The sequence below is a fragment of the Vicugna pacos genome, unplaced genomic scaffold (genome assembly GCF_048564905.1).
Source record: "Vicugna pacos unplaced genomic scaffold, VicPac4 scaffold_19, whole genome shotgun sequence".
Lineage (NCBI taxonomy): Eukaryota > Metazoa > Chordata > Mammalia > Artiodactyla > Camelidae > Vicugna > Vicugna pacos.
The window spans coordinates 54,863,563-54,915,261 of NW_027328740.1; the positions used below are offsets into that span (position 1 = coordinate 54,863,563).

At 35.6% G+C, this 51,699-nt stretch overlaps 2 protein-coding genes and 4 pseudogenes across 2 annotated transcripts; 1 reads left to right on the forward strand and 5 right to left on the reverse strand.

The window, feature by feature from the left end:
• Window positions 1–3,285: 3,285 nt before the first annotated feature.
• Window positions 3,286–4,224, reverse strand: LOC140685325 (olfactory receptor 5M8-like; annotated as a pseudogene).
• Window positions 4,225–13,111: 8,887 nt separating this feature from the next.
• On the reverse strand, window positions 13,112–14,060 carry LOC140685449 (olfactory receptor 5M5-like; annotated as a pseudogene).
• An 11,565-nt stretch (window positions 14,061–25,625) lies between these two features.
• On the reverse strand, window positions 25,626–26,540 carry LOC140693505 (olfactory receptor 5M11-like; annotated as a pseudogene).
• Window positions 26,541–32,839: 6,299 nt separating this feature from the next.
• On the reverse strand, window positions 32,840–34,325 carry LOC140693610 (olfactory receptor 5M5-like; annotated as a pseudogene).
• Window positions 34,326–42,887: 8,562 nt separating this feature from the next.
• On the forward strand, window positions 42,888–43,460 carry LOC102527737 (olfactory receptor 5M1-like). Its single transcript, XM_015252460.2, has one exon. It carries the CDS (start codon window positions 42,888–42,890, stop codon window positions 43,458–43,460), a length of 573 nt encoding a protein of 190 aa, XP_015107946.2.
• Window positions 43,461–50,408: 6,948 nt separating this feature from the next.
• Window positions 50,409–51,356, reverse strand: LOC140693327 (olfactory receptor 5M10-like). Its single transcript, XM_072957260.1, has one exon. The coding sequence runs from the start codon at window positions 51,354–51,356 to the stop codon at window positions 50,409–50,411; it is 948 nt and encodes a 315-aa protein (XP_072813361.1).
• Window positions 51,357–51,699: the final 343 nt, after the last annotated feature.

Consider the following 51,699-nt stretch of genomic DNA (forward strand, 5'->3'; position numbering starts at 1 on the left):
TATTTTTGAGAACTATTTAGAACGCACCCAGCTGCAGCTATTACAAAATATATTTTTGCACATATCTCTGTATGTCCACATTCATGCATTTATGCCTGGTAGAACTCTGGGTAGAGTTGCTGGTTTGCAGGATATGCATATATTGTGCTTAAGCTGATACTGAGTTTTACAAACTGAGAAAAGTTTTACTAACTGGTTCTATCAATTATTTTCCGACCAGCACTATGTAAGTAGTCCTGTTGCTCCACAGTCACTCCAGTACTTAATATTGGAGGGGTTTTTTTTAATCTTTTTTTTTTCCCTATGCTGGGTGGTATGTGTAGGTACAGATATCTTGTAGTTTTAATTTGCATTTTCCTGATCATGAGTGAAGTTGAGCACATTGTGACATGTGACTTGGTTCTTTAAATGTGTTTTGTTGACAACTGTTCATAATTTGCTGTGCTTTTTGTCCTGCACTCTTATAGACTGATTCAGTAGAATTATAACATATTACCATAAATTAGAGCTAGATCACATCATAATTTCCAGCTCTACCTGTTACTTCCTGTATTATCTGTGGCAAGTCATTTAATGACTCTGTTTCAGGTTTTCTGAGTTTAATATTGAGACAATAACATCACATGTCTCAGTTGTTCTGATGACTATTGACAAAACATCTGTAAATATCTGGGAAAAAGTCTGTAAAGAGCTTTGAATATCATTCTGCACATAGTCAACACTATAAATGTGTTATCTATTGACCATCTTTCTCCCAAATTATGGCTAGATAGATTCCATGTTTAATCTTTCATTAATAAAATTTGGTAGGTTAACACCCACACTAACCTTAATAAACCTAAAAATACCCAATGTTTTTACTATCTTAAAAATACAAAGATCAAAGGAAAAAAAAACTTAGCTACCATCACTTCCTCCTTCTTGATAATCTACTGTTTTCCAGGAAGTCAGTTATATCTTTTTGAACCCACAAATTATATGTTATTATTGCTCTATGTAGTATGTATTTTTATGTGTGTGTGTGTGTGTGTGCATGCACGTGCTCGTGTGTGTATGTATAGTCACCTATTTTTTCTCCTTGGAAGCTGGTTTTCCTGACAAACTCAGTTTTTCCTCAATTCTAAGCTGTCAGTTTTCTCTGAAGTTCTGGTTGTACATTGCAATCTATAGTCTCATAGTTTTAAAGTTAACCTTTATTGCTTTCAACTAGTAAGTGTATTTTTGCCATAATTTGCATCAAGTAATGCAAATATTTGAAGTTGAGTGTATCCACCTATGTTTTTTCTTATTTTCCCAAAACTTTGCAAGAACAGGAGCTTTCTCTGTGGAAATTCTTGGAGATCTGAGTGGCTGAGAGTTCACTCCTTTGACGTGTATTTGTGTATGTCTGTGCCAGTCCCATGCAGTGTTTCCTAAACTAGAAGCCCTTCAATTTTTTTTTCGAGCTTAGGATCTGACAGATCATGAAAGCAGTGTAAATCTAAACCTCAACTTGACAAAATAATTCAATTATTGTTTTAAATTTTCAGATGGGATTATTTTTAATGTCTCTATCAGTCAAAGCCTAAACAGACTAATTTGGTTTTGTTGTTCTCACGGACTCTGCTGGTGCAGAGATGGGAGCCCTTCAACAGCCCCAGGACCATGAGGGGTCTCTGTTCTCACTGCTCGCCTTGTGTGCACCTCATCACTGGCTTCTCATCTTCCCTGCAGGTGATTATCCTTAAAGCTCCAAGTCACCTTCAAGGGACCTGTTTGTGTCAGCACCCAGAAAACCCACACCTACAAGACTGGAAGAGCTGGTACTGGATTTGACTCTCTGTGGTCAGCTTGACATTTGAGCTGCAAGGTTTTTGTCTTTATAGGAAAAATAATTTCTGTTCACGTGGTTCCCATTGAAAATAAATATCATCTACTCTTCATATTCTGTGCAATCAAGTGGGGGTAAGGAAAAGGACCATAGAACTTACAAAGTGCTCTGCAAATGTGAGGTGACATTTTATTATAACTATGTTGCACACCTCATGGGTTGATTTACTAGTATTAGACGCATGTTCAATGCATTATCAAGTAACTATATCTCTTCATTCAGACTTTTAAGAAATACAATTTGACCAATTAATATTTTTTCTTTGTTTTTCTTCATGAGTTCAAAGAGAATAGGCAGGAATATATCATGGCAAGATAAGCGTGCTTCCTGGGGGACCAAGGCTATGGTGTATTTCAGGCCAGAGTTGGGTTTAATGGAAGGAGAGCCAAGAATTGAGCTGCAGATGAGTTAAATGAGATGAGATTTGTGTTGTAGACTGGATGAGTTTTCTGGGGCTCAGAGAAGGGCACCCCAAGATGAACCACAGTTGCATACTGGTTACTTTGAAATAAAGTTACTTGAGAAATAGTTAGTGAAAAAAAATTTTATTTAAAAAAACTCTGACCCTCCTCTTTTCCTCAAATGTTGGAAATAAATCTCCCACATAAAGGTATCCTCCATAGCAGGAGGATAGAGAGCATCTTTGTCACCACAGTAAGGAATCCAGGTCTCAGAAAGCTGTCTAACAAACCTCGTGACTTCTTCATTACTTCAGTACCCTAGCACAAGTGCCTTGGTCTAGTTAAATCTTCACAAATAATGGTGTCTTATCTAAAAATGGTATGTAAACAGCTTGCTTTGGTCACTTTGAGTGTCTCTTTTTTTATGACAACTCTTTGCATATGAATTAAATTGTTTCATTATGTTTATCTTTCTTGTGTCCATTTAATTATTAGACCAGTCAAAAGAACTCAAATGAGGTAGGGGTAAATTTTCCCCACTCTGAAATTTCAAGTGCAATGCTGGTTTTAAGCTGTAAGGAAGGCACGTTTATTTAGTAAAGTTGTACAGAAGTGTTTTTTTTTTTTTAAAGTTATTGGCTACATGTTAAAGTGAATAATCCCCATTAAGAGACAGATAAAACTGTATGATTAAACCTTCTAAAGATAAAATACAATTCTAGCTTTAATTTTTTTTCCCAAAGGGTGAATTGAATTTCTTACTGGCAATGATCCATCAATGTACAGGGCTTTACTTTTGGGTCTCAACAAGCAAAGTTTTCCCAGAGAATTCAAAATTCTTAACAGTTGATATTTATACTCAGATTCCTTTTAGTTAAATTTTCTCTATGGAAATTTCCCCCAGCCCTTCAAGAAAAGGATATGGATTTGGACAAATTACTTTTGTATTAAGACTTAAGAGAAGGTCATAAGACATATAAAATAAAAGTGTTTAACTAAAATTAGCACCCAAATTTATTTAGAAAGCAGTTTCCTGCTGAACAGTTCTCTGATCAGAGCTTCTTTCACATCCTTGTTTCTCAGACTGTAGATCATGGGATTCAACATGGGGATCACAGTGGTATAAAACACGGCCAACATTTTCCCCTGTGCCACGGATTATTTTGAGGGAGATCTGAGGTACATGAAGAAAAGAGTTGCATAGAATATGGTGACAGCTGTCAGATGAGAGCCACAGGTAGAGAAAGCTGTGCGCCTTCCTTCTGAGGAACAAATCCTCAGGATAGCAGGAAAAATATAAAGGTAGGAAATCAGGATTATGAGGAGAGAAAAGGAAAGGTTACATCCAGCCACAGCAAACATTGATGTTTCTTTGTTGTAGGTGTCAGAACAAGCCAGCTTAATCAGTGGAGGGTCAGCACAGTAGAAGTGATTAATTTCACTGTGGCCACAGAAGATGAGGCTGTAGATCCACACGGTCTCCATCAGGCCAGTGAGTGCCCCATACACATAAGGCACTGTGATGAGGGAGGCGCACATGCTCCTGGACATTTTGCTACCATAAAGCAGAGGGTTGCAGATGGCCATGTACCGATCCAAGGCCATCACAGCCAGGATATAGATCTCCACATGGACCAGGGCAATAAAGAAGTAACACTGCAACAGACAAGCAGAATAGGAGATGGTTTTCCTCTCTGGTAAGAAAATCTCCAGCATCTTTGGAGTCATGTTGGAAGAGAAGCACAGATCCACGAAGGACAAGTGGCTCAGGAAAAAGTACATGGGCATGTGGAGCCGTGCATGGACCCAGATGAGGACGATCATGCCAAGATTCCCTGCCACCGTGGTCATGTAAATGGCCAGAAACAGCACAAAGAAGAGAATCTGCAATTCCTGGCAACTGGTCAGTCCCAGGAGCAGGAACTCAGTAACTGAAGTGAAGTTTCTTCTCATAATTTTCTTCAATGGGAAATGAGAACTTTGGATCAACACAGGATTTTCTTAAGTGGCAAAAAAATCACAGAATCTTAGAACATTATTTTTTTCTCCGAAATTTTTGCTTTCATTTTCTATGACTTGTCTGTCCTAAGAGACCCCAGACATAGTGTTTTGATTAAAACTAGATCTAATTAACCACTAGCAAATAAGCTCAAACTGACGCTGGGTGTCTGTCATTCGACTACTTCAATTGTTTTTCTTTGTTAATTTTTCTGTTATTTCTCTCTGTCTATTTATCTTTTTGGCTTTCACACTACATTTCTTACTCATTTCCACTTCTACTCTGTCTGTTCTTCACATTTTACTTAAGCTTACGTCAAATTTCTCATCCCAGATTTAGCACTCAGTGCCAATAAACAAATGGACACTCACCACTTATCTAATTGAATTTACCAGATAACTTAATTAGAAGTCAAGAATATTATACCAAAATTTCTTTCTCTGATAACAATTATTTCTTCCAGGTCATGGCAGTTGTAATCATTTATTTTGTTTGTAATAAGGCACTAAGTGATAAATTAAAATATATACCTTAATTCACCTCTGTAAGATGTAAAATCTCAGTATTCCTATTTTACAATGACTAGGTGCTACTTGGGGGAGAAAATAAAAGAAAAGATAAATCTTTGAAAAGCTGAACAGTTGCAAACCTTTTGTCATGAATGGGAACCAATATAATGTACAGAAAAACTTTCAAAAGTCTTCTAACATTTTTCTAGTTAATTCAATAAACCAAAAAAGTTACTTTTTCAGTTGCAGGACCTGAATTAGACCATAGAAATTCCTTAGTTCAGCATGTTGCTTCCATTATGAGAACAGATTGAAGGGTCATGTGACAGGACAGACCCACAGGCTGGGATCTGAGCAGAGTCTAAACTAGAAGCAGTACCTCCCCCGTACCTGTATGAGTTTCAATCCTTGGATCCAGAGTTGGTTTTTATGGGGCAGCAGTTAAGAAACAAAGCAAAATCCAAGTAAACAAAGCAGACAAACGCAACAACTTCCCTTTTCTTTGGTTATTCTCAAGCTAGATTTGCTACCACCCGAGTAGGTCCCAGACAAGGGAAGGTAACTAAAGAGAAATGTGCAATTTGTATCTGTCCCTTTATAATGCAGGCTTGCCCTCCTCTTCCACTTGTCTGCCTACCACTGGTTGAGATAGGGATGGAAGGCTAAGCCATCCTGGATCATCCGAATGGGATGGTGGAAAAAGCAGACTGAAGCTCCTAAAATCATGGCAGGGCTGAACTTCAGAATTTCATGTAAATGAGAATTGAACTTCTAACTTGTTTAAGTTATTTTCTTTCACTCTAGTGGGAATTGAAACTATTACACAACTAATGCAATCAGTGCTCAAGACTCCCACAAGGCTGACTGCTATACAAGCTAAATCTATATCAAGTGATAATTGCTAGTTAAAATTTAATTAATCCCTCAGAGTTTACACTCAAGGACCATGTTACAACTCACTTAAAATCTGTGATGACAATGCTTAGGTAGCCCAGAATTTAGCCTCTTGAGATCTTTCAAAATTGCCTTCAACCTCTTTTCTATCAATTCCATGCCATTTAGACATCCAAAATGTACACACACACACACACAATGCAATTCTATGGAATGCAGGTGAAAGATAATACTTGTTACAAAAAGAATAAAAAAAAATTTAAACATTAGACATTTATTCTCTAAATTCCCCTCTGCACCCTAACATGGGATTTTTCCCCTGGATGCTTTATAGTATTTGATTCCATATCTAATCCCAGCTTCATAACACATTTCCAGTTTCTCTTATTTTTCCTCCCTCCTATTTCTTATCTCTCTCTCTTATTCCCTGGAACCACCTGAAGAACTGCCTATTTCCTCTTCATATTATTCTAAGCAGTTCACATTTTGCCCCAGTGTATGTGTGTTGTTTTCCCTGCAGAATATCTCACTGTTTCTCATCTCCCAGCAGAGGACACTGAGACATCACATCGTACCCTCTTGTGTGTTTATACCCTATTCTTCAATCTTGCCTTCTTTACAAATGGTCTCCCAAAGTATCTTGGTGCTTTCCAAAATTTAAAAAATATATATTTTGTAGTGAAATATTTCTGATCACCTTAACACTGATATTCACCTCATAAAATCAACACATAAGTCTTGGAACTGGAAAGATTTCATCTGAAAAATCACAACTGTGCTGCACATAAGCTCTATAATTGTGCAGACAACTTACCTCTGTAAGTCTCAGTGCTCTCACCTTGGAAATGTTGTCCCAGGGGTTTTCTTTGAGGATTTGAAAAGTTAGAATGTGTGTAAATATCTGACCATGTGTGAGGCAGAAAAAGCCACATGGAATTTTTAGTTTCTACCTTTCCTTTGTTTAGTATTTAGAAGAAATAAAAATTCTCAAATTATGAGCATTAGCACTTCCCATATAATTAACTCTAACCTTTTGATGTAGTTTTTAAACTATCTCTAACCATGGATTTATTCCTAGCAAATAAGAGATTGTATAAATACACTAGTTAAGCTAGTTCCTAACACACACAAAATGGACAGCCCTCCTTATAAAGATGTAAGGAAACCAATGGGCTTTCAAAAATTACAAATGAAGGAAATGGCTGCTTGTATTTATAAGGTTGATTCCTTTTCCCTATGGCATTTTGAAAAAAAAAGTCAGGATGAAGCAATCAATTCTGCCAATTAACATTTCCTTGAAGATAGCCTTTTTTTTTTTAACCCTGAGAAGTTAGTGGAACTCAGCTCCTGTTCAGCAGTTTGGGAGACAAGGGTGATTCATGACCATACACTTTAGGACCTTGATAATCAGAAACTGCACAACACTAAATCTGTAAAGAAATGGGGTGCTAAAATGGCAATAAAGAAGTAAGAACAAATAGATAAGTGAATAATTTATTTTTTTCTAATACCAATCCCTCAATGGAAGGAAAAAGCTAGACATCTTGGAGAGAATTAAAAATGGTCTGCGAAGGAGACTGTTATTTGCTAGATTAACAATGGTGGCCATTTATGCAGTCACTGTCTACCTCGGTTAAAAGAAAGCATTGCTCTTCACAGAATTCTTGTCTCTCACGTTGAACATGTTAAAACATTTTGAATAATGAAAAGTTATATGACCCTCATGGCACTACTCAGGTTAGAGATTATTGATGGTTCCTATCTACACCAAATTAAGTCTAACTATGTTGACAAAGCTTCCCTTCACTCCTCGTGTGATCCAGCTTACTATTTAGCCTCACCTCTTCTGGATTTTTTTCATTAATTGGTGTCCCAGGCACAACCAAGCTATTCTCCTTCCATCAGTTGCCTCTTTCTTTAGAAAATACTTTTGCACCCAACCTCTAACTTTTACAATTCTACACAACTTCCAAAGCCCAGCTCCATCGTCATCTCCTTCTGGAAGAACTACCTTACAAGCCTTAACCAGAATTAATTTTTCTTCCTCTGTGTTCACAAAACAAGTTTTTAAAATACATTAACTCTTTCTCTTACCTTAGCAAGTCTCATGGTAAAATAGTTGTGAGTTTTTTCAATGAATAAACATCACTCTTCATAGGCAGTATGCATATATTTAATCATTCTTAAAAACTACAGTGTCTTGCTTTTGATAAACATTAATGACTTTGTTTTAAGCTGAGTTAAATTAATATGTGACCACAAGCACATTAAGATATTTCTATTGATTGAGGTGTGAAATAAGAGGAAACTTGTCCCCAATATATTCTTGCCCAGGTGAAACCGGCTGCCATTAAGTTCATTAAACAGAGTAAGTCTTCCAGGAAAAAATCCATTTTATTCTAATAGATCTCTCAATCCAAGGCCATCAAAATAAATACAAATTTTAAATATATTGCAATTCCGAAATCAATGGCTACCTTCACATGCATTCTGATTTGCTAAAATCAGGAAAATTCATTCAACAATTGAATTACCATTGGACATCTATTTGTAGAATGCAAGACAGATAAGATTTATAAACTGAGGAATTAAGGCTTCAGAACCAAAGATTTGCAGTTAGTCAATAATGTAGCTATTATTCTTGACTCTCATTTGAACATTCTTTGAAAATTCATATGATTTTATTCTGTTATTTAAATAAGGAATCACGTCCCATCATGAAAGACAAATAAAAACATCATGTTTATAATATTTCATACATAAAAACATGATCAAATATGAACCTTTCAAATTTTTCATATAGTGATTCTGTATGCTTCTGGAAAAAAAAGATCTATGTAGTAATTCAACTTTGGATTCTTCATATTTTCAAATGTTGCAGTTCTCTTTGTACTTATTTGTCAGTTTTAAATAAGAGTCACAAACATATAAGAAAGATAGTGTTTTAATTTTGCTGTTGATTCTTTCCAGGAGGCATCATTACCTAGCCATGTTTATAAGATTCAAAAGCAGACAGTTTTCTCTGGCCTACAGAGATTTAAAGTATTGAAAATGTGTTTGTAAAAATGCTAATTTGAGGCTCCTGTATACTTCTAGGCATACACTGTAGTTCCAATATGGTCTCTGGTAAATAACAGTTTTATTTGGTCTGAGTAGCTACAAAGTGGCAAGCCACCATAACGATGCCCCACATTGCCAGCTCTGGAGAGAACAACTCTGATGGTAAACAAGTCTATACAGAACCACTTACACAGGCAACAGTGGCCACATCAGTGTGCCACGTTTGGGATTCAAAGCTATAACTACATGAAAAGCAGATGATTATGTGGATTTCATTATCACAGAGAGCAACGGGAACAAAATATTGAGTTAACAGGAATGTGATCATGTCATACAATTCAGGTAAGTTGGAGAAGGAAATGACCTTCTTAAATAAAAAGTTAACCAAAAAGTGTGAGGCTGGCAGCTTGGCAAAGAGACAACATGAGGGTGTGATCTCCAGATTTAGGCTTAACATTTCCATGATAAAGATATTACAAATAAATAGAAACAAGACAAAGATGACAAGCTGCAAAACTGGACAACTAGTCAACCACAGGAAACTAAACTCCTTCACTCTTGTCTGATTTATTCTGAACATTTCCAGATGAATTCTTCTGTTTAAAGAAATAAAAATAGATTTATTATGCATGAATAAAATATACACTTTTAAGATTCCATCAATGTGTTTCAAGTTTTCTAGTTCCCATCACTCTGCAAGACATATCACAATCTCCACTTTGTAAACATTGTCTATACTTCTATCTAGCTATCTATCATCTCTCTATTTTTTAGGGAGCACAGACTATTGTACCAGACTAAGCAATAGAGAAATAATTGCTTTCAAACATTACATCTGACCTTACGGCATTTACTACTGCACGGGGAACACAGATTTTGAGTTAAATAACCAAACTTTTAAGAGTATTATATCTTGAAAATGTTAAATGTAACAGTGGAGAAATACAGAAATCTGTGAGAGGAAAATGAGCCTCAAATAGGTGAAATGATTTTTTAGTTAATAGTAACAATGAGTTAGCTTTTACTGAAGGACAACTAAGTAAGAGTCACTGTCCTAAGTATTTTAGGTATTAAACCATTTCTTCCACACAGCTTCCCTATACAAATGTATTACAGAGGAGAAAACTGAGGCAGAGAGAGGTTGACTAACCTCCTCAGGAAATCTGATTCCAGAGTTCACGCTTTTAACTATTAACTTAGCTGATAAATGATGGAGTCAGGATCTGATTACAAAGCTCACTTTATTCAACAAGCAGAATTTGCTTATAGATTATAAAATAGGAGGTTTTCTTACAGTGGATTATATCATTCAGGGTGCATGCAGCTAGCAAATACCAGATCAACAGCATTTTTGGAAGACAAAAAAGGATAGTTTTATTCATGACATGGTTTTTCCCTTCAAAAAATACAGTGAAAAAGATGGTATTGTAAGAAAAATAATCAGTAACCTTTGAAACCAGATACATTTGGCCTTCCTTTGTAAGCTAAATGATTTTGGGTTAATAATTAACCCGTAGTCTCTGTAGCCTCATTTTTAAAAGAGAAACTATAATATTGAGGTAATACTATTGGTGGCCATGTTAAGTGAGACAACATATATTAAAACAGTGCTTGATCTTTGGGAAGTATTAATTCTTTCTCTCTCCTTCATGTATGCATGTGTGAGTGTGAAATGTAAACATTCTTCAGATGTCCACTATTCAATATAAAATATATGATATATGAATAAAAATGTTAGACTTATAACATTACTATTCCCTGAAATATTCAATTATTTTTTAAATACACATAGATCAGTTTTCATTAGAAAAACTACCAATTAGAGTCATGATCTTTTAGATAGGTGGAAAGAAAAATATAAACTATAATATAACTATTGTTCCTTAGAAAAGTTTAGTAAATATTCTGTTTTTAAATTGTTCCATCATGACATTGCTTAGTTTGTTCAATAAATGCAGAATCCAACAGATTTACCTTTAAAAAGAGAAGAGCAAGGATGTAAGAGATAGTTTTAACATTCTTCATGAAAGACTTTATCATTAATAAGGGAATTTTCTAATTTTGGGGTATAAACCCAGGGTCTACTGAAATAATTCATTAATAGAAAAGGTACTTCATGAGCATATGTGTATTCTATGGCCAGCACAGCATAGTAGGAACTGAAAACCAGACTGTCTAATGCCAGCCACTCAATTCATGAAAGCACTTAGTGAAAAACCTCTTTTACCTGAAACTTGTGTGCATGTGTGCAAAACCATGGGCTTCATGTTGTTAGTGTCGGTCATAAATACCAGTGACATGGGGCACTTGTATTTCTGAGCAGTACTGCTGGCTTGTAACTAACATGCTTCGAGTCACTTATAGGTCCATTCAAAAAAAGTTTTCTTATATATGTAAAAATGGAGGCACTTTGTTTACTTTCAAAATGGACATTCATTTATGTTTTTTAACACTACAATAATTAGGGAACCTTTATTTGGTGTCAAGCCAAGCTAGGTGGTAAAGATAGAAACATGGACATTGAGTTAACATTTCAAATAATTTTACACAACTTTATATGAATGTGTGCTTAAAAGCAACATATCTCCAGATATTTCTTTAAGTAGAATCTGACAAACTATTAATTGAATGTTAAAAGTTACAAGAATAGCTACCTATTTGTGTTTTAACAGAATTTGAAGACAACCTGACTTTCAAAATAAATTTATTTAAATAATAAGCTCTAGCAGTAGAAAGGTGGAAATAATCATATGAGATAATATAGAATCAATAAATATGAGAATGTTATTCTGCAGTAAATGCTGAGCAAAAATAAGCTCTAAGAGAGAAAAGATGCTTTGAAATACACCTGAGAAAAATATGTCAGTTGGGAGACATTACAGTTCTGTGTCCTTTCCTTTTCCTTTGAAAGTAACATCTGACACTTGTTTTGGTCAGACCCTGCCTGGTCTGGTATAACATTGTACTGGGAGATATGCGTATGTTGGAGCAGGTGCACAAAAGATGAGCAAATTCTTGCCTTGTACATTCATAAGATGATCTTTAATTTACTCAAAATGAATTGATTCCTCTACGGCATCAGCCCTTTCATTTTCTTATATTCTAACACTTAGCAAATTGTATTGATTTTTATCTTTGCAGTTTCACAAAACTATACAATCCTAGTGCTCCTTGAAATGTCCTTGGTTCTTGGAGCAGAACTTGACTCATTGTAGGTAATTGACAAACATTCATCAACTTTGCCTATAAAATGTAGCTTCAAAGTCACCTGAAATGTTAATATCTTAAAAAAATCAACTTGTATGTGCATCCTTTAGCATTAAAATACTTCCAGGTAAGAATCATAATTAATTCTAAATTTGGATTCATGATAACTAGTTGTGACAAAAAAAAATTGTGGGTAAAATCTGAACTATGGGATAAATAGCAAATATCCATCACATCCTGGAAAATAGTTTAAAAGTCAGGGATGAAAGAAGGCACGAAAAGCTTAGTCTTTAGGAGACTGGAATGTTATTGATAAACTCTAAAGAAGCCAAAATTCCTTCTGAGGCAAGACCTAAACCTTTGTACCAGCCATTCTCTGCCTGCTTCAAGAGTTAATATCTGAAAAATAAATTATTTGAAGATTCTTGTTTCCTGTTAGGACTTAAGAGGAACACGTCTTATTGAAAATTACTGTCATAGGTAGAGGGAAATAAATGAATGTCAGTCATGGACACAAGGGTGTTATCCTAAGTTCTGTCTCCCAGAGGTGATGGCAGGTCAACAGCAGCTGTGGTCACATCCTCTAAACCATTAAATCAAAGCCCCTGCATAGTAAATGATACAGAATTAAAACCACTAAAAGTTAGCTCATGATAGTCAACATGTGTATTAACAATTTTGTGTATATAAGTATATGTATATGGTCATACCATACATTGATTTGTGGATATACAGAAACTTCCTGGAAATATAAGGAATTCTTAATAGTAATTTTGAGACGTGACAATGGAAGATCAGTGTAAGGCAGAGAAAAGGAAATATTTAACTCTTTCACCGTATATTCTTCTAGAGATTGAATGTTTTACTATGAGAATGTATAAATTTTATAATGTAAAATTAACCTATAAAGTTATAAATACCAAAGTATGTAAAGAAAGAGAAATGATCCCCCATATTGACACGTATAATGCCCAGTCTTTTACACACAATGCACTCACATGTTGCATGTAAAACTATAAGTCTTCTATACCTATGTCTTTACTGTTTTGTTGCTAGAATATAGATTTTCGTCATGGATTTAAAATTGACTTTTCTGTAAATGCAGTTAAAGTTGTATCCAGTTCTCATAAATATCTTTTATTTAATATTTAAAGAAAGATGCCCTGTAATTTTACTTCAAAAGTACATTTCTTTTGATCAATTTCCAGAAAGATTGTTTCACATCCTTGTTCCTCAGACTATAAATGATGGGGTTCAACATAGGGCTTACAAAAGTGCAGAAAACAGCAATGATCTTGGACTGCTCCACTGACTTGTCCGTGGGAGGTCTAACATACATGCAGACATAAAACATAGTCACTGCCACCAGATGGGACCCACAGGTGGAAAAAGCTTTGTGCCTACCTTCAGCAGAATGCATATTCAGGATGGCAATAAGAATGAAGATGTAGGAGATGAGGATTATGAGAAGGGAGTTGGAGAGCTTAAATCCTGCCACCACAAACATGGAGGTCTCGTTAATGAACGTGTCAGAACAGGAGAGCCAGATAAGGGGTGGGTCAGTACAATAAAAATGACTAATGATACTGCAGCCACAGAAGGTCAAGCAGTGTGTCCACATGGTCTCCATCAGGCCACTAAGGAACCCATAGACATATGGACCAGCAATCAGGTGAATACAGACCCCTTTGGACAGCTTGCTGCTATAAAGCGAAGGTTACAGATGGCCATGTACCTATCATAATCCATTACAGCTAACATGTAATACTCAGTAATCACCATGGCAATGAAAAAATAGCACTGGGCTTGACGATGAGTATAGGAAATGTTTTTTTTTTCTCTAATAAGAAGTTCATCAACATCTTGAGAGTCACATTAGTGAAATAGCACAAATTCAAGCAGGACAGACTAGCAAGAAAGAAGTACATAGGGGTGTGGAGGTGATAATCTATCCTGATCAGGACCAGCATCCCAAGGACCCCCCCAACAGTGATCAAGTAGATCACCAGCAACAGCACAAAAAGGATGGGCTAAAGATCTGGACGATCCATTAATCCCAAGAAAACAAATTCAGTCACTAAGCTGGAATTTCTTCTGACCATTTTCTTAGGTGCCAGCATTGTTCACTTAGATGAATTAAAATCAATTAAGAAGTGAATGAGAAGTCCATCATATGCTTCTTCTCTCTCTCATCCTCTCTCTTTTTCTTCTACTCTCAACTACTGTCACACATAGCAATTATTAGACAGAGTCAGGAGCTGTAGGAAGTAGGACTTTTAAGAAGATCTTTGCCTGTAATATCTAGGTGTATAATGTGCAGATGTTTCCCAAAGAGGATGGCTCCTGTGACTACAACTTGTTGGAGAAGGAGGGAATTATGATCTAAAGTTTATTTAAAGTCAATTGAACCACTAACTGCCACCTATGATTTAGTACAAAATTATGGGCTTTATCATTGATCCGAGGAACATTTTGAGACAAAACAGTAACATGTGATAGAAAACCCTTTTGCAGATCTTAACAGTGTGTGCATATTTAGAAGTCTGACCTTTGAGAATTGCACTCGTTACTTGCTGTATTAGAGAGCTCCAAATTATAGAGATTTGAAGAAAATTCTGCAGGAGCTATTTTACTACTATATCCAAAAATACAGGAGATTGTGGTATTCTTATGTGAAAGGACCAAGCATAAAGACTCCAGATTTGGAAATAACAAAGTCCTGTATGAATTACTCATGAAGGAATTTTCACTCAGAAGAGTTTGTGTGAATAAAGCAAGAGAAACTTGGATAGAGGAAAAGGGAAGTGGCCAAACTTAGACCACAGTTTTCTTCAGTTATTAATTAATTTATTTGTTTTTCATTTATCCCAGAAAAAGTTTAAGGAGTTTACAGCATACAAAAACAGTTGGCAAATTTGAGCTGTTGGTGGAACACAAATTTGACTCTAAATTTTCTGAGAGCACATACAAATAGTTTAACCATCTTCATTACAGAATTATAATGCCCAGAAGTTATAAAAAGAAACTAATCTGGGGGAGGGTATAGCTCAGGTAGTAGAGCACATGCTTAGTATGCATGAGGTTCTGGGTTCAAGCCCCAGTACCTTCTCTAAGAATAAACACATAAACCTAATTATCTCAACCCACCCCACCCCCAAAAAAAGGAAAAGAAAAGAAACTAATCAAGAGAGAGAATTATCCTTAGAATAAAGTTTAGGTGCCACTAATTATAATGAAAAGATTACACTTTCAGATAAAATTATCATTCCAGATAATATTGATTATAATGAAAGAATAGACTGAGAAATTCTTGTGCCAGGAGTCTGGAGAATAAATTTTCATTATGGATCCTCAGTGGGTTCATGTGTTATTTTATAAGTGATACAATAAATAAGATAAGTAATCACAACTGGAATGCCTAAGGGACCAATTAGAGAATAAGTGTGTGAAGTAGGTTGGGTATAAGAGTGACTGAAGGAAACTAGAGGGCTGTTCCAGACTAAAGAGTCAGCAGACACAAAAGCCAGTTGACTTTTACCTGTATGGTAATGTTGGCCCTGTGTTCCAAGATCTTACACATCCAATTTTAAATAGATATCAGAATTCATTATTATTATTTTTATGTGAAACTTATCAAATATAGTGCTGGCAAATAATTCAAGTTTTAAACCTATCTTTAACCAGAGCATAACAAAAGAAATCTCTAGGCTTGATCCACTGAGATTCAAATAACAATTCATCAATTATATTTGCAGTGTCTAAACTGTTCCTAGTGATTGAACCAAGTACCCTCAGAAGTTACCTACTTTGATCTTGTAATATTTTTATGATCTTGTATGAGTTCATCATTACAATAAGATAATCTTTGTACATAAAGAACAGTCAACACTATATGTGTGCAAATCACTTTGCCAGGGAATTAAAAATAACTAGTAACAGTGCTTAACTTGAAACATCAGGTTGGTGCCTTCATGGTGAAGGAGATATATGAAAAGAAAACTAAAGTTAGAAGTAATTAGTTCAATAACAAGATTTGAACACAGTAATTAATTGTGCTCTGGAATCAGGATATGGATCACAGAATGATAACCTTTAACTAGGGCTTGAAGGATAACTAAGACTTTTCTAGAAGGACAAGTGTAAGGAGGACTTTTAGATAGGATAAAGAGTTCATGAGAGGCAGAAAGCTTTCAAGAGAAATTGACAATAACCTGTACCAATGTAGGGTTGGTCTGTTGTGTCAACTAAAACATTTTAAAATGGCAAGTAGCCAAACAAATTGACAGTACCCATAACAGGACAAGAAGTATGAATACTCCTGATAGCTACAAGGAAGCATATTTTTGAATTATTTTGGAATGTATGTGTTTATGTGTGTTACATCCATGTTATGGTGATGCATTTGAACAAAAATTCCCTGTTAATTTGTAAAAGAAGTAATTTGCAGCTTAAATCTACAGCTTTGGCCTTTGGGAGGAAAGTACAATTATTAGAGAGCTGGGATTTATAAATGACAGAAATGCTCTTTCCAGAGCCCTTTCACCAGAATGATGAGTCCATTTGGAAAACATACACTTCGTATATGCAAATCTTCCATTTTAATGACATAAAGATACTTACCTAATCTTTAAATTTATACAACTATGCCATAAATATTAGCACTTGTTTGGTCATCATATTATATTTAACAACTAATACAGACAAAAATAAAGATGATAAAATATAAAATAATTTAATCATCCTGTTTCCTATCCTTTCTTATATATAAATTCAGCAACCACACTCTACAATTTAAGAAGAAAAGACTGTTTTGTTATTAGTACTTCCTCTCGTTTACATAGGCACTTCAGTTTTACAGCACAATTACGCTACTCTGCTTTATTTTACCTTTAGAAGAATCCTGTAGTTGATATAAAGTAAGTACAATTAGGAATGGGGGAAATGGGTACAAATAAATGTGAAGCTTGCTGTCACCTAAGTTTTTAGATGAGTATTTTCAAAACCATTTAGCAAAACAAATGGACATTAGGCAACAAAATAGGTCTATGTTAAAAAACAAGTTTGGAAAATACTTAGTTTTGGGGAAATAAAGAACAAGAGAGAGAGAAAATTTTTTTTATTGTTGTTGTTGTTGCAGGAAATCTCAGAGCCTTTTATATGTCCATGTAAGTGGGAAATTACAGAGCAGGGTAAGAATATGCAGCCTTTCCCAAGTTTCCTCATTCAACGAGTCTGGAGAATCTTAAGTGTTCTCTTTAGGTTAATAATCCCTAATTCTACACTGAGCACCAGACATCATTAGAATTCTTGCACCTCACCAGCTGAGCAAAATACGAGGAAGGTATATTATGTACTATTTGGAAAACCATCTTCATTAGTAATACCACTAGTAGGGAACTAAAGCACTATTGAATATATCGTGGAATTGCACTCTCAAAAAAAATCCTTGGGAAAAAATACAGAACATGGAAGAACCCCACAAATATAGAGGGAATAGAAAGAAACAGGAAAGATCTAAGAACTCTGAGGGAATTAGCACACAGTGTGACATCAGAGCTCTGCACATAAGTCACAGGTAGACACAAAATATTTCTACCCTCAAAAACATAACCTATACAGCTGAATCCCAAGTGCTAGTTCTTCTTTGCTCATCATATTGCATCAAACAAAAATGGTTGTTTCTTAAGTTTCTATTTGGGACAAGGCACATGGTAAATTAACCTAAATGTAGATATGCCCTAAGACAAGCTCTAAATATTTTAAACATTCTCATAAAATTTGCACACATTTTAATCTTTCTGCTTTTAAATTAGTACATATTAAGCTCTTAAAAAAAAATATCATGCCTCTCTAAGATTCTCCTCCTCCCCATTTTTTTTAGCTCTATCTTGCCATCCATGACCCAGTTCCCAAGACCACTCTAATTGAGTTTCTTGCCTGGTTCACATTTAAAGGCCCAAAGTACCTGGAAAATGTGATTCTCAATATCTCAATAAAAATCTTTGAGATCTGAAATGTGAGTATGAAAAATATAGTTGGCAAATTTTAAATATTTTTGAGAAATTTAAATGATAAATTCAAGCTAGTTACATTAGAACTAAAGTCTTTTTTTCCCCCACTGAAAGTAAGTATCTGAATGGTTTTAGAATACTTAAAAGAAACTCAACTGAAGATTATGCTGTTGAAGAGTGGGTGCTGCTGGGATGTGTCAGAGTCTCATGTTTAATGGCTGTGGGGATGTCTTTGATAGCTCCCTACTTAATTTTAACTGCACCCAATGTGCCCTTGTAGTTAGAAATATTGTTTATTTGATACTTATGCAGTAAGTATCAAAATTTTATTTCCGTAACTCTTTCATCTTCTAAATCCTTTTCCAGCATACAATACTGAATAATTCATATTAAATTACTGGAGAGATTGCTGAATCCACTTTAAAATAGCCATGAATATTTTGATCTCTGTAAGAGAAATATCACACACAAAAAATTAATTAAACTTTAGGGAGGCAGGGAACCAGACACTCTTCTAAACAGTTTTTTCTTATGACATTAGTGTCCAATTTGAAAGCTCTGGGCCATTAGTAGTCAGTGTAGGTAGCAATGAGTTTTTTAAAGTCTGTGTTCTTTATTTCAAGAAATATAACTGAAATAAAATCCACATTAGTTTAAATTCACTCACCAATATCAAGTTGCTTTCTTTTGGTTTGGAATTAAAATAAATAACTAGGCAAAAAAGAAAACATAAACTTGTTTATGCTAATGAATTTGATTCCCAAAGATATTGATACTCACAGATGTTAATTTTTTTATTATGCAAAGATGCAAGGAAAAAAGCATTAATCATAATTTATTTGGAATCCCTGAGCTAAAAACCGGAGGTGCCATTTATGGTAAATTTGTCAACATGGTCAATATTTGGTGAAAATTTAGAGTTCCTGGAATTTCCTCTTCTCCTCCTCAAAAAAATCAATCAATGAAATTGCAAAGCTCATCTTTACAAGTGTCACTGGTAACAGAAATGCTACTCATTTAAATATTTATTGAGAAATAGTTTTCCCTCTTCAGGGTTCAATTGACATGTATATGTCTGATGTAGCGGAATAACAATGAAATGCTGTCACATTCACTAGCTATCGAACATGCATAGGGCCACCATTTTGTAGCCCCATAAGATGGATTGAGTGGGAGAATAGGAGATACTGAACCCAAGAAAGGGATCACGGAAAATATATGTAAGGGTTATTGAAGTTTGGTTGCAGTCTAGAAACTGCATCAATTTGTCATTAAGACATAGATCAGTCTGCAAGAATAGCTGTGCAAATAGTGATATTTTAAGGTAGGCAATGAAGAAAATGGTAGCTAAGTCATGTGGTTGGTGGAGCCATGCATCTCAAGGGAATATTAACTTCCCGGGAAGGAGCACCTTCCTTGTCTACTCTACCATAATGAGCTCCAGCACCTTCCTCCTACCTCTCCATTCCAACATCTCATAAATTTAAGGGCAAGATACATTTACTGATTCCAAACCATGAACGTAATTTAGATCATGCTACACATCGTGGCTTCGTACTAGTCAATGGAAGTAAAAACTAGTAAAAACTCTTGTGCTTTTCCAAGTCTTTTTATCTTGTTGTTAGGGATTTTCCTCTGTGGACTTCAGAGTCCTCATCTATTCAATATCAGACTTTGATTAAATAATTTTTAAATTCCCATTATTTATTGCATTCATTTATGTAGTTACAAATCCTAACCTCATTACTAGTCATGTATTTCTAAGTTAATATGTAAATTTGCCCCCAAAGTCTCTCTCCTCAATAGTTTAAAGAGAGATTTATAAAGTTCTATGAGGTTTTTTTTTTTTTTGGCTAGGATGAGTATAATTCCTGCTTCAGTTTGTCTGTTTCTTATTTGAATTATTCCACAAATATTTTCTGAGAAGAACTGTTCTTTCAACAGTATTATTCTAAAAATGTTTAAAAGATTGTCAAGTGCTTACTGTAATATGGTTATTTAACATGTGTTTAATTATTGAATGGATGGAAAGAATGCTATTTGTAAAGGAAAATGATTGATGTAAAGACACGATTCCAATAAAATGTTATATTTTATAGTGACCAATCTAAATAAGCAGTACATAAAGACTAATTTTAACTGTCTAAGAAATTCAGCTCTCATTCAAAGCTGCTTTTGTTGTCACTAGGCTCCTACTGATGAAGACCCAGAAGTGAAACAAGAAGAGAAAATGCAAGAACAGAAGTCAGAATTTTCATACCTACCTGACCCAAGGAAAGATTCTCTCAGAGACACTAGTGGTCCAAGTGATGAATTGCTGAGAATGATTTATACCCACCTTGTAATTGGGAGCTTTTACCCCTAAAGCATTTTCAACACACTCTGAGGAAATAATTATAACATTGCTGTAAGAGAAAACTCCAGGGAAAATAGTGATTATGTGGAGTCACACTCATTGGAGTCTTGGGATTTGCACAGCAGGATTGCATCAGTTTGTAATCTTTTTGAGCTGACTGCTTTGGGTGATCAGGAGTTTATTCTCATGGAATTTCTGCATCATGGATCACCACTTGTTCTAATCAGATCAATAGAATAATTAATAAAGATATAAAATGATTACATAATTCATAGACATGGATGTTTCTATGATATCTTTCCAGTCTGAATCATGTTTTGTAAATGCCTTCTACAAAACTACTTTTGAGTGAATGTTTGCTAAAAAGACTTTATATCTAGAATAAAGTGGTTAAATGAGAAAACCTGGTGAGTAAAATCATTTGGAAATGATGTCATAATGAATTGTAGTAGAGTGAGTTTAAGGTATTGGGCCCAAGTGTTGGAAAGTAATATTTTATGGAAAACCTGGTGAGCATATAATTTAGCAATATTTTATTTAGTTGAACTCACATGAAAATACACAGGCTAAAAGTAAAAACAGTGTGTCTATGTTTTCTTCCTATTTACAAAGTATTCAATTATCCTTTGATCCAAGAGGTACAAAGACAAAAATGATATAATCATATGCTTAAATATTTATTACTGTAATTGTGAAAGCAAAAGACATATGAATCTTTCCATGATGTATTGAATCAAAGCTTTTACCATGATCTACCTCTAGATATTTTTCTCACCCTCATCTGTTTGCTTAGCCATTTACTGGTCTTGTGAGAACCTCTTTCAGACTCAGGCCATTCCCACAGCTCTTGTCACTACCATGAATACTGTTTCTCCCGGACTTCCTCAACATCTTGCCTACCTATCATTTAAATGACTTAAAGGTCAATTTCTTTACCCAAATGAAACCTGCTCACCACCACAATTATTCCAGCTTATCTTACCTTGTTGTTTCTTTATGACATTCCTTACAATCTTAACTGTAAATATAGTGCTTTATTTTTTTTCACTCAAGATTTGTTTTCTTTTCCAGACTATTAATTCCAAGAGGATAGCAGACTGCGATTTCATGTTCACTATATACACAGCGTTCAGTATAGTAATGGCAAAATGCTAAGTTACCAATAAATATTTACTAAGGAAATGTATTGAAAAAATAGAGCAAGATTTCACTCACCAATGTGTTTTGTTTTGTTCACATGATGTTTTCAAACTGACAAATTTTGTGTGAATTACAGTATTACGAATTTTTTTTTAATTGAACTAATCTGACACCCCATGGCTTGCATTCTGGCATGGAAATACATGACTAAAGCTGAGCAGCAGCTTCTTCCATTAAAAGGTAAATGCACCATGGTTTGTCAAGAGCTGCTAAACTACTTATTATGATCTTCTAACACTCATGCCAACTTCACAACTTTATTTGATTTTTTGGCCACAATATTGAACATAGTGTGAGACTCACTAAACATTTTAGTTACAAAGTAGAATAGGAACACAATGGAGAAAATGATTACTTCTACTCACAAAAGTCTAGCAATGTAACTCATAGGTGATGGCTTCATATCCACAGTGCTTTGATCAAGTGAGGAAGACAGAACAATGCTTCTTTCATTTATGAGGGTAGAAAGTCATGATTTTCAACTGTCATAATAATATCTGTTCTGTGTGAGTTTATGTCAGTTAGTTGGAAGAATTGTCTTTGGCCCTTGAAATCACACTGTCATTAGCCTGGTACGTTAGAAAGTCTGATAATTAATGAAACAACCCACATTATAATAACAGATGGATGGGTAAATGATTATGGTCTATCTTAAAAAATGTAATCTTATTCAAAAGATATAAACACTCCAATGTCCATAGCAGCATTATTTACAATAGCCGAGACATAGAAGCAACTGGAATGTCCATTGACAGATGACTGAATAAGAAAGATGTGGTATATGTATACAATGGAATACTACTCAGCCATAAAAAGGATAAAATAATGCACTTTGAAGCAACATGGATTGACTTGCAGATATATCATTCTAAATGAAGCCAGAAAATGAAATAAAAATACCATATTATATCACTTATATGTGGAATCTAAAAATAAATGAGACAAATCACTTGTTAACAAAACATAACAGACCTACACACATAGACAACAAACTTGTGGTTACCAAGGGCTAAAGAGGGGTGGATAGATAAATTGGGAGTTTGGGATTTGCAGATACAACTACTATATATAAAACAGATAAACAACAAGGTCCTACTGTAGAGCACAGGGAACTATAATCAATACTTTGTAATAGCCTATCATGAAAAAGAGTATGAAGAGGAATGTATATATATATAATGTGTTACATACATACATACATACAAACACACACACACACACACACAGACACACACACATGCACACATATATATAAAACTGAATCACTATGCTGTTATACCAGAAATTAACACAACAATGTACTTCAATTTTTTTAAAAAAATATAATTTTATTCAATAACAGAAAATATGTCAAATTACTGGTCCAGCCAACAACTGGATAATTCCCAAAAAATTTTGTTAAGTTTAAGAACCTACATAAAAATGGCTAGGCATATTTTGATTTCATTTATATTAATTATAGTTAGTAAAGCAGATCTGTGGTTAACAAGGGCTGGATATACAAAGAAAAAACTATCCACAAAGAAATAAAAAGGAAATTTGGGGAGTGGTGAAAAGTTTTATATCTCAATTGTGGTGGTAGTCATATGGGCACACACATTTGTCAAAACACATTGAACTGTGCTTATAGTGAATACACTTTATTGCATGAAAATTACATATTAATAAAATAAAGCTTCAAAAATCCTATGTTTTTATTATTACTGACCAAATGAAGTTAAATCAGCTGCATAAAGGACACATATCAAATCTTAGAAAAAAATATTCAAATTCATTTATGCCATATTACAATTATATACCTTCTCCACAGGGAGTAGGTTTTTGTGAAGAAATGGTTGTATAAATTAATAGAATGAAAAATAAAACCCATATGATCATCTCAACAGAAGCAGGAAAAGCACTTGACAAAATTCAAAATTCTTTCAAGATAGAACTCTCCACAAATTGAGTATAGAAAGAATATATCTCAATATAATAAGGACCATTCATGGCAAATCCACAGTTAACAACATTCTCAATAGTCAAATGTTGAAAACTTTTCCTCTAAGATCAGAAGTAAGACAAAGGTACCCACTATCACCACTCCTAGTCAGCATAGTACTAGAAGTCTGAACTAGAGCAATTAGGAAAAACAAAAGAGCATCCAATATCAGAAAGGAAAATATAAAATTGTCTCTGTTTGCAGATATGACCTTATATATAGAAAACCCTAAATAGTCCACCCCAAAACTATTAGGACTAATAAAAAATTTATTTTTTTTATTGCAGGATACAAAATCAACATGTAAAAATCAGTTACATTTCTATATACTAACAATGAACTATTTAAGGAAGAAAGAAAGGAAACAACCTCACAATAGCAGCAAAAACAATAAAACACTTAGAAATAAATTTAAGATGTCGAAAGCTTGTATACTGAAAACAATAAGCCATTGAAGAAAATAATTGAAGATGACATAAACGGAAAGATACCTCATGTTAATTGACTGGAATAGTTAAAATGTTCATACTACTCAAAGCCATCTACAGATTTAATTCAATCCCTATAATACTCCAATGGCATTTTTTTCAGAAACAGAATAAACAACCCTAAGATTCATATGGAACTACAAGAGACCCTGAATAGTCAAAGGGATATGGAGAAAGAACAAAGCCAAAGGCATCAAACTTCCTGGTTCCCTGATTTCAAATTCTTTTACAAAGCTGTAGTAATGAGAACAGTATGGGACAGATATTTAAAAATGTACACATTTACCAATGAACTGGAAGCCCAGAATTAAACCCCTACATATGTGGCCAATAAATTTTTGAAAAGGGAGCCAAAAATATTCAATGAGGAAAGGTTAGTGTCTTCAATGAATGGTGTTGGGAACACTGGACAACCACATGCAAGAGAATTAAACTGAACTCCTATCATACATCATTCCCCAAAATTAATCTGAAATGGATTAAGGACTTAAACATAAGATGTGCAATGATAAAATACCTAGAAGGAAACATAGTGGAAATACTCTTTGAATTTTTGGTCTTGGTGATGGTGTTTTGTGTATGACAACAAAAGACAGGTAACAACAACATAATTAGACACATGAGACTAAATTCAATGTAAAGCTTTTGCACAAGAAGAGAAACAATCAGCAAAATGAAAATGAAACCTATGGTTTGGGGAGAAAATATTCGCAATTTTTTTTTAACCAAAGTATTGGTAAACCATGTATAATTAAGAAGCAATCACATATATTCACAAAACTAAAACTGAAACCCATGAAATTGAATTTAAAAAGTAAATAATTTAATTTTTAAAATATAAGCAAAGGACTTGAATAAATATTTTTCCAAAAGAAGACATACAAATGGCCAAAAAGTAGATGAAAAGGTGCTCAAAATCACGTCAAGAGATGAATGGAAATTAAAGTCACAGTTAGATATACATTTACATTGTCAGAATGGCTGGTATCAAACAGAAAAGTGATAACTAGTACTGGAAAGAATGTGGAGAAAAGGGAACTCATTACTGATGGAAATGCATATTGGTATATTCACTATGAAAAGCAATACAGAGATGTCTTTAAAATTCAAAAATAGAACTACCGTATGCTTCAGTAAGTGCATTTCTGGACTAGAAGTATATCCAGAGGAAATAAAATCATGACCTAAAAGAGGTTTTTGCTCCATGTTCATTGCAACATTATTCATTACAGCCAAGACATGGACACAACCTAAGGGCCAATCAACAAATTAATACATAAAGATAATATCATACACACACACACACACAACACCGGAACATTATTCAGCCTAAAAATAAAAGTAAATTGCTATCTGCTACAACATGAAAGATCCTTGAGGTCATTATGTTAAGTGAAATAAGTCAGACAAATGGAAAGATAAACACTGTATGATCTCACATTTATGCTGGTCCACGGACAAAACATTGAGCAGAAAGCGCCTAGACTAATAAGTGCAGCTCATTTTCTCTGAGACCCGAGGATGTCTGAGACATATCCATAAAGAATATTAAAACTCATCATAAAATGCAAAGATATTTAGCCAAGAATTTAGAGTTTATGGTTTATTGGAAATTGGAGCTGTTGCTACCTTGGTGACCATATTTCATCTCATCTGAGGACTCTCTTCAATGCTCGTTTTATGTCTTTGTTTCACAGAATGTAGATCAGTGGGTTGAGAACTGGGCTTACAAAGGTGTAGAAGACAGCTATTATTTTGGATTCCTCAACAGTCTTCTCTGATGGTGGTCTTACATACATGCAGAAGAGAGTCCCATAAAATGGGTTAAGGCCAGCATGTGGGAACCACAGGTGGAGAATGCCTTGTGCCTTCCCTCTGCTGACTTGATCTTGAGAATGGCAGCAATGATGAAGGCATAAGACACCAGGATGATGGTGAAGGAATTGGAGAGGTTGAAGCCAGCTGATAAGAGCATGGCAAGCTCTTTGACATAACTGTCAGAACAAGAAAGCTTGATGAGTGGTGGGTCAGCACAGTAGAAGTGGTTGATGATATTGGATCTACAGAAGTTCAAGTGGAAGTTCTGGATGGCCTGGAACAGCCTATCTGAGAAACCACAGACATAAGGGGATGTGACAAAGCAAAGGCAGACATGCCTGGACATCTTCATACTGTAGTGCAGAGGGCTGCATATGGCCACTTAGCAGTCATAGGCCATTGCTGCCAGCAAGTAAAACTCAGTGAGGAGTAGTGCTATGAAAAGGTAACACTGTGCAAAGCAGCCAGCAAAGGTGATTGTCTTCCTATCTGACAACAGGTTAGTCAGCATCTGTCGGGTTGCATTCGAGGTGTAGCACAAGTCCACAAAGGCCAGGTTAGTGAGGAAGAAGTACATGGGCATGTGCAGGCGAGAGTCCAGTCTGATTATCAGCACCATGGTTGCCTAGGAGGGTGACAAAGTAAACAACCAGACACAGCACAAAGAACAGAGGCTGGAACTCTGGGTGATCTGTGAGCCCCAGAAGAATGAATTCTGTTATCACACTGTCATTGGTGATGGGCATTCTCTGAGTCTGTGCCTGCATCTGGAACAAATGCAATGAAAGCAGACATGAAGGTGCAAATCGCATTACTGACTAAATGATTTTCCTCTTCCCCTCCAGATACTATCCCAAATAAATACTGCCATAACCCAATGCTGTACTTCTACTGAGTTATTATTTCCATTTTCTCTATACTGCACTACTATCATATTTACCCTAGGTTCACCTGTACCAATGGCTGTACCTACTGATAAGTATACTTATGCCTAAGCCATTATCTAAGCTGTCTATATAACAAATTACTATTGTATTTCTCTCTCTTACCTACAGGCTGTACCTATAGATAACCATAATTATACCCACAGCTCTACCTATCTGTACACCAAATCTGCATATCCCCTACCTCCCTGCACTGTTTTTCCCCTATAAGGCACAGTTTAAAAGCCAGTCATTTCTGAGAATGTCTCAGCCCATTCCTGTCATACATGGGTATGAATTAATCCCTCTCTACTCTTTGCTTCATGCATGCCCTACATACTCTATTTTGAGCACATTATATCCCCATAAAGTATCCCCTTTCTACTCATATATTAGTTCCTCAGTGTCCAGGACAAAGTCTAGTTCATTACTGTACTGTGACTTCTAAGCATACTGAATTGTAAAAAGGAAAAGAAAAAAAATAGTATGAGCACGAAAGAATGAATTATTTGCAAACTTGCACTCATCTCTGTATCCCTACAGAGCTTTTCGTGACATCAGATCCTTAGAAGAGCTAAGGACTTTTTTTAAAGTTAGTGTACAAAGCATTTATTTGAGAAGCTTTTTAATCAAGCAAATTGACAGAATGTTGGTTTCAGAAAGCGTCACGTGGGATACTGGAATCTTCACATTTAACAATTATACAGGAGACTCTAATGAAGATGCTTCTAGAATCACACTTTAAAAAGGCACAGTCATATATGTCAAATAAATGAATAAAGAATTAACAAATCAAATGAATTCTCAGGCAGTATTTTGAGAACAGTCTACAGTAAAGACATAATGTGTTGATAAAGAAAAGAAGTAACTTTGGTGTGGTTAGTATTTAAGTTATTAATCACAATTGTATTTATCCAGCGGTATTACAATCCTGATGGATTTTTAGCTCGTCTTCGCCACTTAACTATCTTGAGTCCACTCCTCCTTTCTCCCCAGATGCTTTTATTTTTGTCTGTTCACTTTTGGTTAATATTTTTCAAAACCTACACAATTCTTGTTTCATTTCTACATTACTTTATTATAAGTTTTAGAAAGATAGTGACAAGTTATTTTGCACCTATATCTCCTTTACCAAGAACATTATGTACTTAGTTAATATTTGCTGAATATGCTAATAATAGTTACTGATAACATACAGTGATACTTAACCAAGATTCACATCATTTTTCTCATTGCAAATGGACATAATAATATCTGTCCTGTCTCCTTCTCATGTCTTTGCAGATGTCAGACTAGATATTCATAAGACAATTATTTCTTAGTACTCAGCATATTGTGTGATTAGGCACTTCAGTTACAAAATGAACAAAACCTTCAAAAACACCTGCCTTTGTGGCACCCACATTCTAGTGAACAGACTGTGCTGTAAGTCCATAGTGTTTCAAATGGAATTTGGAAGACAGGAAGTTCACATTTTAATAATAATACCAACAAAATTCATAAAAGCAACAAATTGAAGGAGAAGGAAAGCAAGCAATAAGGCTCTTTTAAGAAGGGTGTTCTAGGAGGGAAAAAGAACAGAACTACCGCTGAGCCATCACCTCCACTCCTGGGCATATATCCAGAAAAACACCCAAAACACTAATTTGAAAAGATACATGCACCCCAAAGCTCATAGCATCACTGTTTACAGTTGACAAGGTATAGAAACAATCTGAGTGTCCACCTGCAGGTGAGTGAATAAAGAAGATGCAGTGTATATGCAAATGGAATATTACTCAGACATAAAAAAGAACAAAAATTTCCCATTTGTGGCAACATAGATGGACTTGGAAAGCATTATGCTAAGTGAAATAAGTCAAAAAGAGAATGACAAATACTGTATGATATCACTTGTATGTGGAATCTAAAAAATACAACAAACTAGTGAATAAAATGAAAAAGCAGACACAGATATAGAGAACAAATTAGTGGTTACCATTGGGGAGAGGGAAAGGGGGAGGGGAAAGATGGTGTAGAAGAAAACGGTTACTATGGGATTCTACCAAATTATTTGTGAAACTTTTGAAAACTGTAAAGCACTACAGAATTTTAAGAATCTTTCATTCAATAAAAATTATAGTAAAATACATATAACATGAAATTTATATAAAAAAGAAAATATGAAGACACCATATGTGACCTTTCTTTGGAACTTGTATGCATGGGTACAGAGTTCACACAGAGCAGCACAGAAGGTCATAAGTGAGGTGTTTCCTAAAACACAGATGTTTCACTTCATTGAGAATCTGATCCATCTCTACCTATCAGTTTCCTGCCAAAATGTCACAACCTCCACTGGAGAACAGGAGTTGGTGGTTAGTTGCAGCTTCTCTGCAAGAAGTGTTACAAAAAATACTCTGAGAAAAAAGGATATCTGTTTGAATGACAGCAGCAAGGTGGCTCAGGAGAGTCCTCATACTCTTCAGCACCCAGAGAGAGAGGTGGTGGTTACCAGGACAGAAAATAATGGAAAGACAAAGATCAGGATTTTGGAATTTCAAAGTTATAAAGACATAGCAGGAAATTGGATTTGAGATTTCACTTGCAGAAGGTCTCATTTATTACATGTTACTTAATGATTGCCTGTTGGATCTGAAATATCTTTAACTCACAAGCTCAGAAACTTATGTGGGATCCAGATGTAACCAACTGAGGTAAAGCAGTAGTGCTGATAAGTGGAAAGAGGTTAAAAAAAAGATTATAAAGAGTTCATGTTTACAGAGAAGGAAAATCACAGCCGATCTGGCTGCTGGGTCAGGTCAGAGGAAAGATTTGAATATCTTCCTTAGGTGGTTCTTAGATTCCTGTGCTCTGAGGATAAGAAGTCTTATATTTAGGATCAGCTCTGTCTTATGCATGAAGACATGTCCTTATATTTGTGTGGGGTGAACAGAGTGTTTGCCTTTCTTGGTTCTTTTGCTCTAGAAACGGGTCTGTAAAATGTTGTCCAGAGAGAGCAATAGAATTTCAATAAGTTTTTTGTCCAGAAAATTAGTTGCAGTTCAAACTCTGATACTGAAAACAGAAAGGATTGCTTGTACATATTTTGAGCAAACAAGGTACAAATTTGTGGGCATCAGTTTGAGACTTTAATAAAATCTCCTCTTGACTGAAACTAAAGTAGAAACACAAAGACTTACTTCTGGTTCTAATAGGCACCTATTTTCTCAAACTCTGATTGAGGGAGTTCATTAATGCCTCTCCAAGCCCACAAAGGCAACAATATTTCTAGTAGGATATGGGGGGCAGGGAACTGCCCTTAAAGCAGATCTCAGAAGGACTGGAGAGCAGCAGGAATGAGTGTGGCATTGGGAATCACTTTTTTCAGAATTAATTGGAACACTTGGGGATCAGAAAGCAAATTGCAAGCCTCAGTCATATTCTCCATAATTTCAAATTACTGTTTACCCTAAGAGTTTTATGGGAACCACACAAAGAATTTCAACTTGAAATTCTGATGATCGTCTGAGTTTTTATGTTTTTCTTTTATACTGAAACTGTCTCCTCTCTAAAATCCAGAGCTTTTATCAGAGTCCTCCTTGATGGGCATCGCTGTCTGGGACAGGATCAAGCATAGGCAGAAATAGACAAGGTAATTGGCAAACACCTTTTATGCAGGTAATTTAGTTGATTTCTCAAAAAAAAAAAACCAACAGATATGGACTTATTCTGAAGTCTTAGCTAAAGAAGTAGAAGTGCCACTCCAGGAACAGTGATGTCTAACTCACCCTGCCATGTGGCTGTTGAGTGGCAGGGTGGGATTTGAATGCCTGCCTTCACATACCAAGTTGAAACATTTTTAAATACTGAATGCAAGTATCTGTCTGTCTACATTCATACCTAAATAAATTGTTCTTTGAGAATGAAAGTTAAGACAGGAAATTCTCAGACAAGTGAAAACAGAGAAACTTTCACTGAAAGAATTGATTAAGGGTATTCATTTCACAGAAGAAAACAAAATCATGAATGAAGGGTAGAAATCCTGAAAGAACAATGAGACTCTGGAAAAGGTCACTAAAGTTAAAGGAACATTGATATTGAACAAATAGGATCAAACCCAATTATCATTGTTATCATATGTAACACATATAATAATATTTAAGATTCATCATTAAATGATAATTTATTATTCTATGCCTGCAAATGAAAGCATATGTTAGAAGCAGGATGTAGCCAGACTTAAATAGTCTAAGTTTCTTTTATTGTATCATAGCAAAGTAGACTTACTGATCAATGGAGACTTCATTAAGGCAAGTAGGTGTATTAAGACTTAAGGGAATTTATTAAAAATTGAGTATGGAATGTGTAATAATCAAAGAAGAATTAAAAAGAAAAAGAATTTTGAAAATACAACTGAATTCTTAGTCAGTAAAGGGAAAGGCAGAGGGAAAATTTTCTTAAAGCACAAAAAACCTGTTAGAAAGTATTCTGAAGTATCAATATTCACAATAAAATAAGAAATTTGGTGATTAAAAAGACTCAGGACTTGAAAATAAGACTAATGTGATAAGTGAAAAAGTCAGACAAAGACAAACACTGTATGTTGTCACTTATCTGTGGAATCCATAATATGAAACAAAACAAGTGAGTGATTATAACAAAAAAGAAACAGACTCACAGATACAGAGAACAAACTAGTGGTTACCAGTGGGGTAGGGAAAGGGCAAAGGGCCAAGATGGGGTAGGAAATTAAGAGATGCAAATGACAATATATATAGTAAATACGTTATGAGGGTATATGTACAGCACAGGGAATGCAGCCAATACATTATAATAACTATAAATGGAAAATAACCTTTAAAAATTGGAAGTCACTCTAAATCCAGAACTCTCTATAATATCTAAATCAACTATACTTCAATACGAAAAAGGGAGAAATACATACAATAGGTGTTAAGTAGCTAAAAATGATAAAAAAAATTAATACTGCTTATGATAAATGCACATCAGACAGAACCGGCTTTTAGAGAATAAGTATCAGAGATGGGATGAAAACTATAAATAGTAAAAGGAATACTATGAGATTATTACTCGACATGGTCTAATTTTAACCTCAAGTTTTCCCAAAAAAAAATTGCAGAAAGAAATAAAGTCCACAAACAACTCTCTCAGTTGTATGTACAAAACAAATACTCGGAGAGATAAGACCTGGAAAAAGCAGAAAATTCAACTAGATTGACTACTAGATCCCTGCTCTGCTCAGCTCCCATCTTTTCTGTGAGATTTTTGGCACCGGAGGCTTCCCTGCCTTGTGTGCCTGAGGAGGAGACGCCAAAGAGAGCAGTGGGGCCCATGACTGGAGAGGTGTGCAGTATCTGGAACAAAAGCAGTTTTCAATGAAGACATGACAGTGATCAGATATGCTTGAACGAGTGGTCTTTATGGCATTTTCTATTTTGGGGTCCATGCTGGTAATAGTTTATGATGAAAAAAATGAAACCACAAAACCAGTTTCTTTATATATTGGTCAAAAAAATTAAAAGAAATAATAAAAAAAATTGAAGGAAATCAGACATTTCCATCAAAAAGCTTTATGAATGAAGATTCTATTGGGCCAGTGCTAACATGGAAAGATAGTTCTTAGAGTAATGATCTGAGATCCCCAAAGATCTTCATTGATATATAATTTGAACAGAAGGGCAACCCAACCAAATAATCAAGCAAAAACCTCTCATGCTATGGTTAACAAGTTTCTGGAAAATAGTTTGGAAATCATTAACCCCCCAAATTCTAACAAACTGTCATTGCTGTAGCATAGTCTTTTACTTATGTCTTTTATAACTTTGTACCTGCATGACTACTGTGTATAAAATTATCTGTCCTTTATTGACTATTGACTTTTAGAGCAATAACAATGCTATCTAGTCTTGTCTTTGACTTTCTACATGTGTTTTTTTTTTAAATAGAATGAGCCAATGCTGTGAACATGAGCTAATATTTTGACACTTTCTTCCATGTCTCACAGGCAAATTACAGGAGACAAAAACAAACTCCATGACAGATACTGATTTGTTATTTTAAATGCTCACTAATTGGTAGAGAACATTGATATGTTCGATACCTGTGACCAAATGTCTATGCTACTGGGCAAACAATTTCTTTTGAATCACTTTCCTTACTGTGTTTTTAACTTCTTTGTTTCAAAAACTATAGATCAAAGGACTTAACATGGGGCTCACAAAAATATAAAAGACAGCTACAATTTCCCCCTGTTCTACAGATGCCTCAGAAGGGGGCCTCAGGTGCATGCTGAACAGTGTCCCATAAAAGATAGTGACAGTGGTCAGAAGGGACCCGCAGGTCGAGAAGGCCTTGTGTCTCCCCTATGCTGAGCAGATGCGCAGGATGGCTGAGAAGATGAAGATGTAGGAGACGAGGATGATGGTGAAAGAACAGGTGAGGTTGGCACCAGCCACCATGAACATGGCAGTCTCTTTGACGTAAGTGTCTGAGCAGGCCAGGACCATGAGAGGTGGGTCTGCACAGTAAAAGTGGTTGATTGCATTGAGTCCACAGAAGGAGAGGTGGAGCAGCAGGATGTCTATGCCAGACCCTTTGCAAATCCATAAATATAATTAGCAGCAACAAGAGAGAGGCAGACATGTCAGGACACTTTGTTTCCATATGACAAGGGTTTGCAGATGGCCATGTAGCGGCCATAAGCCATCACTGCGAACATGTAATAATCTGTGATCACCAGGGCAATGAAAAAGTGGAACTGTATAAAGCAACCTAGCAAGGAAATGGGTCTTCTCTTGGACAAGAGATTAAGCAGCATCTGAGGAGTGACATTGGTGACATAACAGAGATCTACAAAGGAGAGGTGACTGATGAAGAAGTACATTGGAGTGTGAAGTTTTGAGTCAGTTCTGATTAAGAAAATCATGCTCAAACAGCCTAAATGTCCATCAACAGGTGACTGGATAAAGAAGATGTGGTATATTTATACAATGGAATACTATTCAGCTATAAAAACCGACAACATAATACCATTTGCAGCAACATGGATGCTCCTGGAGAATGTCATTCTAAGTGAAGTAAGCCAGAAAGAGAAAGAAAAATACCATATGGGATCACTCATATGTGGAATCTAAAAGCAAAAACACAAACAAACAAAAACAAAGCATAAATACAGGACAGAAATTGAGTCATAGACAGAGAATACAGATTTATGGTTACCAGGGGGGTGGAGGGTGGGAAGGGATAGACTGGGATTTCAAAATTGTAGAATAGATAAACAAGATTACACTGTATAGCACAGGGAAATATACACAAAATTTTATGAAAATTCACAGGGAAAAAATGTGGCAATGAGTGTGTATATGTCCATGTATGACTGAAAAATTGTGCTGAACACTGGAATTTGACACAACATTGTAAAATGATTATAAATCAATAAAAAATGTTTAAAAAATTAAAAAAAAAGAAAATCATGCTCACATTGCTGATTACCATGATGAGGTAGATGACTAGGAACCCTGCAAGAAGGACAGGCTGCAGCTCCACCCAGTCTGTCAGTCCCAGGATAATAAACTCAGTCCCCACTGTGTAGTTTGTCCTTACCATTATGCTTGCTCAACTTCAAATGATGCCTAAAGTAAAGGAAATAAAAATGCATTTGTCTTTGGTCATTTTTCCATTACCCACATCATGTCATTAGATACTTACTCTTCTCTCCAACTTGTAAATGTGTGTAACACAAAGAAATAGCATAGCAAGTATGAGACTGATGTTTCAGGTACCTAAACTAATAGAGTTCTCTTGTGTATAGGCAGTCACACTCCCAAACCCTGTTTTGAAAGTCTTTTCATACTTGAAAATCTTGTATTATTTCCTGATTTAGTTTTCATAAATTATTTACTTATACTTCCCTTAAACATTACTTTTCTTTGAAATTAGGATCATTTGTTTCCTATTATATCTTTTTTATTATATTATATTATTATATTACAGTGTATTAATTTCTGGTGTACAGCATGGTGATCCCATTATACATATATATTTATTTACATTCTTTTTTGTATTGTTTTTCCCTACAGGCTATTACAAGGTATTGATTATAGTTCCCTGTACTATCAGTATGCCTTTTGATGTGATATCAAAGCATCAGTCATATGTTTTCACAGCTACATGGACTCAAGGAAGTAGCACTGATAAATGACACGGATCCTTCTAGAACTGGACTCTGTCCACCAGCCCTTCTATACTCACGATCATTTTCAGGATGATCCCTCACCCCAAAATGCATGTCCATTTCCCCTGCTCTTGTCTGTATCAATTGGCCCACATATCACCAAAGCTTTAGACTCAGCTCAGGATATCTGAGCCTTTGTAAAATATAGCCAGTTATTGGGGGCATGAGTGTGTTCATGGGGCATGAAAGTAAATCCATGCTCTTTGTGTAGAAACAGATAAACACACCGCACATAAACCATATGCCTGTGGCACTTAACACCACACATAACAGTGATAGTAAATACTCAAGCTGGGAGAGGTTAGGGGAAAAATAAAATATAAAAAGACACCCTGGATGGGGAGGAGACAATCATCAGAAGAATAGCAGAATTTAGATTAAGATGTTTGATAATTCATCAGAATATGTTTCAGGCCATAATTTTATTTTTGTTCATTAAAATATTTATTTCTGGAGTGTAAAGTGTATTTTAACAATGACTAATCCTACCTGTGAAAGAAGAGTGATTTCCAGTGACAGCGTGGCTGGAAGGACCAGAGGAGTTTATAGCAAAATTGTCATAGAGGGACCAGCTCCCTGTGGTGCAATTACTTCCAGCAGACAGTCATTCAGACTATACACAACCACCACTGTTTTATTCTTTTTAAATTATAACCTGATTGAGAACATGATTTTTTTGCCACTCCTCAAGACATCATCAAGACATCAAATCTCCTGAAACTGAAGCAATGGGATTCATTATTTATTTTAATTTATGCCTGAGTGCCTCAATATTTGGAGACTTGACTTGGGGGAACTATTAAGTTATCTTGTTTACAAAGGATAAAATAGAGCATGGTGTGCAGAGTAAGTTTGGAGTCTAGAAAGCTGTTGGAGATCAATCGAGTATTGTTGAACTTAGACTGGTTATTTCCTGATTTTATTTTATTTTTTAATAGGTATTATATTGCACAGCAATGGAGACATTGTGGGTATTCAGATAATATAAATGTGCTGGTGATTCTTCCTTTGTCAGCCTGCCCCACCCAGACCCGCTGTCTTGTCTCCAGCTGATTTTTGCCAGTGGGAGAAACCAGCAGCACGTCAGAGGTGGGAGGAAGAGAACAGTAGCCCAACTGCCCTTTCCTTTTCTCCCAGTTTCACAGAGAAGGCACTGGAGTAGCTGCATCCTTCCAAGCAATCTCCTGCTGGGGTGTGTGTTGAGAAGAAGGTGGCCAGGGCTCTTCCTGGTTCTGGTCCTCACTGGACTCCAGACAGTTGTCCCTGCCAGGACCACATCAGTGCTACGATGGAAATTGCCTGCTGCAATCAGCCTCCAGATGCCTAAGTCTTTGACTAATTTCTTTAACATTTCTTTCACTGATTCTCTGTCTTTTCCTTAAATTCCCTTCAGTTAAACTGTCTGAGTAGCATTTTGTTTTATTCCATGTCCCTTATTCAGGTGAGAGTGGTACATGGTACTTATTCAATAAATATTACATTGGAAGTTGGAGCAGTAATAGTCATTATTGTAATAATAATTACTCCTCTTGTTAAAGTTTGAGATATCCCTGGCTTCATCATTGTCGGATGTTAAAGGGGTCATTGAATCACCCTCCTTCTGGCTTCTGATTTGGTGGAATACTACACAGGGGGGTCAGATATTAATATTACTGGCAACATCACAGGTAAAATCGGTTTCAGAATGTGGCTTAGACATGCTTTCCTGACCCTCTCCTCTGGTTGGAAGTCACCTGGGCACAGCAGATCTGTGAGACAACTCTTGCTCCCTCCTTCCCTTTCCAGAGCCATGACATATCAGCACATCTGATTGAGATGAGACACACATGTCAGTCACATAGAGAAGAGGATGTCTTGTACTGACAGCCAGGCAGCTGCAAATGATGCTTTTCATCATCTCACCAACCTCCACCCTACCACAGCAAGCCTGTGGGGGTCGATGGAGAGAAATCAGAAATGTCCTTCAGTCTCTTTTCCTCCAAAGTCATTTAAAAACCTCTGCCTCAATCCTTGTTATTGCAGTTGGCACCCCCGTTCACCTGTATGCATCCCAGAAGTCTCCGTCATCCTTGATTTCCTCCTCCCACTTCCTCCCAAAGCCAGATATCACCTCCTTGACTTTTTAAATGCCTTAAGAGTCAAATTTTCCCACATGAGAAAGAAGAAGGAGAAGGATGGGGAGGAGCAGGAGAAGATGGAAGATTACGAGGTGGAGAAGGAGGAGAGAAGAAGGAAGGAATTCCTGCAATTAACCTTAGAGGAGTTTGCAACATTACTTTGACAGTTATTAGGAGATCTCCTTTCTTAAAAGCTAATCAACTTTTATTAATTCATTTCTTAAATAAATATTTCAACTTTAAGGAAGTGCCATGACCTGGAATTGAAAGATGCAAGAAAAGCAAGTAACAGCTCTGCCCACTTTTTATCTCATCCACTGCCAGCACACTGTCAGCCTAGTACCAGTCCTTTGTGCCTAGATGTATAGAAATAATAATATATTTTATAATATATATTATATAATGCATACATTTGTACATAAGTATATGTCTATGTAATGAATATATGTATATATATTCCTAAATTTTGAGAAATCTGAAACATAACTTACTATTAAACATCTAAACCCCTATGGTTTGGGGTGATTTCAGAGCCAGCCCAGAAATACATAAGACAGCAGTATTTGATTTGAAACCTAGCTCTGTGTTCTAGGAAAAATTGATTTAATTTCTCTGATATTCAGGTCTTTAATCTGTAAGAAATACTTTACAATATCTGTATCACAAGGACATTGCAAATGTTCAAAAACTTTGCCTTTCCTTGGCAATGAATGCGTACAACCATTTCTCAGTACTTAGCACACTCGTGGCTGCTATCTGATAAGCACTCAGCAGAGGATACCAGCTGTCATGCTAAGAGGGTTGCAAATAATACAAGCTCCATTGCCAGATAGGGTAAAGAAAATGTGAAAATGTAGCTTGAAAATCTGGAAGTGCTCTTCTCTTCCACAGGAGTCCAATCCAGCTGAGCAGATAGACGGTAAAACAAGTTTTTAGTGTGTGTTTTTTTATTAGTGAATCAACTATAAAACCAATTAGTTCTATTTGTTCAACCTGAATTTAGGAAAATCCAGAGATAATGGAGACTACCAAGGGCATGTATCCAAGATTATAAGGCTGAAGATGGCTGTAAAAGCATCTGCAAAACAATCTCAACATGTCAAGTATCATAAGATTAGTGAGCAAATTTGAATTTCTGTAATGAACCAAATATGTCACTTTAATGAGGAAACATAATTTCTTAACTACCTGTTGAAACATAATTTCTTCTAACCAACATATTTAATGAAGAATTTGACAGTGGCCTGTATTTAGGCCCAAGTGTTATAAACTATGAATAAATTATAATATTATAGGAGAACTTTCATCCATTTCAAGTTCTTTATTTTGTTATTCTGAAAATAGTTTTTGTCCAGTAGGTTTTTTGAAACATGGCTTTTTTTTTTCCCCTAACCTGCAAGATCTTTGCCCAAGAGCTTTTGTTTCTTCCTTGCAAGTTTATGGGAACTAGTGTATAAAAATTATGTATATTTCACTCATCTTTTCAGAAAAAAATGTTAATGGCCCAAAATCTTTAATTATATTACCTGGGGCCTTACGTCAAGGTGTAATTACATACATGAAATTGTGAAGTGTGGTTTTCTTTTAAAGAGCAGCTTTGGACTTAGTCAATAATTTAAATAAACTCTTTTGGTGGATCCTTCCCTTCAAGGCAATGGCCAGCCCTTCATAGTCTCATCTTTTTTCTCTCGTATGACTGAGGAGGCCTCCCAGCACCGGAAAGGGAAGCTTTGATCTGCACTCATTACCTTCCTGCTTCTCTCTGGTCTGTCTTGGTCTCTGATGTGGATGGTTACTGTTTACTCTGCTGCTGGCCACCAGGACCAGTGCAATTTGAGGTCACTATTCTGTCTAGGCTGGACAGGGCCTGCTGACCCTCCCTACTGACCCGGCTGCATCTTGGCTCTTCAGGGAATTACAGGCCTGCTTAGGTCTGCTCTGTCTATGTCATGAATCCTGGCTCAGGACGTCTGCTGTGGGTTCTCAGCTTCACTGGTGCACCTGTCCCAGTCATTCCATTTAGCTTTTTGCCTATTCCTCTATTAGGAAGATGTGGAATTTTGGAAACCTGGGTGCTGTTTATGTCCCATGGAAATGAGAAACTGTCAGAGCATTAACCCAAGTCCATGTGTGGATGAACTGCTGTGTGAACCCAAGGTTTACTCTGCTGTGGCCGCCCACCAGACTGACTCAGGGCCTCGCCTCCAGTGAGTAGTGTGGGACAGCCAGGCTCAGAGAGCTCTCCTAAGGCTTTAAATCACTTTTTAAAATGGATTATTAGTATATCTATGCCCAAAGGCAAGACTTACTACTGTTTATTTTTTTCTGTAATAACCTACATTTTTTATGTGAGTAGTGAATGGTAGATGAAGTTAGAGAGAGAAAGATTGGCTTAATCATAAGGAAGTTATAATATTATTGCATTATTTTTCTTATTTATAGTAGCATTATTATACGTCTGGTCAGAAATACTAGGACTTGATTCTGATTTCAAGTACTAATATAGATAAGGCCAAAAGAAGAATACTGTGTGAGTTAATATATATCAGGAGTCATGAATTAAAATATCTTTGTATAAGTGGTCTATGCTAATGTCTACTTGAATTAATTTCATTTAAACTGATCTTTCAGTTGGATCTGAGGGTCTAAAAACTGATTCTCTGTGTTCTAATTCACAAGATGAAATGTTCTTAGATTACTTGTGAAAATGGGATAATGTACTGTTCACATGAAAGTCCATGAATTCACAATTTTCTGCCTAGCATCACTATTTTTTTATTCAGTAACTCTTCTTTAAAGATTAAATGTGCACTCAAAATGTTAACAGATTGCTATTGGGGATAGCAGATGAAATTGGCATTAATTTTGTCCTTAGACAATTACTGTCCTTAAAAGAAATAGAACAGTTATGAAGGAAGCATGGACCACAAGAGAGGCAGAGACAACAGTGGGCACTCAGACAAGGGAAATATTACCCCAGCTGAGGATAAGTTACGCAGACACATGGCAGAGACCTTTTAGTATAAAGAGAGGAATAGCTTTTTATCTGCCCAAGAAATACTTTCAGTATCAAAATCAGTACGATGTGTTTTTGCATTTTCTAAAAGACACTGTTTACATCTAATGATTCACCTGTAAATTAAGATCCAGTTCATTAAGATGTGACTTTCGTCAGCACCTCTGAAAGGAGTTCTAATGACGTCCCATGGGTGATTTCTTGATGAATGCTTCAGGGCTGGATCCCATTCAGATATAAACCCTCCTGTTTGGGGACCTTCATGGAGGCCAGGAAATCACTGTTCTCCACAGGCAAGTCTGACCATTCTGAAAATCAAGAACTCATAAGAAATACTGCTTGTTTTCTTACTGTTTCTTCTTTGGAACACATAATGGAATTATTAGTGACTATAAGATTGCCAGGTTGAGACCAAACAGGAGGCAGACAAAGTCCAGACTCCTTCTGCCAAAGACAGCAGGTGACTTGTGATGTACCAGGAGGTCAGGCAGTTCTTACCACCACTCCAGACCTTAGTTATAGATGAATTTTCCAACACAGCTAAGATGAAGAGCAGGCTTAGATGTGGAGCTTTAGCTAATTTGGGGAATTTTAAAGGTATATTACTCTTTTACCTTGTTTTCCTTCTCCAAGCCTATAACCTTAAAATTTGCTACAAGAAAATATACTCCCACTCCATATGCCTTCAATGATTTCAGACACTTACTTTTAAGAGAAAAATTTAAAGGGATTTGGATGAATGTAAGGCTAAAGATGAGAAGGAAAAAATATGTGAACACCTTTCCTACCTCAACAGGAAAGGCTTCTGTTAGGTTTTTTCAATTCACTGTTACAATGAAAAGTGACAGCATTGTTTCCTCCATAAAAATCAAAGCAGATTTGCATTGTCTTGTGTAGTAACTCAGTCTCCACTGGTAACATCAGGGGAGTAAGAAATCTACATACCAGGAAAACTCAGGTGATGCGAGTGGAAAAGTGTGCATTACTCGTTCCATCCATTCATTCAACTGATGGATACTGCTCATTGACGATTCAGACATTTGCCCAAATTCTGGGGATATGGCCCAAAGAAAGTCTCTAACATTTTAAACGTGGGAGGGGCTGACAAAACATGAAACTAAACTTATTTATGTAAGTAAATAATAACTTCAGAAGTGATCAATTGTATGAGAAAAAATAGATCGCAGTTCATGGTGAAAGCTATATGAAACGGAGTCGCTTAGACAAGCAGTCAAGCTAGCCTTTCAGAGGAGGTGTCATTAGAAGAGAAACCTAAATGAAGTGATGGAATGAGTCACCTACAGGTCTGAGGGGAGAACACTTTAGGCAGAGGGACCAGTGTGTGCACAGGCCCTGAGGCAGGAATGTGCTCAGCATGTTTAAGGAACACCAAGAAGTCACTGTGGCAGGAAAAAAAGGACTGAAGGGAACGTGGTGGAAGTGTTTGGAGTTATGGAAGAGATCACATAAGTCCTTGTGGATTCTGGTATGAAGTGAAGATTTTAGCCCAAGTGTGATTGAACGTTAGTGAACCACTTTAGGTCACTAACAGGATGCTATTTATGTTTATAACAAGATCAGTGGCTTGTGTTGGTGGATAGAAAGTTTCAAGCTGGAAGGAGAAAAATCATTAACAGTAGCTTTGGCAAGAGATAACTTCATCTTAGACCTGACTGGTAGTGGAGGAGATGCTGACTAGCTGTTCTAAGATTCAGTAGGCAATGTGCTGAAGTAGAGCAGAGATTTCCTGCTAGTTTAGATGGAAGGTGGGATGTCAAAGGTATGAGGTTAAGTGAAATAGGAATATTAAATATACAATACAATCAATATTAAACATATAATACAAAATAAATTGGGATTTTGTGGGACACAAAGAGATTAGTGAGATCATAAGTAGTACTGAGGGAAGAAAAATGCAGACTATCAATTGTTGGTTTGAAACAAAGGTGATAGGATGAAGAGAAATTCAAAGGACCCAAGAGGTTGATTGCTGTTGGAGAATAAGTAAGAAATTAGGAAGAAACTGAATCTGAATAAATATACAACGAGGGTTTCAAGGAGTATATGCCACTCCAGTTACAGCAGGTGTGCCTGCACTGGCAATGATAGAACCAATCTCCAGAAAGTCAGTTACCCCCTCCACTCCCTCCCTGATGGAGCACTGATGTCATGATCAGACACGGGCAGCAGTTATGTTTGAGCATCCAAGGTTCTGATTCCAAATAGGGACATGAAAGAGCCAACTCAGATTCAGACGTGTTGGTGTTGCAAAGCAACCAGCACAGGTGGCACATGGACTTCAAAGGTAAGGTGGGTGTTGCAAAGCAGCCAGCACAGGTGGTACATGGACTTCAAAGTATGTTTATCAAATATATTGTCCCATTTAAGCAGCACCACCGACCACGGGAGGCACCTGCTGAAACTCCTCCATCTCTGAAGGAGGTAACAAGTTATTGAAACCTCTCTTTTCAAAACCAGTTTTTTAGGGTGCTGATTCATTTTTATCTATTCTTGAATTGCACACAATTCATTTCTCTTTTTTACATGTGAAAAAGCATTCTTCTCTTAATAGAGAATATGAAAATGAAACTATTTCCCCGGCACAATGGCCCCGACGCCACCGAGTTTGTTCTGCTGGGACTGACAACTTACCAAGACCTGCAGCCCATCTTCTGTGTGGTCTTCCTCCTGAGTTACCTCATCACCCTAGTCAGGAACCTTGGGGTGATTTTATTAATCAGATTCACTCCCAGCTGCAAACCCCCATGTGCTTTTTCCTCACCCACTTAGCGTGTGTAGATATGTTTTATTCTCCGAATGTCTCTCCTCAGATGCTTGCGCACTTCTTATCTGAGAAGAAGACCATTTCCTATGCGGGATGTCTGGCCCAATGTTATGTTTTTGTGACCCTGCTCCTTACTGAGTATTACATGCCTGGTGCCATGGCCTATGACAGGTACGTGGCCATCTGCAGTCCCCTGCATTACAACAGCAGAATGTCCAGGCCACTCTGCATCTGCCTGGTCACCCTCCCCTACCTCTGGGGGTCCATGGTGGCCACAATGCAGGTGATACTGACCTCTCACTTGTCCTTTTGTGGATCCAACATCATCAACGATTTCTACTGTGCAGACCCAGACCTCTTAATGTTGACGTGTTCTAACACTTATGTAAAGCAAACTGCCCTGTTTGTGTCCACTGGGATTAACCTCACAGTTTCCCTTCTCATAATCCTCATCCCCTATGTTTTCATTTTCATCACCATCATGAGGATCCATTCCAGTGAAGGGCAGTGCAAAGCCTTCTCCACCTGTGGCTCCCACCTGACAGCTGTCTGTATGTTCTACGAGTCCCTGTTCTGCATGTGTATCTGAGACCAGCAAATGAGCAATCTGTTGAACAAGGGAAAATTATCTCAGTGTTTTGTATTTTTGTGAATCCCATGCTGAATCCATTTATCTACAGCCTGAGAAACAAGGATGTGAAACAGGCTTTGAGAAGGGTATATATGAGAAACCTTGGTACGATGGGGAAAAGCTCTATTTTGCCAGTTTCCCAATAAAAGAAGAAAGAATCCCCCCAAACAATCCAAAAGTATCCCTTGTTGGTTCTAACAACATTGGGATGCAACTCTCTGGAACAGCAATCATAGTTTATATGCATGCAGAGCTTGGGGTCGAGTGAGAGTCTATGGAAACAGAATGGCAAAGATGTGTGGAAATGACAGTGGGCAGGAATCAAGACAGCAGAAATCAGTTGTCTATGATTCAGTCAGTTCACAGTTTTAGCGTCACACAGGAACTCATTTCCACTTGGTTAATTAGCAGAGAAGTTCTCCCTTTCACTTCCTAGGTCACCAACATGGAGCATCCCTGAGCTGCTCACCAGCAAAGTGATGTGCATTGTAGTAAATTTCCTCAAGAACCTGATTTTCTTCCCTGGTAAATCTTATGTATATTCCTTAAAGAAATCTGATTATCTTCTCAGAAAAATCTCATTTCTCTAATTTTCTGTGTTTGCTCTGAATAAATATTTGATGAATTTTTATGTCTACTTTGCTTGAATGGAGACCCATATATGTTTATTCTTTCAATCAAAAACCTGATGTTTTACATTTTAATGACCCAATGATTCATTTAATTTCCTTTAAACAAAACAGACACCCTTATTAAAACACCCTGATTTAGAATTTTCATTTCTTAAATAAGATATTTATATCATCTTGTCCCTACAATATTAACAATTGTTTCTGCCACAGTTTTACACATCTCTTTTCAGGTCACATCTTGCCACAAACAATTTTAAAATAACATCTAGTTTAATATGCATGAAATTTGGTTTTAGTGTTTTGCAACTAAATTGTAGCATAAGCATATTTCAGGCTGCTTGATACTCTTTGGAACTGACCTTTATTTAAAAACTTAATGTAACAACACTGACATGACATATATAGTTCACCACCTCCTTTTAATAATTAGGGAGTTTTTACTTTTCCCTCTTTAGGAAAATCTTTACACCTGTAATTTATTGCTTCTGATCAGTTATTATATTAAGATAGATTTCCACCATTGTATTCATCGTTGCTTTATATTTCTCTCATTTTGAATGCAGTGATATAAGAAAGCAACACCAGCCAATGAATACTCTAGTTTCCCCACATCCTTAGTGGCCTTGGGAGTCTCATTTGATTGCGTGCATGCGTAAATATTGTAGATATAAATGCAATGCAGAAAGCATTCATGCATCAAATACAATTTGTTGGAACTCAACTTTTACTTATTTCAATTTTTCTCAATTTCATAGTGTGCTAGCTACAATGATAGTGATATTTAATCTCAAGAAGAAAAGAGCCTTTATCCAGAGGAAATTTCTCTTGAGAAGTAAACTTCTGAATGAAAGAAAAATTGGGGTTCCAGCTTAAAACATTGTAGGTAGAGAAATTGACAGTCAGTGGCCCTCATCACTCACTCCTAACAGACACATAAGGATAGCTCTGATTATCTCTGAAGATCTCAGCCTATCCAGAAGTACAATATATTTAAAGGGAAAAGTAATAGAAGCTTGATTTAGAAAGACCCTGAGTGACCATCCAGTTAAAAAATTTTACAGAACATATTTGCGTCCCTGCTTTTTTTCCTATTTTCATATTCCAATTCTAACATTAATAAATAAATATTCTTTAATTTTGTATCTTGGGATATGGATAGTTTGTTGGTTGTTTTTTCTTTTTAAATTTCTTTTTATCCCCTTTTATTAGTGGGGGAGGTAAGTAGGTTATTTATTCATTTATTTTAATGGAGGTATTGGAGATTGAACCCAGACCTAGTGCATGCTACTCATGCACTCTACTACTGAGCTATACTCTCTCCCCCTTGATGAGTTTGGAAATATGTACTTTTTGTTTTTGTGCTTATAAAACAATAATTGTTTATCCTGGGAAATGGGTGCATAAGACATAAAGAACAAGTTTTAATTTTTGCTTAACCCTAGTATTTTATAAAATTATCATAATGTGTATATTGAAGTACCCTTCTTTTTCATAAAAATACATATAAAATGATTTGTCCTTTTTTAAATTGGGAACTTCTTTGTTTTAATGGCTGTATACATTCTAGTGCAAAATATGTCACATAATATTTAAACTCTCCTCTAAGATCACAGCCAGCACAACCTTCCAGGGGTTCTAGTTACATACAGCAGGACTCAGTTCTATTTGCATGTCTGTGCTTAATTGTGTATTAAATGTAGGCAGGCCTCACTTTGAATATGCCGTGGTCAAAGAGTTCCATGCAAAGCAAAGACAGATTTCCAGGTTCCACCAGTTTCATTTATAGGAGATCACAGGGAGTGAGGGCTGCCTGCATTAACATGTCAGTGGTTCCCTTTTTCTCAACTATAAAACTGACATTATGATGAAAATCTTCACCTAAGTTTCTTACTATTCCTTCAGCACATGCTGAAAAGTAGACTGAGTAAAAGTGTTCATTTCTAAGGCACCTAAAAACATGTCAAATTAATTTCTAGAAAAAATTATGTATTATTATTTTTCCTGACATCATCAATGTACAAAAAAGTGCCAGTCTTTGAACTCTCTTAAATATAACACACAAAGCAGTATTTAATTCATATTTTTATTACCAAGAGTTTTACTCACTCATTTTAACATTTTAAAATTTTTATCAATTTTCTATTCATAGCCTTCAACATGTTGTTATTTGAATGATTTCTATGAACTTATATTTTGGTACTGTCTCCACTTTGTTTTACTTGTAGCAAATCCTTTTGTCAACTTGTTGGGTGCTGCTTAATTTTAAATTGTTTTATGATCAAATTCAAGTGACTTCTATTGTGAATTTCTTGCACTGCTATTAAGCTGAGAGATATCCTTTCAGATTGCTGAAATATTTCAGTTATTTCACTTCTGATCAGCACGGAATTTTTTCAGTGACTAACTCAAAGTTGAGGGTATGCAGGGTATGTCAGTTCTTTAGAGGGGCAGTGGTTGGCAAAAGGAAATTCCAGTAAAAATAGGAGTCTGTATTTAGATATCTTTGTTGGAAAACTATGTTACATTATGGACACTGGGATGGTGCAAAAATATGTTTTTAGAAATGTTGATAATTAAACAGCATTAATGCCCCTAGGTTACATGATTTCCTCCTCATTTATAGGCCACCATCTTTCTGGCAAAAAAAAATTAAGTCACTTGTACATTTCATCCCTAAGCTGCCCTCCCTGAAGCCCCCATTCTATACATCTACTCTTTGTGTCTGGGGACTGAACTATAGCGATACTATTGTTTTAAGTTTTGAAAATTTTTTATTGGCATGTAGTTAATTTACAATGTTAGTTTCAGGTCTACAGCAAAGTGATTCAGTTATGCATGTGCATTTTCTTTTCAGATGTTCTTCCATTATATGTTATTATAAGAAATTGAATACAGTTCCCTGTGTTATGCAGTAGGTCTATAGCAATATTTCAAATAATAAAATACATTTGAACATTTTCCAGTAATTTACAGTAAATATTTATCTTCTGTATGACAATATTCAATTGTTTGTTTTTATGTATATGTATGCATATAGCTCATAAATTGAACCCCTATATACATAATTTCTGGGTTGAAAATATTGGATAGCTAGAAATATTTGGTTTGTATTCTCCTGAGATAAATTTGAAAGGGAAAAATAATGAATATGGAATTTCTCTACTAGGAATTAAAGTGTGTATTAAATCCACATAAATTACAAGAATTTAACTTAAAATACTTATAGATTGGTCAAAGAAGAAATAAAAAGATTCATTTATTGTACAGAGAAGATAACATCATATATTAGTGGGAAAATAAAGCATTGCTTAGTAAACAGCAGTGGGAAATGGGGTAAAATGTAAGAAAAAGTTTATATGTAATATTACAACATACAACAACATTGTATCTCAAATATTCAAGATACTTCTGTAAAATATGGCTGTGAAAATATTTAAATAATGTATGTCCTTTATTGGTTAAATATATATGTATATTTGAATTCTTCTGTTCCATTTTAAAATTTCCTTTCCTAAGAATTTCAGTTGAGACAACAGAGAAGCTAATAATCTTAAATACTATTATCTAAAATTAATAAAATTACAATGAATGATTGTAACAAAGCAGAGAGATTCTGAAGGCAAATTAGTGGCTACCAATGGAGAAAGGACAGGGGAAGGAGCAAGACAGGGCTGAGATCAGAGGTACAAACTTCTATGGATAAAATAAATAAGTTGCTGGAACATATTGTATAGCACAAGGTGTATTGTGGAGATTGTACTATCACTTTCTTTTTTTTAAATTAAAGTATATTCAAATTACAATGTGTCAATCTCTGGTGTATAGCATAATGTCCCAGTCATACATATGCATACATATATTCATTTTCATATTCTTTTTCACTAAAAGTTATTACAAGATATTGACTATAGTTTCCTGTGCTGTAAAGAAGAAACGTGTTTCTTTATCTATTTTTATATATAGTAGTTAATATTTACAAATCTCAAACTCCCAAATTTATCCTCTCCCATCCTCTTTTCCCCCAGTAAACATAAAATTGTTTACTATGTCTGTTCCCACTTTGTATACTACTCAGCCGTAAAAAAAAAAATAAAATAACACCATTTGAAGCAACATGGATGGACCTGGAGATCATCATTCTAAGTGAAGTAAGCCAGAAAGAGATAGAAAATACCGTATTATATCACTCATATATATCACTCATATCTGTAATTTAAAAAAAGAATAAAAGGAGACACTAATGAACTCATATACAATAACTTTAAAAGGAGTATAATCCATAAAAACATTGAATCACTCTGTTGTACACCTGAAACTAATATAATACTGTAAATCAATTATACTTCAATTAAAAAAAAAGGAAAAAGAAAGGTACAGTGAAATGTTAACTCTCAAACATTACTAGTCATAAGTGTACATGGTTGATGCCTTCTGGAGAAAAATTTACCCACAGAAAAAATTAGCATTTAAGTCAGCATTTCCACATTTAGGAATCTATCCTAAAGGAAAAAATCAGAAGGATATATACATAGATATATGAGACAATTGTAAAAACAAACAGGATAAATATGATAGAATAATGGTTTCTGAAATAAAGAAATAAAAAATATATCAAATGCAGAGAGAAGCTCTCTTTTAATAAGCGATTACAAATAAATTGTGCTTTTATTCAAAATTGAAACTACATTTTATCCCAAAATTGAAATAGCTTTTAGTATTTTCAATTTTATTTTCTACAACTGATATGTAATATTTTTATAATTAAGTTTAAGTGTGATTTGATATTGTGTATTACACTACAGTAAAAATTATGTTCACTAAAAATTTAGTCTGTATGAAAAAACAAACATTATATTATCAAGTAAAAATCAATATTCAAATTTGTTTATGGCATAATATGCCAACTGTGTCTTATTAATTATAAGAGTATATAAGCACATCAATTTATTGAAAAAATATAACAAATACATACAGGAATTTTCCTTTGGTTTAGGACATATCATTGGTAAATGCTACTTTCTCACATCTGTCCCCATATTTATTTACCTATAGTGAAAATATTCAATAGAATCAGCCTTATTCAATCAACTGAGACTTAAGAATGAAGTTCAATTTTCAAAAACTGCAGGTCATCTGGATGATTTTTTGGAAATTAATTTGAACACATTAAAATAAATTTAGACATGGGTTCATATAAGCACTTAGTACTGTGGTCTTAGTTAAAAACAGAGTGCACGATATTAGAATACAAACATTTAAAACAGTTTAAAGAAAGTTAAATCAGTTTTTCCATATGCAATCATCTGGTTGACCACTAATGCACGTACAATGTGAATGATTCACATATCTCTTTATATACACTTCTATACTATTGATTTTCTCAATTGAAAATTTGAGAATGACTAGAATAGTCTTATCTAGAAAATAATGTTTCACAGATAGATATATAAACCAAAGTAAACATTGGGTGTTCTCTTCCAGAGAGATGGGTAGATATTTGTTCATCTGTATATTGTTTCAAGGCATTTTTTCTATCTACAGGTCAATTGATAGACTCTATTAACTCTTGATAAAGTAGACCTGAGTCAGAGCTACTACATGAAAAGTACAACTAGAATACCATTGTACTTTTTGATGACTGAATTGGATCCATATCCCTGGAAACTCATGGAGACATTGACAATTCATTTTCAATATGGAGGAGCATAACCCAGTATTTACAAATGGACGAAAAGTTTCTCAGGATATCTATGATGTGAGTTGTGGAAAAAATTAAATTAAAGTTTAAAGCATTGGGAGATCCATATATTTAAAATTTCCCCAAGATGAATCCAGAGATTAATTGGGCACTGGAGCCATTCTATATCACAGATTTAAGAAGAAATTAGCTCATAACATTTCTAAAAAATGAAGTGAAAAACTTAAACACTCAGTTTAGAACCTCATGGTAGTTCTGTAGACCATTAAATTCAAATGAGATGAATTTCTAATGTTACCATCAAAATGAGTTAATTATAATATTTACACTCAAATATGTAAAGATGTTAAATTGGTATATGGATTACTGAATATTATTCAATTTATTTTCAGAGGTTCTCCAATAAAGAAACTATATTTTCATTTCAACATTAAAGTTTGTATTAAAATAATTTGTCTTGAAGGTATTAATTTTGAGGAGATTTTATGAAGACAAATTATGACTATAAAGGACTAGGTTTTCTTTTGGAGGGAATCACTATGTTATTACAGATACTTAGTAATTACAAACAGATGGCTAAAGTGCAATTCTATGAAAGGGATTTCCCTTAATCATTTGCTTCATGGCACAGATCACATGCTTATTCCGTAAACTGTAGATCAATGGGTTTAACACTGGACTCAAAAAAGTATAGAAGACTGCAATTATTTTGGACTGCTCTACAGACTTCTCAGATGGGAGCCTTAAGTACATGCAAAAGAGGGTTCCATAAAATATAGTGACTGTTGTCAGGTGGGAACCACAAGTAGAAAAGGCCTTGCACCTGCCTTCTGTAGTGCTGATCCTCAAGATGCTGGCCATGATGAAAACGTAGGACAGGAGAATGATGAGGAGAGAGCTGCAGAGGGTAAAACCAGCAACTGCAAACATTGCCATCTTCTTGACTCGGGTGTCAGAGCAGGCCAGCATCATGAGAGGAGGGTCAGCACAGTAGAAATGGTTGATTTCATGGGAGCCACAGAAGGACAGGTGGAAAGTCAGCAGTGCCTGAGAGAGCCCATGAAGGAAGCCACAAGAGTAAGGGACAGTGACTAGAGAGAGGCAGATGCTCTTGGACATCCTGCTGCTGTAATGTAAAGGGCTGCAAATGGCAACATAGCGATCCAACGCCATTGAAGCAAGGATATAAAGCTCTGTGATCACCAGGGCAATGAAGAGCAGACACTGTGTGAAGCATCCAGCATAGGAGATGGACTTCTGGTCTGAGAGGAAATTGTACAGCATATTTGGAGTGATGTTGGATGAATAGCAAATGTCTACAAAGGACAGGTGGCTGAGGAAGAAGTACATGGGGGTTTGGAGGTGGGCATTGGTCCTGATCAGCAACATCATGCCCAGGTTCCCTGCAAGCGTGATTATGTAGATCACCAGAAACACCCCAAACAGGATCTTCTCTAACACTCGGTTGTCAGTGAATCCCAGGAGAATGAATTCTGTCACCAGAGTGTGGTTTGGGGAAGACATTTTTTATGCCTTTAAAACTGGAAGTGACAAAGAAAGTGAGGACTTTTGTCTGATCCAGCTTCTGCACTTATTCCATCCATTTTATATTTACTCATTGACATATTAATCTATGGAGAAATCATGCTTTTCTTTCAACAAAAACATCAAAATTTCTACATAAACATTTTTCCTGTATATCTGGCTTATCGCTGTCTTCTCTATAGCTCAAGCTCTCTTTCTCTCCCTTGTGTATATACATATAGGATTAATTCATTATTAATATACAATTATACTATATATGAATATACTCTAAGAATATTGTGTATTTTAATACATATATTCATACATTTATACCTGTCTCCTT

Excerpts from the sequence above, each read along its gene's own strand:
- LOC102527737 (XM_015252460.2), top strand. The coding sequence starts at position 42,888 with ATGTTTTATTCTCCGAATGTCTCTCCTCAGATGCTTGCGCACTTCTTA.
- LOC140693327 (XM_072957260.1), bottom strand. The coding sequence starts at position 51,356 with ATGTCTTCCCCAAACCACACTCTGGTGACAGAATTCATTCTCCTGGGA.